At 45.8% G+C, this 64,901-nt stretch overlaps 2 protein-coding genes across 3 annotated transcripts; one reads left to right on the forward strand and one right to left on the reverse strand.

Annotated features, from left to right (window-relative positions):
• The first annotated feature begins 6,844 nt into the window (after positions 1-6,844).
• Positions 6,845-35,762, forward strand: ZDHHC9 (zinc finger DHHC-type palmitoyltransferase 9). 2 transcript variants are annotated; one of them, XM_064482734.1, is made up of 11 exons: positions 6,845-7,037; positions 7,393-7,460; positions 8,646-8,945; positions 18,830-18,990; positions 22,742-22,900; positions 27,618-27,755; positions 28,692-28,738; positions 29,518-29,622; positions 30,413-30,516; positions 30,908-31,004; positions 34,193-35,762. In XM_064482734.1, exons 3-11 carry the CDS (start codon positions 8,779-8,781, stop codon positions 34,307-34,309), a joined length of 1,095 nt encoding a protein of 364 aa, XP_064338804.1. In that variant the 5' UTR covers positions 6,845-7,037; positions 7,393-7,460; positions 8,646-8,778; the 3' UTR covers positions 34,310-35,762. The 2 variants fall into 2 exon arrangements, with proteins under 2 accessions (XP_064338804.1, XP_064338803.1); XM_064482733.1 differs by lacking the exon at positions 7,393-7,460.
• An 8,982-nt stretch (positions 35,763-44,744) lies between these two features.
• Positions 44,745-58,765, reverse strand: SASH3 (SAM and SH3 domain containing 3). Its single transcript, XM_031445182.2, has 8 exons — positions 58,537-58,765; positions 50,822-50,917; positions 50,299-50,445; positions 48,772-48,913; positions 47,389-47,537; positions 47,039-47,248; positions 46,751-46,901; positions 44,745-46,256 (listed from the first exon to the last, which is right to left on the reverse strand). The coding sequence occupies exons 1-8, from the start codon at positions 58,591-58,593 to the stop codon at positions 46,066-46,068; spliced, it is 1,143 nt and encodes a 380-aa protein (XP_031301042.1). The 5' UTR covers positions 58,594-58,765; the 3' UTR covers positions 44,745-46,065.
• Positions 58,766-64,901: the final 6,136 nt, after the last annotated feature.

Here is a 64,901-nt window from a genome sequence, read left to right on the forward strand (position 1 = left end):
TACTTCTGACTGATCGGCTATAAATCTGAAGTTCCTATGACCCCCATCCTTGGGTTTGATTAATTTTCTAGAGCAGCTCACAGAATGCAGGGGAGCAGTTATATTATATTTACCAGTTTATGTAAAAGGATACGATAAAGGCTACAGATGAAGAGCCAGATGAAGATTCAGGACAAGGTCCGGGAGGGTCCTGAGTGCAGGACCTTCTGATCCCATGGAGTTAGGGTGCATCACCTTCCTGGCACATGAATATGTTCACCAGCCTGGAAGCTCTCTGAACCTCATCTTTTGGGATTTTTATGGAGGCTTCATCACGTAGGCATGATTGATTATTAACTCCATTTCCAGCCCTCTCCCTTTTCAAGAGAATGGGGGGCGAGGCTGAAAATTCCAACCTACTAATCATGGCTTGGTCTTACTGGTGACCAGTCTTCATCCAGGAGCCCATCCGGAGTCAGTTTCTTAGAACAAAAGACGCTCCTATCACCCAGGAAATTACAAGGGTTTCAGGAGCCCTGTGTCAGGGATGCAGGTTGAAAACCAAATATCAGAACATAAGATGTTCCTAGTGCTCTTACAACTTAGGAATTTACAATGGTTTTAGAAGCCCTGTGCCAGGAAGTGGAGGGCAGAGACCAGTACATCTTTTTTCTATTATTTCACAGATGGGAAACCATTGGACAAGCTGCGGGTGGCAAGGTCTGAGTTAACTTTTAAAAGAATCTCTCTAGCTGCTGTGTTAATAATAGACTGAAAGGGGGCCAGGGTGGAAGCAGGGAGACCAGTAAAGGGAGTGTTGTAATAATCCATTTTCTCTAAATGATATGCCTTTCTTTGGTTTACTAGCCCTAGGCATCATCTAGTGACTTCCTGTTCTAATAAATGGGACTTGGCTCACTTACACTGCAGCGACCACCCCTCTCTTCCTCCTACTACATCACTCCTTTTAGTTCCTCTATTTAGTTCCCCTCCCCACAGACAACCATTTTAATGTGCATCTTTTTGTTTGCACGTCTTTTTGGTTATCTTTGTGTCTTTAAATAAGACACATAAATCTCTACTTCGTGTTCCATTCTCTACAGATAGTATCTCTCGATTCTATACTTTCTAAAATGAGAATGTTAGTGCCTCTATGCATCCTTCCACCTCCCCTAACTTTGGTCTACTTTCCAATTTTTGTATCCTATGCTTTTACATTGTTTGTTGACATTTACTTTATACTTTGTGATCATAATTGTTTCCTGCGATTTGTCTCAAGGTTGGATTCCAAAGGTTGAAACCAATAAAGATAGTGTTTGTATTATTACGATTATATAAATGCTTTTCAGTGTAAAGCCAAGAAATGGGCTTCGATTATATTTTCATGTTATAATTTCTATCAATTATTCTCTGTCGCTCCATGTTCTAGTTGTCTTCATTATTGGAAAATGGCATTTTGAACAGTTTTGTATTTTCCCTGAATTTTTGATTGCCTTTTTTCCCCCCTGTGGATAGATTAAACATATGCTGTCTTTATCATATCTCTGCTATTTTCCAGCTTCTTTCTCATTTTGTCTACTGCTTGGAATAAATTCTATTCATCTAGAAGCCCACTTCCTATCTTAATTCTATCCAATTCTTCACATTTGATCCATGGTCTTCTAGGACAGATTTTGTTTTTCTTGGCATTTCTTCATTGCTTCTTTTTGGATTCTTTCTTGCATTTTGTGCCTTTATTGTAGCCTCAATTTTCCTAGCTCTTACCCATACCATCTCTTTTGCCGACTTCCCTTTTTCCTGAAGTCCTCCTTCTATGTCCTCTATGGAATTTTTCTGGGCTGATTGGTTCCAAAATCAGCCTTAGTTTTTGTGTGTCCAGTCAACACATTTTCCTCCAATTTCTATTTTCCAGATATTTGTGAAATATAGTGTCATCTGATGTCCCTCTTTTCTTTGTTGTGGCCTTATACCTTTTAAATCCCTTTACTATAATTCTAACGGTGTGTCAGGAGAGAGTGGCTATAAATGCATGTGGTCATTCTGCCATATTGAACAAGTGGTATAGAGCCTCATAATAATTTTTAAAAGCCTTATTTTTAAGTCCTAAAATTAATAATGCTCCTTGTAACTAATTCAGATGTTAAAGAAGTGCATAAAGTACAACTTAAAAGTTTGTTCACCACTCTCACTCCCCAGCAGTAACCAATGTTCAGTAAATATCCTTCCAGACTTTAAAATATACAAATATATATGTATATAAAAATCATACATATAGATACACAAAATGAGTTTTTTATTTTATAAAGTTTGGATTTTATACAAGCTTAGATACTTGGTTTTTAAACTTATTGAAACATATTCACATAGAGAAAGATGAGAGTCTGCTCTTTCCTGTGTGTATATGTTACATCTCATTATTTTTAATAGCTGCATAGTACTCCACTATATGGATGTGCAATCATTAAAGGACTTTTTATTGGCTAACTTTTGCAATGACGAGCAATGCTATAGTGAACATCTTTGAACATATATCTTTGAATATTTTTGCTAATATGTCTCAACAGAAGTAGGATTGTTGGGTCAATGATTATGTAACGTAAAACTCTTAAGACATACTACTGAACTGCCCTACTGAAAGATTTTCCCAATTCACTCTTCTATCAACAGTGTTTGAGAGGGTCCAATCTTCTGAGGCCAGCTCTCCTTAAAAGGCTGGGGACTCTGCTGTGCACAGTTGAGAACTGGACTCTGCCCTGTTTCATATTTATCTTTAATGACTTCACATAAGTTGTTTTTTTCTCCCTTAGAATATTTTAAGTTCCTTAGAAGCTGGGATCATGTCACTTAACTTTTTTGGTATTTCCCATAGTGCCTAGTAGAGGCTGGGCAAACTGTGGGTGCCCAGACACATACTTAATGATTGACTGATAAACCAGTTTATAGTTTTGGGCTACACAATCACTTGAGGTCAGCTCCTGGAATGAGACGGCTGGGTAGAGTTGGAGACTAGGGCTATGGTGGATCAGTTATCAGATGCTCTCACTTGGACATCAAGTTTAGACCATAATCTAGGAACCTACACTGTGAGCATCTAGCACATCTCTGGTTCAGGGGAGGGCCTTAATAAATGGTCTCTATTGACGTTATTATGACTCTTGTCTAGTGAAAGGGTAGTCTTAGGACTAGTGTTGAGGGCTCAAGCACAGCACCTAATAATATTCTGGGTGGAGTCAGAAATCCATAGTCTAGAGATGAAACAAAATTCAGAACCAGTGGGAGCAGACAGGCATCCAGAGCAGAAGCAGAGGCTCCGTTTGAGCAGTTTAGTTGTGTTGTGATATCACCTTTCCAGGCGGTTTTCATTTGGCTTCTTGAATGTTTGGCTTTCACACAGTGGCATCCTTTTTTTTTTTTTTTTTTTTGAGTAAAGGTAGATTTATTTAGAGAGATACATAGTGTAGGCTGTCTCAGAAGGAAAGAGAAAGGCATGAGGGGGTTAGGTGCTCAGGTTAAAGTAAAAGTAGATACACACTCCATAGACAGTGCAGGCTATCTCCGAGGAGCAGCCACACAGTGGCATCTTAAAGGTGCTTCTCAGTCTCTGATGGGAGCCAACAATCCCAGCAAAGTGATGTAAACATAGAAGGCGTGTAATGAAAGAGATGCCGCTGATCTCTCACCTGTTGAAACAGATAATGTGGTGGCCATATTGAGGATTCACTTGAGACGATGGTGCTAGAGAACAGCCATTCAACTAGAACAAGATCACAGCCCAAGCTTTTCCCAATCGGGGGTAGGATTACCCGGGGATTGGGGAAAAAAGTGGCCAGTCAGATAAGAATTAACTTCAGTGACGAATTTAGAGGCTATGTAAACATGCGGCACGTGGATGACATGGGTTCAACGACGTGAAGAATGGGTCTCCGTCTTGCCTTTCTATCCCCCAGTCGGCAGTGCAGATAAAGGAGAGAGGTGGGAAAGGGCAGTTACCTAAAGACGTCATTATAACATACAGCATTGATTGTGTTTCTCCTATATGCCAGACATTTGTTATTGTATGAAGTAGACGTTTTAAAGATGAGGAAATAGGCTCAGAAAGGAGAAATTACTTGCCGAAGTTTACACAAGCTACTAAGTAGCTGAGCCAGACTGTGAACCGATGTCCGTCTGGCTACAAAGCTTTCGAGTTTTCTACTCTGCGTACCATCCTGCCTCCTCTGCGTCAGTGATAGCAGCCCAGGCCTCAGAGAAACAGCTGCTGCTTAAGAACACTAGTTGGTCACATGTGAAGAGGTGTCCTGTGGTTGAAAGAACTCTGCTTCTCCATTCATTCCTCAAATACATGTTTATTTGTAGCCAGAAAGTAAGGAGAGGCGAGCAGCCCAGGTAAATGATGTGGGAAGGGACATGTGTGGGGAGGAGGGCAAGGGGACCTGGAAGGGTTGAGGCGAAAGTAAACAGAGAAAAAAAAAGGGCATCAAGAGCTTGCATGTAGGACAGGGACAAAGTTTTGGGATCGGTTCTTGGATACAGTACTGACTGGGTCTCTGAGTGTTTACAGAAGAGATATTGGGAGCAATGCAACAGGCAAACTGCAACCCAGTGGCAGCACTCAGGATCTGAGGCTGGTCAAACAGCACTTTACACCTACGCACCATGAACACACACTCACACACCAACCATAAATGTGGAGACAGGAAGTTTTAAACAAGCACATCAGAATGTTTGTGACCACACAATGGAAGCCTATACCTTTATTCCAGTGGTGTTTCAAGTGACTGTAACTCCCTTCAAAAGAGTCAACAGTGATTTGGATGCATAAAGTCTAGGGTTTTGTTGAAAAGAGAAGAGAAAAAAGAAAAGAAAAAAGAAAAAACAATCTTCGTTTATAGCTACGATTTAGTTGAGTATGTGTCTTAAGACTTTGGGGATTATATTAAGTGGTATAATGACATCATTGAAGAAATTGTCATGGAATGTTTGCCCATATACATTTTCCTTATTTTTCTGTTAGAGGTGAGCACAAATAATAACAGATTGTAATAAAACAAGCCTGACTGATACAGCCACTTAATACCAGAGGGAATGTGACCCAAAGCAGGGAGGGGCAGAGCTCAGGAATGCGTTGCTGTGACACATCAATTCCAGGACTCCCCAGGCTTCACCTGCACCTGAGATATGGGCAAAGTATGTTTGGGTGATACGGAGGTGTATTTCTGTCTGCTCCCCAGTCAGGGGAATGGCAGCTAGGTTGACTGTATCATTTCTAAGGGCATCTGGTGTACAGAGGCTTGGGAACCCAGAGGCCTGATGGAGCTGAGGGAGGTTCCTCTCCTTTCCATACCAAGTGCATGAAATGAACCCTCCAGGATTCAAAGTGGGGAACTGGAGGTAATGATACTGATCATATGGTTTATTAAGACTGAATCGATGATTATAATCTGCATGAGTGCTAAGGAACAATAGAAGCTTTATAAAGACATACTATCCCCTACAAATTAATTATAACACATTTCTCTCATAAGAGAATTACCTAGTGATCTTTTAATCTTTTAAAATTTTTAATTGAAGGGTGCCATGAAAGTGTCAAATGTAATCATCATTAGATAGCATTTTGCTTCATCTCACATGGGACCCAAATACTGTAAAAGGAGAAATAGTTCTTGACCATGTATATGGTCCTTCCATTAACACACACACAAAAAAACTGCTTTGGGAAGAGCTTTGGCAGTCTCTTTTGTATTAATTGCAAATACCCTCACCCTAAGGAAACTTTATTCAAGCTCAGGAAAATAGCTGACAATCTAGGCACTGTCCCCAACAGTGTGACAGGTAAAAAGCCACCTTCAGCCCTTTCTCATATTTTCCCTTTTATTTGGAAGCCAAGAGCCATACTAGTGGAAACAGACCTAATGTCTTTTAAAGTCTGCTGTATAATATTGATGCTATGGTTCTCAACTGTTTTCCCCACTCCAATCTTGAACTTCTAAAGGATGCGACTCACTCAGATCAGTAGCAGTGGCTCATTGTGGCAATAACTGCGGAGAGAGGTGGCAAAAGGAAAGAATCAATGCGGCTGGTGGGTGGAGATTCTGCCTTGAATCCCCGCTATCCCTCCCCGCTCCATTATCACAAGCTCTTCAAAGCTAATAATTCACAAGATTTTTGGCAATCTTTACTTCATTACCTACCTGGAAGAATTTATGTCCTGTCAGAAGAGTTTCTCTAACCTCGCCACTGTCAATTTTTTCTTTACGATACTGCAGAATGATTCCATGTTCCTGGGGACAGTTATCCCTTTCGAGTTCCTTTTTACGTTTGTTTGTTCTGTTCCGAAAGCTTTAGAGATGTAGGCCAGGGTGATAGACAGAGGTGGGGTCTCTAACTAGTGAATGGGACTTGGAAGGCAGAGGATTTGTTTTCATGCTGGTGAAGAGTAAAATCCTGAGTCGCCGTTGATTTCATGCAAGGAGGGCTGAAGAGGCCCAGGGCGGACCTAGTTTGGGCTGAGCACCCGGATCTGTAAGCCAGTACTGCTTCAGCGTCTCACCATGCGTGTGGGGGGAGGCTGGTCCCCCATCCGTCCTGATTCCATCGGCCCTACCCTTCACCAGTCTCTGCGGAACTGTATTAATAGAAGGCGACACTTCACGTATTGGCGCTCAGACCCCACAGGGAGGCTGGCAGTGGCTTGGCAGGTGGGCATGAAGCCGGAAGATGGGTGGGGGTGTGGGGCGGAGGCATAGTAGAGTGGCGTTCAGGAAAGCCAGTGGTCTTTCGGGGCAGGGGTGGCAGGGGCGGAGGCTCCGAGGCTGATCAGCCAATGGAGGGCGAGCAACTACTGGACCGACCTGGTGACGTGAGGAGCGTTCCATTCGGCCAGCGGTGGGCGGCTGCCACAGCTGGTTTAGGGCCCCGACCATTGGGGCCCCTTGTCAGGAGGAGGCAGCCTCCGGGCTGGGGAGAAGTCTCTGCCACCTCGGGCGGCCGACGCGGTCCCCTGGGACAGTGCACTTTCTGGCCTCAGTTCCTTGCCGAGTTCGGTCTCCAGGGTTCAGGTAACAAGGGGTGGGGTGGGGGTGGGGGTCTCCGGGGTTCGGCCTCGTGGTGGGCTGCCGCCCCCTCCGCTGCACCGGGACGCGGGGACCCTGGCCCTGCCCTATCTCTGCTCGGCGGCCGCCCAGCCCCTGGCCTGGGGTGACTACACGTGGCGGGGCGTGTGTGAGTGTGTACGAGCGTGCGGAGGTGGCGCGCGTCCCAACCTGCCCGGGGCGGTGGTCGGCGGCGTGGCCGAGGCAGGGCGGGCCTCCAGAGGCCGCGCCCGTCGCCCGCCCGCCAGGGACTCGGGCCTCGGGCCCGGGGCCGCTGGGCCGGTTGTTGGTTCTCGACGGATTTTGATCTTTGTTCTCCCAGGCCCGACTCCCCTTCCTGGTCTCTCTTCTCCCGCTGGGCCGGTTTATCAGGAGGAGATTGTTTTCCAGGTTAGTTTTACACAAAGGAAGTGTTCTCTGCGCCTCCAGTGCCTCCTCCCCTTTCCCAAGCCTTCCACCTCCTCATTTCCCTGCTCAGCTCCTAGTCTCTCTTTGGACCCTTGCCCTCTCCAGCCCAGGAATGATTTCGAGTTGGTTGTTTCTCATCAGTCAGTCAGGCTGCAGGCTTCCGCCTCATTCTTGGCCAGCGCGGGGCATGTGGTATCAGTAAGTAGAGGCCACAGCACCACACCTGAGTGGAGGAGATGGGTGGCTGTGACGGAGAAAGGCTGGGCCTGGTGATTCAGGATGCTAAGTGGAGATGATACTTCTCTGAAATGTCCCAGAAAGCATCTTTATGACTTTTCTTAATTGCTGCCACCCCCTCAAGCCCCTCCTCCCCCCAGCCATTCCAGAACCTCTCCTGCTTAAGTCAGCCTTTCACCTATAGGTCTGTGATGTGGTTTCCTTAAGATTCCCACAAATGTTAGGCTAGACCAGCAAGATTGGTTCATTTCCCGGACTCAGGAAGTTAGGAGGGTTTGATTAGGCGAAATCTGTTTTGAGTAAATACAACCTGGGTTTGTGTACAACGTGTCCAGAACCTCCTAGTTCTGCCAGAAGATGACTTGTTCCCTGGTGTGATTCATATTCGAGTCACTAATTGAAGAAAGAAGGTGAAGAAGTGGAAGAGGGTAGGGAATGGCTCCTTAAGGAAGAAATGCTACTGTTATTTTCAGAGTCCTCTTCATGATGATTATAGAGCAACACGGTATAGTGCAAAGTGCCCTGGACTGAAAGTCAGCAGACCTGTTTTCTTGATTTAGTGTTGTGGCTTTGTGACCCTGGATAAGTTATTTACTCTCTCTGGTCTTCACTTAACTCATTTCCAAAACAAAGTAATTGGGGCTATCACCTATAAAATCCCTTCTAGTTCCAAAGTTCTATGATAATCAAATCATCAGTATTGGAAGTATAGGGGTATAATTAAGAAGGTCTACTAGCCCCCTTCTCTTTTTCAGAACCGTTAACCTTTTCTTCTTTTAAGGGACAAAAACAGATTGGAAATAAACTTTCCCATTTCTTTACCCCCACCCCTTCAGGCAGTGCTCATCTTTCTGCCTCTGGGAAAGGAAGATCGAACTACGTTTTTGTGTCCCTGCCTCATTTTCTTTTTCTTTTTGTGCTTTTTCTTAGGGTCAGAGATTGGACTTTTGATGATGTTTGACCCAGCCGCAGCAATAGCAGGCAACGTGATTTCAAAGCTGGGCTCTGCTTCTGTTTCTTATCTCTTGTAATCAAAATCCATTTTGGACCAGGAATTCCAATCATGTCTGTGATGGTGGTGAGAAAGAAGGTGACACGGAAATGGGAGAAACTCCCGGGCAGGAACACCTTCTGCTGTGATGGCCGCGTCATGATGGCCCGGCAAAAGGGCATCTTCTATTTGACCCTCTTCCTCATCCTGGGGACGTGCACACTCTTCTTCGCCTTCGAGTGAGTTTCCACTGATTAGAGTTGCATGATTATGGTTTCCTTGGGACCAGGGGAAGAACCTTCTTTCTGGGGAGTTGCTGGACAGTCCTTGGATGGCTGTCACTGTCCTCTTGAGCAATGTCTATAGATCATACTGACTGAATTCATTGTTTTGTGCTTATAGCAGAGTATGTGCTTCCGAAAAAGACCAAATCCTTTGATACCAATTTTATAGCACTGATTTGGGGCCAACCCGGAACACTTGGGAAATAAAGGAGTTTGTCTTTATTACTCACCTCCCCTTTTCAGTAGTTTCCTTAGGCGCTTAGTGACAGGCTGCTTCTTCCCCACCCTTCTTGAGCCTGGGGACACTCCTCATGGTCGTTAACTCCACCCCATGATGTTCACCTATTCTGTTACTCTGGGTCCTATTTCCTGAGGGCTCAGCTCTTAGCTAGCTGTTAAATTGAAAATCCAACTGAATTGGGAACCTGCAGATTGGTTCCAGCCTCAGCTGTGCCAGTCTAGCTGCGTGTGTGGCACATATGTGCTTATTAAATGTGAGTTGCTCTTTCTTTTACTCAAAATCGCTCAACATAAACAACTCTGTATTCTGTGTGTGCCGAATACCAGCCTTGGAGTTATTTTTTCGGTGATGTAACACCTTGTACTACAGCCACTGTCTGAAGTCTGTGTAGGTCACCACTCTAGGGAGGTGGCCAGTTGGATTCTAGGGTGCTGTGGCATGACTCCTGGGTATGCTGAGAATGCTGTACACTCTAGGGATGACAGCAGTGTTAATTGGTTTGGGATTATTACCAGGAAGGCTTTGGGGAGCCAAGAGGTGTGTGTAGACTGTGAGCCCCACCTGATATGAGCTTGCTGTAATTCATGTACTCAGGTGACCTGGAAATGGAGCGCCCATTGTGGGGCGTGGCCAGGGGACAGAGGAGAGGGCTCTTTGACCAGCATTTCATGGGTAATTAAAATGAGCTCTGGTCTCTTGGGGCTCATTTTTGTTCTTCTGTAAGGGCTTCAGGCTTACCCAGTGTTAAGAGTGATTTTTTTGGGCTACCGTGCCAGACTTTTTGATGGTTGCAGCTGGCTTGAGTAACAGCAGGGGGAGAGGGGGACCCACTTTACAACATGGCTAAGAAAGTAAGATCAGATCGGAGGACCTGTTTGTCAAAGGCACTTCTGTTGCTGCTGCTGCTGCTGCTGCCGACTTTGTGAAGTTTTTGGCAAAGTCAGGCAGGTTGATGATGGCTTCTTAGCTGCTCTCTAGTCTGAGTTCATGGCTAAGTGTGTGTGTGTGTTCTTGTGTTTGGTACAAGTGAGCGTGTGCAAGCAGGCAGGCATATGCATAACATTTAAAAAATATTTCCCCTCTCTCCACCCTTCTCTCCAAGTTTTCTTTGCTTCATTCCTGCCTTGCTTGTTTTCGGAAGTGCAGAGCTGAGCTCTACTCTCTCTCATTCTCTCTTTCGCTCCTTCTCCTGCTGAATGGCTGGCTCTTTTTACTACTCCACCCCCATCCACTCCCCACCCACCAACACCCCCTCCCCATCAAGGTTAAACTTTTCTTGTTGGAACCATTCAAAACAGAGATGAGATTTGTTTCTAGGCCCTGAGTGAGCTGGTAATTCTGGACCCAGGAAGCCTCTGGTTTGACTGGCCAAGGGAACTTGAAATTTGGAGCTACTGACATTCGGCCCTTTTTGTATCTGGGAGCCAGACAGAGTCTGATTTGGATCTGTTCCACTTAGGCCCTGAAGGCTTCTGAAGAAAACTGCCTGTGGCATGAAGCTTATAATCAGTCAAGTTACTTTTTGACTGAGGCAGGTTGGGTTTTCTACCAAAATGACTTTTTTCCGCCAAGTTATTTCTTGTGCTTTGCCCTCAGATATGAAGGGTGAGGTTGTTTGTAAACTTCCCTGAGTTTCAGCGGTCTGTGTGGTAGAGTAAATATTTTTGAGAGAAGGGCTGGCGGAGGCAGTAGGAAGGGGGGAGGGGAGAAGGAAGTAACCGTGTTAGCTGAGGAGTGGAATGGGGAAGTCTGCATCTGACCAAAGGGGAGAGGACCCTGGCGATGAATCCTTTTTACTGAGAATGGTGGAATCTGTGTTTGTGAATAAGTAGTGTGCATATGCGTGATTGTCTGTCTGTCTGTCTGTCTGTCATGTGCAGACACACAGGCTCTCTAGGTGGTGGCTGATTTGCCTCACCAATGCCAGGCTGTACAAAGGACACCAGCATGCCTCTGGGGAAGGAAGTCTTTCTGGTCGACCTTTTTCTTTGGGGTCTATAATTTACTACCAACCGCACGGTGGGGGATAGCATTGGGAGCAGAATATGGGCTTCTTCGTTAGTGTTAGAACTTAGGGAGACCTCAGGAAGTCAGCTGATCTAGCCCCCTGCCTTCAGGCAGTTGAGGGCGACTGAACCCTCAGTGACACAGGGCTGTTTTCATTCTTAAAACTGCCTGGGAGCATAGCCTGCACATCCTCTGGCTGCGGCATTTTGGTCTTGAGGAAAAAAGTCCAGATCTTGAGGCACATCTGGACTTGCATTTTAGTAACAGGGTCCTGCTTGCAGCAGGTGCGTAGGAACAAGTGCGAGGTGATTTATAGCTGCCTATGGCACAGCCCTGGGCTGGCCAGATGGCTTGAGAAATCTGGTCAGGCATGTGGGCGCCCCTTGATGAAAAACATGCAGTGTTAGTAGTGCCAGTGGACGTCTTTTTATTTTGGGGTTTTGCCTTTACACATTTAGACTTCTCAAAGGAGGGACCTGTAATTTTTAGTGGACAGACAGTAGGCTGAATACGTAAAATGAAAAAAGGTTGTCTATCCAGGAGCTAGTTAGCTCTGCATTGTTAGAAGTGTTTCCAAAGAAGCTGAGTAGCCATCTCTCAGGGCTGCTGTCACCGAGTGGATTCCTGCCCAGGATGGGAAATTGGGCTAGATTATCACTAAGCCTCTTGCAACTCTGAGAGTCTGAAATTGTATATAATTCTTTTTTTTAATAACAATTTTTATTGAGTTATAGTCATTTTACAATGTTGTGTCAAATTCCAGTGTAGAGCACAATTTTTCAGTTATACATGAGCATACATATATTCCTTGTCACATTTTTTTTCGCTGTGAGCTACCACAAGATCTTGTATATATTTCCCTGTGCTATACAGTATAATCTTGTTGATCTAATATAAGTCTTGTGTCTGTCTGGAAGATTGAAATACACACACAGAAAAGGAGAGGATAGAAGATTACCAGCAGGTAGCCGTATTTAAATGGAACTGTATCTACAGTAAATGTATTTGAATTTAGAAGCAGAGTGTAAATTTTACAATGCTTAAAAAAAAAAGAATTTCCTAATTTGTTCTTAGGGTGTAGGATTTAGGAAGTGTGAGTGTGTATGCCAGTTTCAGCTTTGAGCACATGAACTAGTCTCAGTCCTTTCTGCCCAAACTCTGTCCAGCTTGTGTGATAAACACATAACCAGCAGCTTGGCCGGGAATGTCAGGACACTACAGCAGAGCAACGCTGACAACCTGTGAGCTGTCCAGCTACTGAAAGGCTATTGTGGTATTCAGTCAAATTCAACTTCCTGATAAAGCCTGGGGAGAGGACCAAGTGCACTGTCCCCTGGAAGTGGCTTCCTAGCTGTGTCTTTTAACTTTGTGACCAGATCACTGGTGGGGTCAAGATCCTGAGACTTCTCTTGTGGCAAGAATGACAGTGTGACTCTCGACCCCTGAAGTAGAGGTAGTTTGCTGCTCTGGTCTGTGTTTTTGCCTCACTGTGCTGTATATAGAGGAAATCATATCAAGGCACTATCAAACCCTGTTGGACTGACCCTCATGGGTGCTTCTGATGTACAGAGGAGTCATTGAATTGGATGAACTGAAAAAAGCTTTGTAGCACTGCTTAGTAATTGTTCCACTTCTAGCCTATTCAAATTCTACCTCTTTTTCAAGTCCTTTCTTGAGTCTTCCTTTGTGAAACTTTTCTAGTAATTTCTGTATTCGTGGGACTAATTGTACATACCAGTCATCTAACTCATAATTATATGACCTTTCTTATATTTCTGCATTCTGTGTTTATTACACTTTGAGCTCTTTCAATGTCAGGGACTATCTTCTATGTCTGTGTGGCCCCCAGAGTGCCCTCTGCCAGGCTTTACATAAAGTAGGTGATCAGTAAATACTGCTGAATTGATACATTCTGGATGCACTTAAAATGTAACAGTCTTAACTGACAGAATCATAGAGTGGTAGAGCCAAAAGGGGCCTTCGAGACTAGCCACTTCATTTCGCAGGTGAGGAAACCAAGTCTATCGAAGTAGGGTTATTTCATCAAGATCTGTTGGCCAGCCAGTGCCTCTATACAACACGACCCTTCATCTTATTGCTACCTTTTGAATCCAGAATCCTGAAGACATTCAGATTACTAAAGCTGTGCACAGTGCCAGATGTTGGACCAGCATGTTCTGGGTTCTTGCTAGTTTGTGTTTGTGTTACCTGGTGGACTTTAGGTTATTTTGGCTTCCCTTAGCTCATGTTCCCAGAAAACGAAGGCATCTTTGTGGAACACTAACAGCATTCTAGCATGGCATTCTGGTAGCCTTAACAGGAACAAAGAAGCCCATCTCTAAGTGTGGGCTTAGAAAGCAAGCTTGTGAGTTACGAGGGCTCATCACCTCTGTAGCCACTCCTCGTCCCTGCTGCCGGGATGGGGAGGGCTTGAGGGAAAAGTAAGTGATGTGTACACTCTGCCCTGTTACTCTGTGGGTGATCATGATGTAAGGGGCACCATGTCCCCATGGAGAGGCGGAAGAAAGGAGGCAATCTGACAACACAAAGTTACCAGGTTTGAGGAGACACAGGGCTATGCAGACCAAAGCCAGACTGTGACACAGCAGAATATCCATGTCTCTAGTGACAAGGTCCAGGTTTCTGAATTCCTTAGGTGAGATTAGGAAGAAAGAAAGTGACTTTATCATGATCTCTAACCAAGAGAGCATCCTCTGGAGAATTGCTCTATGGAGGTTCAGTCTGGTGCTTTTCTAGCCCAAGATTCTGTCTGTGACTTGGCCAATCAAATGACAGTTTTAGAAAGGCATAGTTGCCTCTTTGATACCAATCTGTTACAGTACTTAGCTAAACGCAACTTTCTGATAAAGCACATCCCCTGGAGAGGGATTGGGTTATGTCTCCTGAAATAGTGTGTTTTCCCTTGACAATTCTTTATGGTTCTGTCATTCAGAATTCATTGGTATATGTTCAGCCTCTACTACCTTTTGTGGTAACAAATTTCACACCGTCAGTCTCCATCTTCTGAGAATAAGTCTTAATTGAGCATAGTGATCTTCTATTTTGGGAAAAGTGAGCACAAAGAACAGGGATGTCCCCTAGTATGCTGACATCAGTTGAGATGTTTGTTGAAGGAGGGGAGTCCTAACTCTTCCTCCTCCGAGATGCCAGAGCCGGTATTGTGTTTAAGAACAAAGGAGGCACCTTATGCCTCTTGCAATAAAAAGTGGCTAGTGAACTCAGGATAACGAGGGGGATGTGTCTGGGATGGGGCAATGAGAAGACAAGAACCTTATGATGGTGATTAGATAAGGCCAGTTAATGGAGGGTCTCAGAACACTGGCCTGAGGAGTTTCAGATTTAATATCCAGCAGGGAGGAACCGTTCTAAGTTCTTGTGCAAGAGGATAATATAATTGAACTTTGTTATTTGTTATTTGTTACATTTGAAATATGTTATAATTGAAATGTGAAATTTGTTATTATAACTGAAACTTGCCAAACCTATTTAGCAGGTTTGCCTGGAGAGATTTCAGCCTTCCTCAGTGAGAGGATGGCTGATTGCCTCCAAATTCAAAGTGTTCCTGTTTGGTTGATTTTCCCCATTGCTACTGGAGCAAAACAGGGTTATGCATTTTCCTCTGACCTTCACATAGCAGTAAATCTGGAAACTGATTTTAAATTCTGTTTTTGTGTCCAAGGAAGTTTTTTCCCTCTTATCAGACTCTGAGTATCATCAGAAGAATCTTGAACCAGTCTTATGGGTGGTTCTACACGATGACTAAGCTCTAGAGGTAGGTAGTATGTGAGAGGACAGACAGCCATCTATGTCAGGGAGGACTTATAGCAAAGGCTTATTTCTATTATGTGGGATCAAGGGCCATTGCGGGGCTCTAATCCTTGGGCCCTTCCTGCTGTTCCAAGCACAGCTCTTCCTTAAAGCCACCCAGAATGGCTGCTATGGGAGCAGTTTCAAGCAGCCACCAGCTTCCCAAGAGAGCTCTTCTCTGACCACTACAGTCCTTAGTGTCCAAATCACCATCCAAACACTTGCTTATTAGTCTTACCTTATTTAGCTGTTTCATATGTTAGTTATGTTTTCCCCAACAAAATTAACTCCTATTTCTCTTGTTCTTCATTTGTTAGACCCATAAATACTTATTGGCTGATTGATTGCACTGATAAAAGAACAACAACCAAAAAACATGACAAGAAAGCTATTAGGGAGACTTAGAAGCAGAGTATAGAACACCAGTCCACACTGCTGGTCTATGAGGCAGCCCTGCCGTGAAAGCTGTCTGGTTTCTTACTAGCTCCAGTCATGAATCTCTTGAATTTTTTCATGTGAATTGAAGTCTGTGTCATTATCACTGTCTCTCCAACCAACTAGCGTGCTAGGAATGGGGGATGGGACATGACACACAGCCCAGCCTGGCACTGCTGGTTACTGCTGGTCAGTACCACCATGTGGCCCATGAGATGTGTGAGAGTCCTGTCGTCTAGTCCAATCAATAGGTCGGTAAAGAATGGCTTAAAACCATCATGTCTCTTCAGGTGGCAGAAATGAAGACTTAGTGGGGACATGGTTGCATTTATAAAGCTCACAAGGGAGAAAAGCAACTTCTAACCCCCCGGAAGGGGGAAGGCCTCTTGGTACTTGGAAGACAAAGGAGAGTTCTGTTTCAGGAAGAGTATCATCATTCCAAGAAGTGATAGAGATGGAAAGTACTGCGGGATTTCAAAAACAGCTTATATTTGTGGACAACAAATTCAGTCTTTCACTGGGACAAATTAGTGATGTTTGAGGTTACTCCTGACTTGAAGGTTGATTTTGGTGGGAATTACCACCAAATCTTCACATAGCTTATTCCTCTCCAAGACAGATCTCTAGCTTACTGCAATTAGGGAACTAACCTGGGGTGGGGGTATTTTTGATCATAACTATTAAAGACAGACACATGGGCAGTAGTTCACAGTGGTCTTAGCCTCTGGCTAAGTTTCCTTTTACTCGGGGTAGAAAGGCCTGCTGGTCCCACATCTGCCTTCCCAGCCACACCCACTCACTAGTGACAACTGGCTGCCAGTAGCCTCGTCTCTGGAGAACAATACAATGGGCCTGTTGTGTACTTGTTGACATACAGAGTGGATTGTTTTAGCAGGTGCAGAAGACAGTCTGTGTAGAGATTACAGAGACCTTTATCCTTGATGGCGTAGCATAATTGAAATCTAAGTTGTCTTTTGTCCCGTCAACAAGCAGGTGTCGGAATGGGACTTAATGGGACTTAGTTAAGCTTGTCCTTCTGTGCATGGGGACAACATTAATGTGTGTGGGGTGTGTGTGTGTGTGTTTTACTCTCTCTGTATCTTTTCCCGCTAATAAAACAATTTAAACTCCCTTTGGTGGCCCATCAGATGGCTCTGGTTTTCCTAAGGCTTTTCATTGGAGACTACAGCCAGGGCAGTTTGAGTGATGAGGAAGATGGCTGTTTTCTGTTAGTGTGGTAATTTCACTTGGCTTCTTTGTGAAATGGAGCCTCGTGTTTCTCCTGTGTCCTTTGGGTCCCTAATAAGTGGAGGTGACTTTCGTTTCTGAATTCACTTCTTGATTATCTGTACCAGTGAAAGGGAACAGTGGAAAAGGAGGTAATCTACAAGCTGGTGATATACAAGGACCTTAATTACCCTGAACTCAGTTAGCCAGCACCTACCCTTGTCTTTTAGGAGAAGGAAGTAAATCAGACAAAAGCAAACTAAGACCAAGGATTTTGTTAAAAAAAAAAAAAAAAAAGCAGGCAAGCAAACAAAAAGCCACAAAAGTCATTTTGCAAGTTCACTCTACGTTCACTTTCATGACAAACTGCTCAGCCTAGTCGTACAGTTAGTTTGCACCCCCCATGCAGTCGTGCGTGTGGTGAGGCGGCAGGGGGAGGCTCTCACAGGGATTGTTCCGAACCTGCAGCGAAGGTAACCCAGGGTTAAACATTTGCTCTGAGTGTACAGCAGCTTGCTTAATCCCCGAGCCAACGAGGTAAGCCTTTTACCTTAGCTCACTTTCTTCGTGGTTCCTCTGGTCCTTGCTCACGCACTTACAGTCTGCCTCCAGGAGAGGATCTCTGTGTGCAAGGAGGAAATGTGCCTCAGGAGGAGGAGAGTAAAAATACACCAGTGATAACTCTCATCACATATTCCCATTTATTTGGTTTGAAATTCAGCGCAACTCGACAAGTATTTGTTGATAACGTCTTAGTTCCCATACTTGTATTAGGCTCTGGGAGATACAGAACCATGATGATAATGTTAATAGCTGACATTTACTTAGCATTTACTATGTGTCAAGGGCAGTTCTAAGCACTTTATTTATATTCATGCATTTGAAGCACAAACAACCCTATGAAATACTATTACCATCCTCATTTCACAGTTAAGGAGCCTGAAGTTAACTAAGTTACCCAGCTGGGAGCTGGTAGAGCCAGAATTCAAACCCAGGCATTCCCACTCCCAAGAGACAGGGTTCTTGCTCTTATAAAGTTCATTTGGGGGACATAAGGTCAACATAGTGAAAAATAGCTAGGAAACAATACAAGACTGTGACAGGGTAGAGAAGGGAGAGGTTCTTGCGGTTTAGGATAGGCCTTTTGGAGGAGGCAAGACCTCATAAATCCCAGATTCTTCAGCTATCAGATAGGGATAATAGACTCAACCTCATAGATGTAGGATGAGAAATGGATGAGATCTTGCATCTAGAGAGCTTAGTGCAATGCCTGGCATGTGGTATGTGCTCAGTGGGTTGTGATTGTGATGATGACAGTGAGGACATTGATGGCTCTGGACCTGAAGGATGAGTAGAGCTGGGATATCCAGAGAGAAAGAGGAACCGCCTTCCAGGTGAATGAATTATGAGAAAAGAGGGGACCTAACATGATGTTGGGAAGGGATGCTAAGGAGATCCAATTTTTTTATTCTCTTGCCGGTGATCACTAGTCACCTACTGGCTGAGCTAACTGAAGAAGGAGGAGGAACAAGTGGATGTTGCAGAGTCAGTCAGCAGCCCTGAAGCTTTTCACTGGCCTTGAAGCACCCTGGGCATACCCTCTGTCTGACACTGGGACTCTGCTTCATGACGAGTCCTCAACTTTTCTTCCTTCTCCTCGAGCTCAGGCCTGTACCAGATGAGTGGGTACCAGAAGCTCTAGACATTCCCAGAGTGAGAGCAACCTGTAGTGTGTACAGTCCAGGCTCAGCTGCGTCCCTGACCTTAACAGGTGTGAGCCTTTGCCCAGGCACAGGGAGATGGGGCTCCCAGCAGGCTGACAGGAGGGACTGGGTTCTGGGCTTGGGAGTAGCCAAGGTCCCTTGATATTATCTTCTGTGTGTTATAGGCGGCATCAATCAATTAAGTAGTTGTTTAGCTGCTAGTATGTATAGGACCATGTGTGAGGAGTTTTCAGTAATTTGAAAGAAGTAAAAAATATGGTCTCTGCCCTTGAGATACTGCTGATTTTGTTGTAGAGACCAGATTCACATACTGGTAACAATTTGAGGTCAATATAGGGTCAGAATAACTAAGTGTTTAATTAACCTGCTTTCTTCAGATGCCGCTACCTGGCTGTCCAGCTGTCTCCTGCCATCCCTGTGTTCGCTGCCATGCTCTTCCTTTTCTCCATGGCTACACTGTTGAGGACCAGCTTCAGTGACCCTGGAGTGATCCCTCGGGCCCTGCCGGATGAAGCAGCTTTCATAGAAATGGAGATAGGTGAGTTTTCTAACCAGCTGGCAGTATGCTGTGCAGTGGGTGGCTTTGATTGGTAAGGGAATGGAATCCTAATAGTAGTTGCAGATTAACAGTCACTTCTAGCCTTTTCCCTCTAAGATCCTGAATTTGAGGTCGTGACCACCCTGTGAATAATGTGAGCTTCATGCTTCCCTGTGTTGGGTTGCATTTCAGGAGGGATTTGTTACCAAGGTCCTTCGGCACTATTCCCGAGAGGATTTAAAAAAAAATTTGGGGGGGGGTCATCAACTCATTTGATTTTTTTTATGAAAGCTATAAACCTTCTCTTCATAAAAATATTCTTATATGCATCACGTATGTACAATTTTGTGTGTAATTTCAGGGGTTCATGGATCTTTTGAAGCACATTCATGGGTTCCTAACCAAGAATTCCTGCTTTAGGGGGATACACAAGATGAGAAGGGACCACTGTGGTGCCAGGAACCATTGGAAATTCTAGGAATGGTAAAGGGAGTAGTTACAGACTCATTACAGTGCAGTCTGCAGCTCAGGGTAGGGTCCTTTGGGACAGAGGTAAAATGCTACAATACCCAGGAGCCAGGGTGCCTTCATGAATTGAAGCAGAACATCCCAGGGCTCAAGGAGGGGATATCCTGGGAGCTCATACTGGGAAAGAAGACTCTGATGCCAGTACTGGGAGGGACTGGGAGGGACTGGGAGCCCACCAGATCCAGCAACAGTGCCTACCTAAATTGTTCTCGAATCTGGTACCCAAGTAGCTAGAGTCAGCATCCACATAGAGTAAAAGACAGGGACCCAGGACTTGGAAGACTAACAGCTGTGCCAGTGGAGCACCAGTCTGTGGTTAGCTTTTTGTTCTTTTACGTGCTTTGTTGTTGTTTTTGTTTGCCTAGATTTTAATATTATTTTATTTACTTAAAAAGACAAATGTATTGAGGTTCTAGTAGGTATTATATTACATTTATATATTATTTTTGAGAGAATTTACATTTGTATAATTATTATGTGCCTAACCAAGAAGATTGTACATCTTTCTATAATTTCAGACTGAATTTCATACCCTTTAATAAAATTTTTATAGTTTTCTTTAATTTCTATGCTTCTCCTATTGAGTTTATCCCTAATGTTTATATGAATGCTATTGTCAAAGAAATATTTTCTTGCAGTTCTACTTGATTTCTTTTTTTCCCTCAGCTTTATTGAGATATAATTGACAATGACATTGTGTAAGTTTAAGGTGTACAACATGTTAATTTGATACTCTTTTAGGGTGCTTTGAAAGCCTCCAAGATTTCATATTTCTTTTGTTTATTTAGCTGTGTTTCTCTTCAGCTTAGTGGATTTTTTTTTAATTTGGCCTGTTTTAGCTGCACCAAAGGGACATAGGTTTGTCTACATCTGAGCTCAAACTGCTTAGGGATTGAGGTAAGGAAGGAATTGTGGGCAGGAAACAGAGGTGAAGTGTGTTGGCACAGCTGAAGTTTGGGGGAGACCTGGGCTAGTTAGGAACAAGATAGGAAGGGATAGTTATGAGTGTTGTCTTTTCTCCGTCTGGATTATGCCTTTAGCATCCCCTTTCCATTCACATATAGAGGAACTGAAGGTCAAGGCAGTGCCTTGACTTTATCTTGTGTCTCACAGCAGGCTGTTAGCAAGGTTAGCTCTCTTTTGCCAGATCACTGGGCCTAGGCCCCGGCTCGAGCTGTCATGTTGTGACCTCTGCTTTTAGCATGTTTCTCTCAATAGAAGAGTGCATTCTTGAGTTCATATGTATGTTTTTGTTAGCAAGTTTCTGTCAACTTAGATTCAGCCCTGTACGGGGTATGCTGTGGGCCAGGGCTGGTTGGGGGAGAGAAGACGTATGATTTCCTTGCATCATAGCGCGCCTCATGGGGAGAGTGAGCCGTGAACTCTATCTCCCAGGTGCCCTCATGGAAAGCACGTGCAGAGGAATGTTAAAGTACATGCTGGTACTTCTATCATCCTCTAAGGACTAGCTATCCTCATCCTTTTAAGACTTGTGACACACTGTTATTGTTTGATTTCACAGCATCCACTCCACTCCGCAAAAAAAGGAAAAAAGTTCCATATGGCAGATATTTTTAAAATCAAAGTGAATTGAAAAAATATTCTGTTTTTAGAATTATTCTGCACAGCAAGGGTGCAATGAGACAGGCACTCTCATATGCTGCAGAAGGGCGGGTGTGCAAATTGATACAATCTGTCTGGGAAGCAGTTTAGCAATAAGTAATATGGGCTTTAAGGGTTCATACCCTTTGACCCAGTAATTCCACATCTCTCAGGGTTAGTAAAGGAAATAATCAGAGATTTTCACAAATAACTGTGGAAGGATTTTTAATGCATCATTTTTCCTTTTTCCTAGCTATTAATGCCGGCAACTTCATATATTACTGCTCAGACTTTAACATGTTTTTCTTCTTTTCTTGATGTTTTAGAAATTAATTTTAACATGTGAACATATTCTTTGGGAAAGGAAGAGGGAATTAGGATTGCGGTGGAGATCAAAGGGGATTAACCTTCATCTGTAATGTTTTAAGTTTTTGCATACAGCATCATTTAAATAGCAAAATACCAGAGGCAACTTAAATGCCCGGTAATATGGAATGGTTAAATAAATTGCAGCACATGCAGATGATGGAATATTATATTGCCAATAATGATGTTTTCAGAAAATAACAACCATGGGAAAATGCTCACTGTATAATGTTAAGTGAAAAATACAGGATATAAAATTATATTTATAATATAATCTCAAATTTTAACAAAATCATGACTGTTTATCTATTAAGAGAAGACAGAAGAAAATACACCAAAATGCATAAATATCCCTGAATTGAGAGACTGTCAGTGATTTTTGTCTTTTATTTAAATTTTCTGGGTTTTTTCCAAATGTTTTACAATAAACATATATTACTCCTATTTTTAAGTAACTGTTTTCCTGATTCTAAGTATTTCCAGTCTTTTTTTCATGCCTGTATTTTACTTTTGCAAGATAAAATCCTTTGTACGTGTTCTTTTTTAGTGTACATTTTCATTTTGCAATATGTCATGAATATTTTCCTGTGTCATTTAAAATGTGTACATCATTTAAAATGGCTACATAATATTCCATCCCCTGCATGTATCATAATTTGCTTATCCAACCTCCTATTATGACATTGAGGTTATTTTCAGTCTTTCACTATTAAAAGGGACTCTGTGACAAATATCCTGTATGTCTCTTTGTAATTTTGGTAAGTTCCTAGAAGTACACATATTTAAAATTTTGGTAGTCACTGTCATATTGCTTACAGGTAATGTATAAAAATACCTTCTCCTCATCCTTACTAACGCTGGGTATTTTTATTCTTTTTAATATTTGTTAATATAAGAGGTGGAAATAGTGTGTTTGTGTTCATTTTTATTTCTTTGATTATCAGGAAAGTGGATGTTTTCATTTCATATTTCTTTAGCCATTTGTATTTCTTCTTTTATGAGTGTTTTCCTTTGTAATCAGCCAAAATTTTGAAGAAACACTTTTTCACATGTACACAAAATAATTGCATGGCACTCGGTGGAATTTTGGGAGGATATTCTGTGATGGTGAGAGTCTAGTCTAAAAATACCAGTCTGGAGAAGACAGTGGTCCTAGGGAACTTTTGATTACTCCCATTGCTCTTGTAGAGGTAGTGAGACTTTTGGGCTCATATAATGGCTAACAGTGACGTTACCTATCTTTACTGATCTACAGAAGCTACCAATGGTGCGGTGCCCCAAGGCCAGCGACCACCCCCTCGTATCAAGAATTTCCAGATAAACAACCAGATTGTGAAACTGAAATACTGTTACACGTGCAAGATCTTCCGGCCTCCCCGGGCCTCTCATTGCAGCATCTGTGACAATTGTGTGGGTGAGTAAAACCAAAGAGATTTTCTCTGGGGGAAAGGCTGAGTTAAAGAAGAGGGTCAGGGTGATTCTTCTCAAGAAAAATCAGTGGTGGGTGGGAAGATAGATTTAGATAGGAAATAAGCTAGATTTAGTTAGGAAACTTTAGATAGGAAACAAGGTTCTGAACAATTGTCAATCAGTGTACTACCGTAGATCTGATCGTAATTGAAATATATTCTACTCTAAAATTTAAAAAAACAACCTCTTTGGCAAATGAGGAAATAAACTTTACTTGTTTTTCAAATCTCAATTTTCCTCTACTGGATCTGTTTCCAGTGGAACCTGTCTTACATAGGGGGAGGAGACTCCTAGTCCACTGGAGGGCAGTATCGGGGAAGGAAGGGCTAAGTAAGTAGTGTTCCTAAGAAGAAAATTGCTAGCATTTATTGAATTCTTGTTATATTCTAGGCACTGTGCTAAGTGCTATCCCTTTCTCTCATTTAAGACTTGTAAGAACCCCATAAGATAAGCAGTATCCCTGTTTGACAGATGAGGAAATAGGTGAAGCACCTTTGTGTAAGTTCATATAATTAGTAGGAGATGAAGCTAGAATGGGTCTGATTCCAAAACCCTCATTTCTTCTTTCTCTGCTTCTGCTGCAAGGGTGGCGATTGTATGTGTGCATAATACAGGGGTCTGTGATTCTATCTGCATATATGTGGCTTGGTTGTAATCACTGCCTAATGTATGCTGAACCCTGGAAAAGAGAAAAAGACAGGCAGTAAATATGTCTATTGATAGGCATGTATGTGCAATTCCTTATATTATCAACGGGCATCCTTCCAGCATTCTTTATATACGCCACGGAGCACGCCTGAGTACATTGCTTTCCTCTTATTAGCCAGTTCTTTTTAGGTTAAGGTTGGGGAGATGTATCTTACTTTATATGGTAAAAAGCTATATGTAGATAGGATTTTTATAAATTGAAAGTCATTTTAAATGAGCCAGGAAACTTGATATTTCAAGAAAGTGTGATGTGAAGGTTTTCATAAAGAGTTCCCTCTCTTTATTAGTATTCTTAACTATAAGGAATGCATACAAATTGATTTTTTAAAAAAAGAAGCACTAACATTTCAGTAGAAATATGGACAGCAGATAAAACAGGAAATGCAATTACTTAGTAAAAATGTTCATCTCTACTGAAAAATCAAAGAAATAAAAATTAAAACAGGATCTTTTTTAATCTAGAAAATTAGCAAGGAAAACCTGATAATGCTTAATCTTACACTGGTAAGAGTGTAAATTGGAACAAACTTTTTGGAAGGCAGCATAGTAAGATTCATAAAAGCCTTAAAACATGTATACCCTTTAATGCCAGTGACTCACTTTCTCGGGATCTAGCCCAAGAAAATAATCAGGGATGTGATGAAAGATTTATGTATGGATGTATTTATCTCTAGATTATTATCATAATGAAAAATTGGAAAGAACCTAATTGTCCACCAGTACATAAATGGTCAAATAAATTGTGGGACATTCATACAGTAGACTTTTATGAGAAAAACTCATACCAGAAAGCTAAATGAAATAAAATAGAAGATAGGCTGTATTTATAGTGTGATCTCAGTTACACATTTTAAAAATACAAGTATATATAAAGAAATATGCAAGGAGGTACTCCAGAATGCTTATTGTTTGTTATCTATAGGTTGTGGGGTTATAAGTGATTTTGTTTCCTTCATTAGAAAAACATTATTTTCAAGTTTTCTACAATGAGTATGTACTACTTGTATTATCAGAAAAAGATGTGATTTATAATACGGTAAAAATATATCTGTATAAATCTACATTTTCCGATTTTTTTTATATGGTAAGTTTACTTATAGTAAGGCTATCTTCCCTTTTCTGCAAAGATATATTGTAGCCCTTTAACCAGAAGAGGCACCATTCTTAGAGTCTTATTTTTTGGTTGGTACATGGCTCACTGTGCTTTAAAAATGATATATTTTATTCTTTGTGCTTTTATGATTCATTAAAATAGTACATGTTCATTGTAGAAAATATGGGAAGTACAGAAAGTGTAAATAAAACTTAATCCCAAACTTACTCTCCATTTTGCTATATTTCCTTCTAGTCTCTCTCTTGTATGTGAAATTGGATCACACATAATAGAGTTTTTAGTCCTGCCTTTGTCACTTAACGTTATATCCTGAGCATTTTTCTGCATCTTTAATCAATGTTTTTTGAATATATTATTTTTAATGACTGCATAATCCATCATATGGTTATATTCTAGTTTAATTAGGCAGTCTCCTACCAGTAGATATTATTCACAATTCCATTTTATTCATTATTATAACGCTGCAATCAAAATTACTAAATTTAAGGACGTGACAAGATTTGAACCTTCATACATTGCTGGTGGGAATGTAAAATGGTGCAGCCACTGTGGAGAACAGTTTGGAAGTTCGTCAAAAAAGTTAAACATAGAATTATATGACCCAGCAATTCCAACCCTGGAACCTTGGGTGTATACCTGCGTTAGTCTGGTTGGGGTGCCATAACCAAAATACCACAGACTGAATGGCTTGAGTAACAGAAATTTATCTTCTTGTAGTGCTGGAGATTAGAAGTCCAAGATCGAGGCGCCAGCTGGGTTGATTTCTGGTGAGGCTTCTCTGGCTTGCAGGTGGCCACCCTCTTGCTATGTCCTCAGAGGACCTTTTCTCTGTGCTTCCGCACTTCTTGTAAGGATACCATTTGATTAGGGCCCCACTCTTATGACCTCAATTGACTTTAGTTACCTCCTTAGAGACCTTGTCTACAAATACAGTCACATTCAGGATTAGGGCTATGAATTTGGTAGGGGGACATAATTCTGTCCATAACAATACCAAAAAGAATTGAAAACAGGAACTCAAACATACTTGTACATCAGTATTCATAGCAGCCTTGTTCATAATAAGCAAAAAAGATGGAGATAATCCAAGTGTCCATCAACAAATGAATGGATAAACAAAACGCGGTATATTCATACAATGGAATATTATTCAATCATAAGGAGGAATGAAGTGCTGGTACATGCTACAACATGAATGAGCCTGAAAGCGTGCTAAGTGAAAGAAGCCGGACACAAAAGGCCATATATTGTATGATTCCACTTAAATGAAGTATCTAGAATAGGCAAATTAACAGAGACAGAAAGAAGATTAGAGGTTACCAGGGGCTGGGAAAAGGAGAAAATGGAGAGTTACTGTTTAATGGGTAGTGCATTTCTGTTTGGGGGTGATGAACATTTTTGGAAATAGGTAGTTGTGATGGTTGCACAACATTGTGAATGTAATTAATGCCACTGAATTTTACACTTTAAATTGGTTAAAGTGGCAAATTGTATGTTTTATATCTTTTACCACAATAAAAATTTTAATAAAAATTAGTGAACTTAAATTTCTGTGCACATCTCTATTTCTTCATGAGAAATTATTGAAAATGGAGTTATTCTGCTGAAGGGGTATAAGCATTATTAAGGCTCTTGATACATTTGACCAAATTGCTTTCCAGAAAGGTTCTCTCAATTTATACTCCTACAAACAGTGTATTAGAGTGTACATTCTACCCCATTCTCACTTATCCTGGATATTATTTTTTATTCTTATTTTGATAGGCAAAAAGGTATCTTATCGTTGTATCAGTATTGCAGAGTTATTAGTGAGTCTGAAAACATTTAAATATCTGTTTATATGGTATTTATTAGCTGTTTTGCCTTTGACTATTTTCTTGAAGGAGTATTTGTATTTTGTTATTGATTTGTAAGGACTTCTTAGACTGAGTTACAAAATTTACATACATTCCTTTGGATTTTTTTTCTCTTTAACTTTCTTCATAGTATTTTTAACATACATGAAATATTTTTTAAAGTGTATGGAGTCAAATCTATTTTTCTTTGTTGTTGATGTTTTCTTCCTTTACTTTTTTTTCTTCCTTTACTTTTATGCTGAGAAAGTCCTTCTCCATACAGGAGACAAATGTTCATCTATTCTTTATGGCTATTTTAAGGTTTCACTTTGTTTTTTCATTTAACTCTTTAATTCGTCTGGAATTAATTTTCATAAATAGTGTGAGGGGAAAACGATCTAACCTTATTTTCAACCAAGTAGCCAATTGCCGCCGAGTTGTTTGTGGAATAATACTTCCTTTCACCGCTGGTTTTGTAGCACTGCCATTCTCAGACTGTAAATTCTTGTCTATTCTAGAGTCTTTCCATTCCATTGAGCTATGCCACACCATTTAAAGTATTGTAGGTTTATATTTTTTTTTACTAACTGGAGGTTAAGAAAAACCACGCTACTCATTTTTCAAAAATTTCCTTGGCTATTTACACCTATTTGTTCTTCCTGTAGTTAGTAGATGCACCTACTAAGATTTTTCTTTGGAAAAGCAAGGTTTCTGCTGTTACCTGGTGGTGAGACAGATCACTTAACCCCTCCGTGCCTCAGTTTCCTCATCTGTAAAATGGAGAAAAAGATATCTTTTTTTGCCCAACTTCCAGGATGATTGTGGGGATCAAATGAGATGGCTATGAAAACATTGTGAAAAAATGAAATAAAAACCAGTGGTTTTTTTTTTTACAATTGAAGTAGGCAGTGTTACTAGGGGTCTTTGAATTAGGTATTAAGTGGATGACAGGGTTGTGCTTCATTTTGGAGGCTTTGGCACTGGACTCTCTCTTTCTCCCACAGAGCGCTTCGACCATCACTGCCCCTGGGTGGGGAATTGTGTTGGAAAGAGGAACTACCGCTACTTCTACCTCTTCATCCTTTCTCTCTCCCTCCTCACGATCTATGTCTTCGCCTTCAACATCGTCTATGTGGCCCTCAGTGAGTATACAGGGCAGTGTCGTTGTCAGAGAGTTCGGGGGTGGGAGAAGACTTGAGGACAGCTTAGGGGAGTGCTTCCATGTCCTGGTGGGACTTTACCATTGCAAAGGCGCCTTAGGACCAGTAGAACTGAGCACTGCTATCTGCTCTTGAGCAGGGCTCTAAACCCAGCTCACATCAGTCAATACTTACTGAGTATGCTGGCCACCTCAGTGGCCCTCTGCTGGGTACCGGGACCACAATTACTAGTCTGTACCTAGAGTACTAGGCATTTCTGAGGTGATCCCAAAGGTTGGGGATGTATTTTTGACTGTATGTGTCCTCTCCTCTACCTTGTAAGACCTGCCTTGTGTCAGGTGGTAGAAGGGGTTTTGCCAGAGAATGTCTTTTAGTAGCTCATGGTCTACTTTGGAAGACAGAAAATATACACCTGTGTGTCTGCACATGCACATGCACACACACACACACACACACAAAACAGCCCAAAAGCAGATGAGATGTGGAGTTAAAGCAGTGGTCTTAATCAAGGCAGCTTCCTGGGAAGAGATGAGTTCTGAGCTGGACTTTTGAACAATGGAGAGATACAGATTGGTGAAGAGAGAGGATTTTTCTTGGATATTTCTGATTTCTTTCATCTATAAATGAATATCCCCCTCCATGCCTGTAGCTAGAGGCTAGGGAAAAGGGACGGGAGCTGGATGCTTGGCTTCTGCCTGATCTCTAGTCCAGTGTTGGGTCCTACATTGGAAAGGTGAACCCTTTAGTCAAGGGAGTACCAGCTTGGAGGTGTGAGTCCTTTGCCTGAATGAGGGCTTCTCTCTTGCCAGCTTGTAACTAGGGATAGGGAGGGAAGAAAGTGAGTCGACACTAGGATAAGTGTGTATTTGTTACTAAAGTTACTAATCTTTGTCTCTACTCCTCCTCCCAATTTCACAGAATCCTTGAAAATTGGCTTCCTGGAGACGTTGAAAGAAACTCCTGGAACATATCCTCCCTTGGCAGTATGTCTCTGGGAAGCCCTCTTAAACTACTTTTCAGTGTGCTTTCTTTCTGCGGTTCTCCACCGTCTCATTTTTCAGATGTCAGAGAATGCCAACGTCTAAAATAAAAAAAAAAAACGTCGCCTTAGTGGTAGCAACCAAAATGGAAGATGGCCAGGGCTTAAAGGGAGGTCTTTCCTTCACCCTTGTCTCCACTGCCTCCCTCCTGAGTCATTCTGATCCCAGGCTCAGCCTTAACTTCTCTAGTGGGCTGCAGTTTGCTCTCAATATAGCTTTTGTGTCACTTACTGGAAGTCCTACCTTCCTGTTACAGCTAAGGCTTATTTTGTACAGCAGTTACATTTCTGAAAAGGAGATTCAGATGAGATTTCTATAAATCATACTCTGTTTTTTCCCACCAGTTTTTTCTTTTATAAAGTATGTTCTTTGGTGTGTTTCCCATTGGCAGTGGTGGCCAACATTGTTTAGCTTTGGACTGCTCCTAAATGTACCCTTCAAAGAGCCAATGACAAATAAGCAGAAAAACACTTGAATACACTAGAGATGTTAGAGATCTACTTGTAGTGAATAAACAGAGGTCCTTTACCTTTCATAAGGGATATAGCCAGCGAGTTTAGAATTCATCTGTTGTTACATATGGATACTTGGCCATTTGTGATATATGTTCCGAGGAGTAAAGATGGTGTGACTGATGCCTTGAGTATGAACTGAGGCATCAAGTCCCCTGGTGTGGCTTCTTCAACGTTCCTTAACATCACTTCACTGTTCTAGAAGTTCTCATTTGCTTCTTCACACTCTGGTCCGTCGTGGGACTGACTGGATTCCACACTTTCCTTGTGGCTCTCAACCAGACAACCAATGAAGACGTGAGTCAACTTCTCTCCTTATCATGTGTTCTTCTACCAAAAGCCTAGTCTCCAATTACCTGCTAGAGAACTCAGTCTCCAGGGCTTGGGAGGTTGAGGCAGGCAGAAACCGGGTATGAGAGATTGATAAATCGGATGTGTGGAAGAGAAGGCAGACTGCTTTGTCTGGAGCTGAGTGCCTGTAGGGAATTAGGAAGAAAAGATTGAATGGTTGGGTGGGCATGAGGTCTTCAGCTGTTCATAGGTCCTTAAAAGCTACCTGCTGCCTCTGGACTTGGAATGGAGAGGGACAGTTGCACTGAGTAAATTTTTACCTTTAAAAAGTTACCAATTAGCACATATTCATTGTAGAAAATCAGAAAATACAGATGAGCAAAAAATAGCAAATAAGTCCCCGTAATTTTACTTCCTAGACATCACCTTTGTTAGTGATATGATCTATAGGCTTTCTAGACTTGTCTAGACTTGTTCCCATGTTTGTTTATGTGAATATATTAGGTATTTTTAAATGGAAATGATACGTAAATGTTCAGTTATCTGCTTTTTTCACTCTATTGTGAATATTTTTCCATGGCTATGCATATATTTTTTTTTCTATTGTGGTAAAATACACATTACATAAAAGGAACCATCTTAACCGTTTTATAAGTGTACAATTCAATGGCATTTGTACACTCACATTGTTGTGCAACCACCACCATCATCCATCTCCAGAACTTTTTCATCTTCCCATGCTGTGTGTATTTCTTCAGCGTAATGTTTAATATAAGCTTTGGCTGTTATCTTGCAGATCAAAGGCTCATGGACAGGGAAGAATCGTGTCCAGAATCCCTATAGCCACGGCAACATTGTGAAGAACTGCTGTGAAGTGCTGTGTGGCCCCTTGCCCCCCAGGTACTCAGTGAACAGGAAGGTCCCAGAACTCCTGGGACAGGCAACTCAACCCAATCCTGTCACCTGGTCTGATGCATTCTTCTGAATGTGACTTCTTGGTGTCAAGTCTTCCCAAGGATTGTCCCTTGATGCCATATCTATGTGGACCGTAGACCATGGGCTGATTGTTTAAGGATGACCTTTCATTTTTATTTCATCTGTTTGTTCCCTCCTTAATATGGTATTCCCTGGTTTGTGGAAGAAAAAGTGAATGGAAGACAGGAGATGTGTGCTAGGATCAAGCTAGACTGCCAAGAGCAGGTTTACGTTTTCCAGCACCCACAGGAAGGTTCAGTGGGGTGAGTGGAGAGGTAGATGCAAAGTGCTTTGTTAACTCTCCTATCTCCTTCAGTGTGCTGGATCGAAGGGGTATTTTGCCCCTGGAGGAAAGCGGAAGTCGACCTCCCAGTACTCAAGAGACCAGTAGCAGCCTCTTGCCTCAGAGCCCAGTGAGTGTTCCTGACTTTTTAATACTTTAAGACTGAGTCAGTAATAGAAGGGGTAGGCTAAATTTATACCTTAGAGATATAATTAGGCAGTTTTGTGTCCAGTGACTCCAGCTTCCTTGTCTCTGCTTCTGCCCTGACATTACCTTAAGATCTTTGTGCCCTTGACATAGATTAAGATCTAGACATTTCTAAAAAAAAATTAAAAACAAAAGATCTAGTCATTTCTTCTACATCCTGTGCCAGCCACTGTGTTAGGTGCTAGGGATACACCAGTGAACAAGGCACACGATGCCCCCACTCTTAAGGAGCTCATTTTCTAGTGGGGATGAGACACAAGAAGACAGGCTATTTGTCAATGTTGTGAAAGCACCTTGATGAGGGAAGCATGAAATGCTATAGGAGCCGTGATAGGGGCCAGGGAAGTGGGTTGGAGTTACTGGTGTGATTACTTTGGTAGAAGGGAGCTTCCTCACTGGAATATGTAAATGTTATGAAAACTCTCCCAGTGTCCTGCTCAGATATGCCTTATAAAGTATGTTCCTAAAAAGTTATTATCTGAACTTTCTTTTTTTGTAATAGCTCTATTGAGATAACAGTTCAGATACCGTAGAATCCCTGTTTAAAATGTAGGATTCACTGATTTGTAGTATATTCACAGAACTGTGCTATCATCACAACAATCAATTTTAAAACATTTTCATTTCCCCCTAAAAAAACCCTGTACCCATTAGTAGTCACTCTCCTTTTCCCCCCAGATCCCTCAGCCCCATCCCTAGGCAACTATTAATCTACTTTCTTTAGCTCTGGACTTGCTTCTTCTGTACATTTCATATAAATGGAATTGTATTATATGTGGTCTTTTCTGACTGGCTTCTTTTCATTTAGCTTTGTATTTTCAAGGTTCATCCGTGTTGTAGCATGTAGCAGTACTTCATTTATATGGCTGAATAGTATTCCATTATATGGATAGACCACATTTTATTTGCCCATTCATCAACTGATAGACGTTTGGGCTGTTTCCACCTTTTGGTGATTATGAATAATGCTGCAGTGGACATCAGTGTGCCAGTTTTTACATGGACATATATGTTTTCATTTCTCTTGGCTGTATACATGGGAGTAAAATTGCTGGGTCATGTAGTAACTCTATGTTTAACCTTTGAAGAACTTCTGTACTGTTTCCCAAAGTGGCTACACCATTTTTCATCCTTACCAGTAGCACATGAGGGTTCCAATTTCTCCATATCTTCAGCAACACTTGTTATTATTGTCCAAAAATTTTGATTCTAGCCATCCTTGTGGGTGTGAAATGGTTTCTCACTGTAGTTTTGATTTGTGTTTCCCTGATGAATAATGATGTTGAGCATCTTTTCATGAGCTTATTGGCCATTTGTATATCTTCTTTGGAGAAGTGTCTATTTAGAGCCTTTGTTCATTTTTAAATTGGGTTGTTTGGGGTCTTTTATTGTTGAGTTGTAAGGGTTCTTTATTCTGTATAGGTCCCTTCTCAGAGAAATGATTCGCAAATATTCTCTTCCATTCTGTAGATTGTCTTTTCACTTTCTTGAAGGTGTCCTTTGAAGAACAAAATGTTTCAGTTTTGATGTAGTCTGATTTATCTTTTTGTTAGTTGTTGTTGCTTGTGCTTTTGTTGTCAGATTTAAGAAACTACCTAATTCAAGATTGTGAAGATTTATGCTTCTGTTTTCTTCTAAGAGTTTTATAGTTTTAGCTCCTATGTTTAGGTCTTTGATCCATTTTGAGTTAGTTTTTATATATAGTATGAGGTAGGGGATTCAAATTCTTTTGCATGTAGATATCCAGTTGTCTCAGCACCATTTATTGAAGATTGTTCTTACTCTGTTGAATTGTCTTGGCACCCTTGTCAAAAATCAATTGACTGTAAATGTGAGAGTTTGTTTCTGGACCCAGTCCTATTCCATTGATCAATACGTCTATTCTTATGCCAGTGTCACACTGTCTGGGATTCTGTAGCATTGTAGTAAGTTTTGAAATTAGGAAGTGTGAGTCCTCCAGATTTATTCTTTATTCAGTTGCTTTGGCTGTAGTCCCTTGAATTTCCATATGAATCTTAGGATCAGCTTGTCAATTTCTGCAAAGAAGCCAGCTGGAAGTTCGATGGGGAATGCATTGAATCCATAGATCAGTTTGGAGAATATTATCATCCTAACATGATTAAGTCTTCCAAGCCATTAACATGGGCTGTCTTTTCATTTATTTAGGTCCTCTTTAATTTCTTTCAACAATGTTTTATAGTTTTCAGAGTATAAGTTCAACACTTCTTTTGTTACATTTATTCAGAAGTATTTTATTTTTTGATGTTATTATAAATGAGATTATTTCAAATTGTTCATTGGGAGTATATAGAAATACAATTGATTTGTGCATTGATTTTGTATCCTGAACTTTGCTGAACTTACTTATTAGTTCCAATAGATTTTTAATAGACTGGAGCTTTCTTTTAAAATCAAATCCTACTTTTAAGTGACTGTTATTTGTAAGGTAGATAATTGTTCATTACTTTGTCTTTCTTAAATTTTGAGTGTTCTTTTTTGAAGTATAGCAAACTCATGTTTATATATCATTATTACCACTTTGAATATTATTTTTCTGATGGCTCTGATCTTAAATCATAACAATATAGGTTAATGATGCTCAGTTGAATGTGGGGAAGGGTAGTATTTTAGAATCACTCAGGAGGCATTTTCAAACCAGATATACCATCTCAAGATTTTGCCACCCTAGCCTCTTTGGTTAGAATCACTGTTTCTAGTGATTCTAGTGAGTCTAGTGATATGTTAGGGCAGAAAGAAAATTGAGAACCACTGTGTCAGGCCTTGTTAGACAAGTATGCTATAACATTCTGATGTGAAGGAGGGAATGTGGTCTGTGTAATTATGTGTGGTCCCTTTTATTATTATCATGAATAAGAATGGAAAATCTGTCCAGGATATACAGTTAAGAATAGAACTCAAATAAACTTCAATTGCATTTTGCTGAGAAGACAGTAGTTGAGTCTTCGTTCTGAATTTGGTGTCAGTGGCTGTGTTATCTGTAGCATCAGTGTGGTTGATGGATTCAGACAAAGAGTTCAGTGCCTATGGATTTTCTCCATTTGGCTTTTGAGGGAGAGCCTTGTATTGAATTTGATATCTTTTCCTTCTCAGGTCCCAACAGACCATCTGAGCTCAAGTGAGATGCCGGAGGACACCAGCACTCCCGAAGAGATGCCCCCTCCAGAGCCCCCGGAGCCCCCGCAGGAGGGGACTGAAGCTGAGAAGTAGCCTATCTATGGAAGAGACTTTTGTTGTGTTTGATTAGGGCTGTGAGAGATTTAAGGGGAGAAGATAAACCTGAGACAGAGAGCAAGTAAGCTGTCCCTATTACTGTTTTTCTTTGGTCTTTATTCACCCAGTTGCAAACTGGCATTTTCTTGCTGCAAGCTTTTTTTAATTTCTGGACTGACTCCAAGCAATCGCAGAAGATGTCAGTCACCTCTGGTAACTGGACAAATGAGTCCCTTGGGCCCTGGCTCTGGTTTTCCATGGCCTCAGCCACAACGGAGTCTCCTTGGACTCCCTTCTCTTCCCTCCAGATCCCAGCTCTCCTGCTTGGAGTCACTGGTCCAGTTCTGGGCTTAAAGGTTCTTGAGACTGGCTCAAATCCTCTCAAGCTGCTGCATGTCATGAGTCCAGAGGCAGTCACAGAGAACTTTGGCCAGGGAATTCTAACTGGATTCTTGAGGCCTTCGGAATGGAGGAAGTTGGAGAGTGGGGTTGAAGGATTCTCCTGGCTACAAAGTGCCAACATTGCCAACAAATCCTTTCAGGAATGGGGCAGGTAGCTTCCACTTGTTGTATTTATTCGTGTAGCTTCTCCTTTGTCCCCCATCCACTCTCTAACACCCCAGGGCCCTACTCTTTCCAATGAAATACATGTAAGTAGTTGCATTATAGATAACAATTTACATTTCTCATAGACTACCCAGGAACTTTTCCATACCTGTGCCATTCTCAATAAGAAGTTATGAGGTGCCAATGGCATGGCCCCTCACACTCTCTGTCTCATCTCCCTCCTCTCTCATTAGCCCCTTTTAATTTCTTGTCCTTTTGACTCCTGCTCCCATGAGGAGCAGGGACGGCAGTAATAAAAGTCTGCACTTTGGCGATTCCTTTTCCTCAGAGGAAGCCTCAGTGCTCACTTCAACACTACCCCCTCAGACTCCCTGTGTGAGGCCTGTGGAGGCCCTGTATGCACAAATGGGGAAACCAAGGCACAGAGAGGCTCTCCTCTCCTCTCCCTCGTGTCCCCTCAAAAAAGAAAAAAAAAAGAAAAAAAAAAGGATAACTAGTACTTCCATTAGGCCTCAGCTGAGTGAGGAGGGAGCCCAGCACCGCTGCCCTCCCAGGGAACCCAGTCCAAGGCCTTGGCCCGCCTCGGGCCTGGTAACCACACCGGGGGCGCCCTCCGAGCCCCGCTCTTCCAGCACTTCCACCGGCAGAGTCCCAGAGCCACTTCACCCTGGGGGTGGGCTGTGGCCCCCAGTCAGCTCTGCTCAGGACCTGCTCTATTTCAGGGAAGAAGATTTATGTATTATATGTGGCTATATTTCCTAGAGCACCTGTGTTTTTCTCTTTCTAAGCCAGGGTCCTGTCTGGATGACTTATGGGGAGGGGGGGGAGTGTAAACCAGAACTTTTAATCTATTTGAAGGTGATTAAACTGTGTCTAATGCAAACTGCCTGCCTCCTCCTTCCCCCTTCCATTTCAAGAACCACAATGGGGGGTGTGAGTATCTTTGTGGGGGTGTGTGGTGGGGTGGGGGTAGAAGGGATGGCTTGTTACTCCCCATACTTCCATTTTCCAGGGGACCCTTGGGTTGGAGAGAGAGCTTCCAAACCCTTCATTGATCTGTACTACATTCTGGGTTGAGGTTTACCTTATTCTGGACTATGAAGAAAGGGCTTTTAAGGCCATATACAGTGTTAGCAAGATTGGGAGGGTCGGGATTTATATTAATTTAAGAGAACAAGTTCTTTGTTAAGATATTGTTTTTATGCAAATGGATGCTGTTAATTGCAAATGAGCCTTGGTTATTAAAATAGGCTCATTGGGGCCTCCCCTTGGAAATATTTTGTTAGTGTTCTTTTACAAGTGATGCTGTATATTTCTTTTTAAATGGTCTACAATCAAGACTCCTTACCAATTTCTGTCTCACTCTTCCCAGTTAATTGGAAGTAATGAAATTTGGCCGCTCCCAGATTTTTCTCTATGTCTTCCTGTTTTCCTTGTAGCAGGAATCAAGTTTAGCAATCCTTAGAAAGAGAGGGAGAGAGAGACTGAGACTCTGACTCAGATTCCTTTCCTATCTGCCTCTGCTTTCCCATTCTTTTTCTCACTCTGTTTTGTCCTTGTAGTTAGATTTTAGTTAGTTCAAAATAAGGCTGAACCTGGAGAGTTGGGAAGATATTAGATTTTGCCAGTTAATCTGCCACTCAGCTGAACCCCTTTTGAGTCATTTCTCAGCCCATTCTGTCTCAGCCCATCTTCTCTCTCCTCCTTCAACTCACCTCAACCACTCTTCTGTTGACCCTTGGGTCAGTTAGAGAAGCTTTCTTTTTCTGAGGTGAAGGGTCAGAATGGAAACTCCTTATCACTAGTGTGAAATGATTTTTTTTAAAGCTTCTTCCTTTTACTACTCCCTGCCCTCGTTCTTCTTTATGTCTTCTGCATTTAAGACCTTGGCTTAAAGAGCTGTCCCATTCATACTGTGTACCAGCCGGCACTGTTCCTAGTCTGAGTTCTGATCAGAGGGGAGGTTGAGGAATTAGTCCTTTCTGGACTCTTTTCAATGGCTGACATTCTTTCCACCTCTCCCCTTCCTCCCCATTCCTTAAGTTTCCTATGCACCCAGGATGGTTGGCACGGATCCAAAACCCCTGGAAGTTGGTGGAATTTAGCTCTTCGGGGCCTTTTTTTCATCTCCATTTTGGCCCTGGGACTCCCCTTGCCCTAGTGGGGAAAATCATCTCCCCCTTTGCTTTTTCCCCCAGTGCCAGTGGTGGCTTTAATTCTATAGCAGCTAAATTCCCTTCTTCCCGCTCTGACCTTCCTGCCTTTACTCCTAAGGCCCCTTTTCCTACTGACCAAATCTCTTTACCTTGTTGGAGGAAAAAGAAGCATTTTGTTTTTAAATCTATTTTCTACCTTAAATGCAGTTTAATATATAAATCTCTGCACTTTTGTGTGAGCCTACAAATGTGTATGTGTGGTGGGTTTTTCAGTCTCTGGTGTTTCGTAATAAAAAGATCCTTCTTTTCGGGTAGAGCAGCCAATTTGTGGAGACTTGAATGGTTTTAGAAATACAGGGATGTCTGTTTCTTTGTGCTTCTGCCTCATTTATTTACTTGTGCCTAGTGTGAGTGACTGGACCCCTCCCCCACCTTTTGACCCCCTTCCTTTGAGAGGGCCCTCAGCCTAGCAGGGCAGTGAGAGGGACCTATACTGTGTCTGGTACCCCTCTGGAACCACTTGGATTGGCTCAAGTGGTAACCTAGCAACCTAGCCCCCCTCTCTCTCCCCATGAACTGGTCCTGTTAGTCCATTTCTTCCAGCTCAGTTCATTTTATACCCCTGAGGCTAGGGCTGGGCTAAGGAAAATCACCAAGGGATCACAGTAAATGTTTTTTTTTTTAATGATAATTTGCTCTTGTGCCTTGGTGCTACTAAAGAAGACCAGTGTTTCCAATAATTGAAGAAGCCTTTGTGTCAGTTTTGATAATACATTCTAGGAACTGCTTGCTGTTCTTAGGCAATAGGTTTTAGAAATAGTTTCAAAGGCTAAAACTGTAACATCATTAGTTTTAAAGGATGCAAGCCCAACACACACAAAAAAGAGAGTCATTGTGGAGTTCTTGTTTTAGATAAATGTGAAAAGGGAATGAGAACTAGAAATCTGCTTCTGTAAACCATTAAATGCCCTATAGAACATGTAGGTGAAAAAACCTAGTATAATTAGCTGGCCCTAGTTATTATACAAATAAACACAAAACATGTTTTTGCAGTTTTAATATATACACTGAATTTCCAGTAATGCAACAATTATGTAAATTGAGAGAAGATGATACTTTATTTTGTTCAGAACTTTACCAAGAGTTGTGACTTTTGAAAATCATGTCATCACCAGCAAAGCCATTAATGGATTTTTAAGTGGCCAATACACTGTACCTGTATCAGTCTTCCTTTGTAGCAGTTGCATTCACAGTGAATCCACATATGTTAGTGGAAGCATCTGACTGTTGGATCTTTTAGTATAGTCTTGCACAGATATTTGCATACTGAAATGCATATTACCTTATTATAAACTACTTTCCTTATATTTCTCCTTTACACTATACTTAGTGTATTATATTGCTATTTTGGTAACTATGCATATAAGCAGATTATATTAATTATGAAATTCATTCCAGGGTGGCAAAGGGTACATTACAAAATGTCATATATACCAAGGGAGGGTTGGGACTGATAGAGTTGAGAACCATTGGACTGAATTATCTCTAAAGTCCCTTTCTATCTCTAAATATTAGAAAACTTAGAAAATAAACAAACTCTCCTCCCCTTGCACCTTAATAGGCTTTTTAAATTTTAAAAGTGACACATGCTCATTCAATTTAAAATAACACCCCCAGTAAAGACAAGCCTGCAGCCTGGGCTCTGCAGCCACTCACAGTGGTGCCCTCTGAGGGGACTCAGAATAAGAAAGGACAGGATACTGGCCCTGGATAGCTAGGTGCTTGTCAAAGGAATGAAGTCAGTGAGCCCAAATGTTTGCTTCCTCCCATACATAGAAAAGCGCTAAATTTTTTAACTTGAGGTGTTTGGTTTTCTTTAGTTAACAAGTAATCTTTTAATGTTCCGACTACCTGGTCTTTGTTGTAAAGCTCCTGTATATCCTAGCTCCTCCCCTACCTCTTCTGAGCAGTTTCTCAGAGTGATCTGAGAGGCTATCATCCCGGGCTCAAAGGAGTTCAAGTCCTCAAAAATGTCCACCAAATAAAACGTAACTCTCAACTTTTAGGCTCTCAAAAAAAAATTTTAAGTAACATATGTTGAAAATTTTTAAAGTACAGGAAATTGAGAAGATTTAAAAAATCACTCATAAACTCACTGCCAAATGTAATAATCACTGTTAATGTTTTGGTATATTTCTTGCTAGTCTATTTTTCTTTGCATATATATTTTTGAACATAACTGGAATTCAAGTACAAATAGAGTTTTGTAATCCTGCTTTTTTTACTTAACATTTTCCATATCATTAGAAGTTATTTGACAGTACTTCTCAATGACTCCATAATATGTACATAACCTTTCCCCTATTGTCAGACCTCTAGAGTTTTCCAATTTTTCATTATTATAAATATTGCTGTGATGAACTTCCTTATGTATGGGCATATCAGTGATAGATTCCTAGAGGTAGAATTACTGAGTCAAAGGAGGGAGTTCTTTCAAAGGCTCTTGATAAATATGACCAAATTCCTGTACAAAAGGCTGTTCTAGTTTTTCCTGCCTGCCAGCCTTGTATCAGAGAGCCTACTTCAACACATCTCATTTAAACATCTGGTAATTTGATTGCTAGCTGGAAACTGGTATCTCGGTGTCTTAATTTTTATTTCTTCCATTAATAATGAGGTTAAACATTTTTGACACCTCTCCCCTCCCTTATGTTTCTTGCCATTTGTATTCTGCGAGCTGGCTGTCCAAGTCCTTTGTTTATCTTTCTTCTAGTTTTAGGGGGTTTTCTGCTCAGTTAATAAATAAAAGCTTGGAGCTCACCCTCCACCATGGCCAGGAAGTGAGGGGGCCTTGACTTAGAAGCTGTTTTACAAATACATCTCTGGAGCATGACGTAGAACTACCTCCCTACCCTTCCATATCCCTTTGCTGTCTTCAAGCCCCGCTCCCACTGCCTTTTCTGCCAGCCACTGCCCATCTTCAGCTATCTTCCCATTCCAGCTTGGCTAAGTGGGTGGTAGTTTTGTGCCCCAAACTAGAGACATGGTTGTCATAAACCCGGGCTCTGTCCATGACATTACCTGAAAGGAACGCACTGATCAGGTAGTCTGTGTCACTTGTCCTTACTCTTGCTCTCTCTCTCACCAAAAAATTAAGTACTGTGATTTAGCTAAGGTCACGTAGACAGTTACTGGCAGAGCCGAGACCAGAATCCAGATGTTCTGACTCCAGTCCAGAGAAGTTTTCCGGCATAACCCGCTGCCCCTCAGTCAAGCAAGTGTAGACAGAAAAAGGGGGTTGAATAATTCCAAGTGTCACTTGAATGAAATGAGTTTTCCTTTTATTTAACATTCAATAAGTACTTGTTGAAAACTGACCACGTGCTAGGGTTAACTTTTGGAGAAATTGCATTGCTGACTCCATTCTCTTGTGAGATAAGAAACAACGATTTTAGGATTTTTTTGCCATTTTGGATGAAGTTTACCAATGATCTCTCCGTTTTAAGCATATAGAGGGCTGACTATATAGAGTCAGGCTGATATGGGGGTGGTTATTGGGTTTTTGTTTTAAACGTAAATCTTTCAAATCTCTCGCCAGACCCCTGCACTTAGGTTGAACTGATGGTGGGGTTTCTTTAGCACAGGAAGTCAGGAAGTTGCCTCGCCAGGTTCCCACAGTCAAATTGCCTGTCCCTTTGTGAGGGCCATCGCCCTGGGCTCTTTCTGACGCTATCCCCGCAGGTCCCAGGGGCAATGGTATACAAATGCTGTATTGGTAACTGAAGTTATAGGAAAAGGTGAAGCTTACATATCAAGTGCTATAGAATTCCGCTTATTTAGGGCCTTCCTGGAGGAGGAGTGTTAGGGGAGGTAGTTCCTTCCCACTTGATTGTGTTGTTGGCTGAATAATATAGAACGTGGCCGACAAAGTTGTGTGAGAAGCTAGGGTGGCCTCTATTGTGAGGCCGAGGTGGGAGAGCCAATTCTCGTCCCTGGCTAGGAAACCTCATACCTCATCCTGAATTTCCTGACTTGGGAGGGAGAAAATGTTGAACCTCACTGAGACTGCAGTGATCAGTGCCCTTTTTCCCCTTTACAAACCTGTTTTAGCTTTTGTTTTAATCCCCTTAGCCTCTAATAGCCCCCCCTTGCAGCCTGCACTTACATGAGAAACCTGGGCAGGGTTTCTGTGAGTGAGTTGGAAGGGCAGCTGGGGCCTGTCAGAGAGGGTTGCTAGAGAGATGGTTAGGGGCAGGGGACAGGAAAGGGAATTTGTGGAGGTGATAAGTCTTTGTTGTGGGAGTGTCGGGGAGCTGATCAGGACCTACCTGGGAAGTAAGTCCAGGGTAGGGTCAAGAGCGGTAGAGGCAGCGAGTGAGAGGGGAGATGGTTTAGCTACAATGGGCGATACCCGCAACTGCTTCCCCTGATGGGCTGGGGAGGAGGAAGGTGCCTCTAATCCTGAATTGGGGAGAAGCTGGCTGGACTTTAAACTCTTTATTTTTGAATCTGGCCCTATCTTCTTCCTTCTAGTAGCCCATGGATATCCAAGGGAGTTGCCTAAAATAAATCTAATAATACCCAGAGCTGATCATCGCACTGTGAGCTGGGCAAGGCCAGGGCTGCCTCAGGCTTCTCAGGTGGGCTTTCTCCCCATCCCTAGCCTCTCTAGACACCAGAGCTGGCCCCCTCTGCCCTGCATCCCAACACCCTCTGGAAGCTTCGATATCTTGGATATGTCTCAGGGCTACAGCAGCTGGTCTGCAGACTAGCACATGTCAACGCAGCCTCCATGCCCATCCTTGAGCTCGGTACCTTGGTGGTTAAAAAAAGGTCAAAAAACCCCACCGTTTATTGTCACTCTGTGCTGGGAACTTTATGCACTATCTCATTTATTTCTCTGACAACCCTAAGAGGTAGGTATTATTAGCTCATTATTATTTTTTGTTTAATTTAATTTTTATTTATTTTAAATTATTTTAAAGTTGAGATATAATTACCATATAACATTGTGTGAGTTTAAGGTGTGCCATGTGTTGACTTGATATATTCATATATTGTGATATAGATCATTATTCTTATACATTTCTTTTCTGTAAAATATGTATGTAATTACCTGAAATTGTGTAACTAGTAAGTGGTGGAGCCAGGATTTGAAGACACTTTAATTGAACGCCAAGGCCTTTGCTCTGGGTCCCAGCGCTAACTAGGGGTTCAAGGGGAGATGGGCCTTGAAAGGAGTGAAAAGGAGGTAGCAGGGTAGTTACACGTTATCATTCACTGAGCGTGGATTTTGTGCTCGACACCGTGCTAACTATTTTACATACCACAGTTCATTCAATCCGTGCAACAACCCCATGAGGCTAGTACTGTTATCCCCACTATATTGATGTGGGAAGTGAGGCTCGAGGAGGTTAAGTGGCTTGTCTAACGTGACCCACCTAATGATTGACAGAGCCAGGACTTGAATTCACATAGGCTGGAACTCCTAACTGCTCCTGACTGCTAGGCCTTGCCCGCCCTAGTGAAGCCTCCACTTGCTGGAGGGGCACAAGGGCAGAGGAAGAGCCCCATTGCCCTCTTGGACCAGCCCACCCTGACCCTTCCAAGAGGAGATAGAGGCTACGGCTCCCTGGGCCTCTGACATCCAGGCTGGGGGTGGGGGCATAACATCTCCAGCTGTGAAGACTCAGCCTTACAGACACCAATCCTTGTGTTTGCTGGACTCCGGGCACTACTTGGCATGTTCTAGATGTCCGTACGGCTGGACAGGTGCTTCCGGCAGCCCTGCCTGGGCTTTGAGCTCTGAGCTGCAGACCCACAGAGGCACTGCCTTTCTGCCCCTCAGGCCCTGGCCTGTAGTAAATTTCCTTGTTGCCCTTCCTCACCGGCCCCTCCCAAAGTCCAGTGGTTATTAGAGCCCTTGCACAGCCACCTACTTTCAGCCTGTCTTCAGCCTACAAACCAAGCCGAAGCCCCGTAGCTCAGACACCCCCGCCCTCCTCCCCAGGACAGGGGAGCATTTCAAAATATCTTTTTCTCAGTTATTCCTATTTTTCGGATATTTTCCTTTCCCCAGCTTGGAGCTAATAGAAAGGAATTACCTAGGAGGTTTAAAAGGTGTAGGAATCTCCCAACAGGCTCCCCTTGGTGTATGTGGATTTTAAGCACTTCGGGTCTCATTCACCCTGACTCCCTATCTTTACAGAAGCCTGCTTTAAAAGGCAGCAAGAGAATGTCTTTGCTGCTTCCCCAAACTGGTGGCTTAGGCCTGTTTATTTTAATTATTTTCAAAAATTAAAATATCGTTCTTTTTTATACATATAAAAATAGTACTTTTGAAATTCAAATAAGACAGGAGTGTATTAAGTGCACACTTCTCTCCCTCACTCCCCCAATCCCACCCATCCCCTCACAAGATCACCACTAGTAACCATTTGGTGCAGATCTTTCTGGTCTTTATTCTTGTGTGTTTTCCTTTTCTTAAATAAAAATGGAATTGTCCTATAAATAAGGTTTATTGCTCACTTTTTCTCCATGATATGGCACAGACTTCTTTTAGAACGTTTGTATGTTATTTGTATAATTTTTAAATTTTTAAATTTCAAGTTAAACAATTAAAAATTCATGAAGATTTTCCCCATGTCATCAAGTATTTTTCTATATCATGTCTAATGGTATTGTGCAAATGAACCATGTTTCTAATTCTCCATTTGCATTGTTTCCAGTTTCTTACAGACAAAACTATCACGAATACCTCTGTCCATGTATCTGTGTGCACTTGTGTGGCTCTTTGTGTGGGTGGAATTCTAGAAGGGGAATGGCTGGGTCAAAGGATGTCAGGTACTTCACAGAAGGACAGATTGCCCTCCAGACGGCTGTGGGCTCTGAAAGCTTGTTGGACTTCTCACTCAACGTCTTCAACCTGTCTGCACTTCAGTTTCCTCCTCTGTAAATTGGGGAGATGATGGTACCCACCTCAGAGGGAGGGGCTGGCATGAGGACTCATAGGAGAGATACAGGGAAAGTGCGTGGGGCCCAGCGTACGTGTTGGTGCTTATGAAATCACAGCAATCATTCAGTACCATTAAGGCTTTGAGGCCATTTGGGCTCCTTTCTCTTTGGTGAGATTAATGCTGTGGTTTCCTGACCCCACAGCCACTCAGGGCAGTGGACAAGTGCAGCTGAGAATAAAGCCTGGAAGCCGAGTGGCCTTGTCTTTGCTCTGGTGGTGGCTCACACTCGTTTTCCCTTCCTAATGCAGTTAATGCCAGAGAAACAAATGCCAGGGGCTCGCGTCTCCAACCCACCTCCTAAGAGATGGTGTAGCTTCAGTGGGCACACTGTGGGACCCAGGAAGAGGTGGCCTCAGAGGGAAGGTCCTGCTGACTCTTGGACCCTGGACAGCTCCCAGTGCAGCCTTCCTCACTGGGGAAATGGGGAAGGCGCTTATTAAATAAACAGTTCTAGAAAGTGGGAAAAGGCTCCCCTTCACCCTGAGACCCCAGCAAGGCCAGTGGCCATGGGAGCCTGAGCTGAGGAGTGCTGGTTAGCAGTCAGCGGAGTTGAGAGCACTGAGCATCTTCAGGAAAGGGGCAGATGGCCCTGAAAGGACAGTGGAGGACATTTTGCTGATTCCAGCTTTGAAGGAGACTAGTTTGTTCCTCCCACAACCCTCTTTCCACAGGAAAGATAACCAGAGACAATAATTTAGTTCTACCTCTATTTATTGCTACCAACCCATCACCCCCATCATATTTACACTCAAACTATTCAAAGATAGATTCTGTGAGAGTTCCTGGTAATAGGTTGAGAAGTGTGTCCACTAAGCATGCAATCCTAGACATGGTGGGCACCGTTGTCCCAGGGCCACTAGGGCCCCGGGAAAGGATTATTCTGGGAATTCAGGGCACAGACTTGGTACTGGGGTCAACGGAGGCCCCCACCCACAGATACTCTCCCTCTCCTTCTGGTGCTCAAGGTACATCAAAACCTTTAGCAGAGCAAAGGTAGAGTAGTAGACTCCCCAGTGTCCAGCTTTGTGCTTTCCTTGTAAGGACCCACACAAGAGGCCAAGTCTGGGCCTGGACTCATGAGTGGTTTCTGAGGAGCAGTTCTGTCCTTGGAAGCCAGGTCTGACCATCTGCCATTGTGGAAGTGTCACAAGGGGCCCGGAGTGGAAGGGGAGGGCGTGTACTGTCTGAGGCATGGGCATTGTTTTAAGCTTGGGGGAGTGGCAGCTTGGCCGAGTCACATGGGGAGGTATGGAAGGGGTGAACAGGAGGAGCTGTTTCATTTGAGAGCCTGAGGCCCCTCAAGCCCCGTCAGCAAACCTCACTGCTGTCCTTGGCCACAGGTAATGGGGCAGCAGGCATTTAATGTCACAGAATGTCAGAGTTGGCAGGGCCCTCAGCGACTACCCATTCTTATCCTAGCCAGTCCTCCCAACTGGGGAAGGCAGTCGGTTTAAGTGACACAGTGATTTAGTGGCTAAACTCCTAAGCAAGTTAACATGGAGGAAAGTAGGAAAGATACACATGGTTTTCTTCAAACCTGATTTAGAAAAGTCTGGATTTACCCGTAACCAATTAGAGTCCTTTTCAATGGCCAGCTTCCCTAGGGTGTTGAGACTGACCCGAAACACTGACCTGGCCCCCTTTTCAGGAGCAGCGCTACAGGTGAAGGTGGTGTGGAGCTGGAGAGTTTGGAGGCCTCGGTGGTGAGGGGCCCGGGCCGGGTGGCTGCTCGATGTCCCCCTTGCTTTGGCTGCAGCCCAAAGGGCTGTGCTGTCAGTAGGTGGTGGAGGGAGGTGGCCCAGCAGGTGGATGCGACTCCACAGCTTGTGTCCACTCCTGCTGGACACCTGTAAGGCTCCGCTGGCCTCTGCAGCCCTAGGTGCCCGGGGGGGAGTGGGACCGGGCTTGGCGCCCAGTCCTAGTCCATGACCCAGGCCACCATGGGAGGTCGGGCCCACCCCATCCCCGCGGCCTTGGCTGCTCCGGCCTAGCCTCGGCCCGTGCGGTCGCCACCTCAAGGGGCCCCGGCCAGAGAGAGGCTGTGCAGCTGCTCTTCGGCGCCCGCCAGCTCCGCCTCATCGCGCCCGCTCTCCGAGCCCTCGAAGCAGCCTGAATCGCGCGGGATGTCCACTTTGGGCTCTGCCATTGTGTGCACTGCTGGCTCCTGGCTGCTCTCAGCGCCCTCTTCTGCCTCCTCACTGCCGGCTGCCACGGATGAGGGAAGGAGAGGAATGTGAGGGGCTTGGGCCTTAGCTGGGAGGGGGGCTTCAGAAGCCCTGGGGGGCCCATGTGGGTGGGGGACCCTGGGAAGTCCACTGCGGTCTATCTCTCCCTCTGGGCGACCCCCTCTCCACTGCTGCCCCTTCTGGCTTAGAAGCAGGTGGGACTGGTTTCCAGGCCAGTTCCCCCGCCCAGGAGCTCACTGAGCTAGTAGCCAGGAAACCTGCTCTTGAAATCTGGCTTGGTTATTACCCATCGTTGAGGCCTCAATTCCATGCCTCACTTTCTCTGGCCCTAAGTCTCCCCTTTGATCCCAAAGGGAGTTGAGCCTGATCCCCAAAACCCTTCCTCCCCACAAGCTCTGCCCAATACTGGAGTTCAAGTGTTGGGAAGCTCCTGCCAATGGCAGAGGGGCCCTGGGGCAGTCCCAGGGCCCGCCTCCCTTCCCCGCCCCCCTCCCCGCCCCTAAGCCCACTCACTGTCATAGTCCAGCAGCAGCTCAGCGGCCGTTAGCAGCTTGGCCCGGTGCTGCGGGTCCATGATATTCAGCTCGTTGAGATGTGTTTCCCGCAGCTCTTTGAAGTCCTCCAGGGTCTGGTAGCCATTGAGCAGCAGGGTGGATGTGTGCTCCTGTGGGTGGAGGCAGGCCACTAGCACGGCCACTGACAAGCCACCCCCACCTGGGAACCCTCTCTCCCCACATAGCTGACTTGCCCTGGCACCCCAATCCCTTGCTCCCAGACACTACTGCAAGTCCCCGCTCAAACCTCGAGGCCAATGCGCTCCAGAAGTTCATGAAGAGTCTTGGGCTTGGGCCTCTTGCCTTTGCTCTGTCGGCGGCTGGGGCGGGAAGGCCCCACAGCCTCCTCGGGCAGCACATCCACGTAGATGAACTTGAAAGAGCCCAGTCTACCATTGAGCAGGCCCAGCCACGTGCCAACAGGTGGCTTTTCAATGATCTGGATCACATCTCCTTTCTGTGGGAGGAGAGGAGAGCAGGATGCAGCAGGAGCGAGGCCCCTTGGCCTCTGCTGACAGCATCCTACCTTGGTTCAATCAAGCCTCTTTTATGGGTGCAGCCTACGAGGCTCAGCAGGGGCCCGGATGCCAACCTTACCTGCAGTTTCAGGGAGTCGTGGTCATAGGGGCTGGGAGTGAAGTCGGTGTGGACTCGTGCCCGGCCACAGAAGGGCCCTGTGTACTGGGGGGCAGGTGGTTCCTCCCCAAAGTTGCCAGAGCCTGGGCTGGGGCTACACAGCTCACTGCCTGCAGGAAACGGAGCAGGGAGGAAGGTTACCTTTGTCCCAGGACAGCTGAGTCAGTGCCCAGCAGGTACCTTCCAAGGATACATGCTAGGGAAGAAAGCTGGGCTCTGGTAAGTCTCACACCACAGAAGGGATTCTGACCTCACCCCTCAGCCACCCTGCAGGAGCATAGCTTCCCTTCTGGGGTACCAGACATGAAAATAGTTGACCATAGAAGGAGAAATGGCTCACAGACCGATGACTGGGCAAATTGGGAAGGCCTCTAGGTAACAACTGGACCAACATCCCAATGAACAGATGAGGAAAACTGAGGCCAGACAGGCCAAGTGACCTGCCCAAGGCCTCTCACTTTGTAACTGGGCAGCACTGGGTCCATTAGATGTCATGTTTCCTGACTTCCACTCCAGTACTCCTGTGAGACACTTTCCACCCAGGAAGTCACACCCTGCATCAATATTTTACTTTCTCTACTTAATAAGACTCAGTGTCTAGTTACAACATCGCACGGAAACTCAGACAGGCTCTTACTCTCTGGGAAGGACAGGGTGAAAGGCATCATTTAAGTGGCTTTCAGTGGGGGCAGGGAGGTGTCTTCGGAGCCAGAGAAAGATCAGAGAACTTGGTAAGAGACAGGAGGGGGAGAAAGGGAGTGCCTCTGTGGGTCTGCAGATGACAGTTCAAAGTCCCTCCCTCTAGGCAGGGCTGCTGGAAGCTCCTGTCCACCCCCACGGACATCTAGAACATGCCAAGTAGTGCCCTGAGCCCAGCAAACCATGGGCTGATGTCCATGAGGCTGAGTCTTCACAGCTGGAGACCTTATACCCCCACCCTTAGCCTGGATGTCAGAGGCCCAGGGAGCCATAGCCTCTAGCCCCCCTTGGAAAGGTAAGGGTGGGCTGGTCCAAGAGGGCAATGGGGCTCTTCCTCTGCCATTGGGCCCTTCCAGCAAGTGGAGGCTCCTCTAGGGCAGACTTAAGTTCACTACTGGGTCCCTTTGGGCAAGTCACTTGACCTCCTGAGCCTCAGTTTTCCCATCAATAAAGTGGGGGTAATAATAGTACCACCCCCTTGAGATTGTTGTGAAGATTTAACGTGAAGAGGGCTGGGAAAGGTCCCAGAAGGCAAATGGTAAAGGTTCATTTCTCTTACCATCCCTACCAGACAGCCACCTGTATGGCCCTAACCCAGTCCTTTCCCCCAGACTCAGCAGGTGTCCCCCTACCTCTCCTACTCACCCGTGGAGGCCTGTCGGTTGAGTGCTGGGAGCTCCCGCTCCTCCTGCTCAGAAAAGGCCAGCGCCATCTTCTCAGGGCCGGGGCTGTCCAGGCTGCAGTCTGGAGACGTCGGGGAGGCTGAGCCCTCCTCCAGAGTGTCTCCCTGCAGGGAAGGGGAGGCAGGAAACCCTGAGCAGCCTTGGCGGGGGTGCACACAGGCAGCTCCAGGTGCAGAGGAAACAGGCCTGGGCTCAGGGGACAAGTGAGGCCTGGCTGGAGCCCGAGTTCTGCCGCTTGCAGGTTGCATGGCACTCTCTGGGCCTTACTTTCCTCTTCCGTAAAGTGGGACTGACAGTCTTTGCCCTGCCTACATCATGGAATGAGGCTCAACTGGGGTGCCTTTGTCAGCTTGAGGTGCCAATGTACACACAGCAAAGGTCTCTGACAGACCCTGGATTCGGCACTGTTACTAGGGCATAGGCAGGCAGATTATGGCATGAGAGAGTCACTACTTTTGACTGTGCTCCTATGTGCCAGAGAATTTCATTCAATCCTCACTCAAGAATATGTACTTGATCATCCCAAGTTTACAGATGAGAAGTCATGGAAATGTTCCCATGTGAGAGCCCACAGCTAAGCTGACCTGATTCTAGAGCTCCTGGGCCTCAGTGGGCCTGGTGTGGGGAACTCTGTCACAACTGGTTCGTTGGGAATAAAAGCCCTGATTTGTAGCAGTTGCCGACTCCTGTGTTGTAAATACTCCCCACCACGGCCCATGGCGAACTACCACAGTCACTGAACACAGACAGCAGACGCCAACAACTTCAAGGGCACGAACAGCAGGGAAAGTCAGTTCAAGAATTAGGAAATCAGGAGTTTTTAAGACTGACTTTAGTCTTTTCCTTTTTAACATAATTGACTCAATTCTCAGTTGTATAAATGAATTTTCAATAATGGTTGTGTCTCACACCTGGCTCACAAAATTCCTGAAAATTTGAACCAACTGCTGTCCTGAGCCGGCATGAGCCCGTTAGTACGAGCTGACTGCAGCACCCCATTGCCAGGGCTCCTCCTCCAAGAGCCACGAGCACACAGACTCACTGTGTGACTTGAGCTACTGGGATGTGCCTGCCCAAAGCTGTCTGTCCCGCCTTCCCTCCCTGGGCTGAAGCCAGCCTTCTCTATTTGCTCTCATAGGTCCTCTCCTTGAATCAAGCCTTCCCAATCCCAGGACTCATTCCAAGCAAAACTTTTGAGGTGGATGAGTTTGCCTCAGACGATCTCATCTCCTCAGGCCTGCCTGGCCAAGAAGCTTCTGTCACCCAGACTTTCACCCCTCCTCAGACCCCACTCCTTCTCCCTTAGGATTGTGCCTTCCTGCCATGGCCATGGCCAAGTTAGCTCCCTTCCCCCAGTGACCTTCCTGACTGTAACTGGGTCAGGTCAGGGCATACCCGAGCAGTGGCTATCACGGTGGCCATGCTCACACCCGACCAGAGCGGTGCCTGTCCTCCCTGTCCCCCGCCTTCCCTGGGTCCCAGGCCTCACCATCTCCTCCGACAGGGCCTTCACCATCATCTTGCCCATCTTCCTGTTCATGGTTCGGGAAATTACGGCCCTCCACTTCTTCCCCAGCTTTTTGCCACTCTTCCCAGCATCCTCTGGGGTCGGGACACCTGAGTCATCTTCTGGAATCTGTGACGAAAAAGGTGGAGATCTAGGGACCCTTGTGGCCATGCTTGGGTCCAGGACTTGGGGGCAGAAGGAGGCCTTTGGGTCCTGGCAGAGGCTGGAAGGGTGAGGAGAGCCCCCCATCCCCTGCTTTTAGCTCCAGACCTGTCCTCAGCCGGACTCATTTGCATTTAAATTGACAATGAATTTGCAGTCGAAAAGAATGCAAGGAGTTCCTAGGGCCCAGAATTTTCATCGGTGGGAGAGGTGGGCCTATTATATTTAAACAAACTTTGCCTCAATGATCCTAAAATCGTCTTCCCCCTCCTCCTGCCCTCCTTGCCACTCCCCACCCCAAGATGGGCCGCAGCCAGATCCCCCAGGGGGCTCCGAAACTCACATTATCATCCAGATTAAACTCCTTCTCGCTCACCACAGGGGAGCTGGGTTTGGATTTGGCAAAATCCTTGAAGCTGCTGGATCGCTGAAGCGAGAGCTGGAAGAAGCGGGGTGTCGACATCAGTGGCGCTAAAATGGAGTGAGGAGCAAGGTTCCCGCTCCAACACACCGCCCCTACCCCAGGGCTGGGCAAGGTCACGGCTGCCCTGAGGGCCCAGGGCTAAGCAGGTGAAGCTGCAAGACATCCTCCTGGCTACCTGGCTTCCTCCTGTTCTTTAGCTGTGAACTTGCCTCGTGCTGACCACACAGCAAGTGGCCTGAGAGCCTCAGCCCCACTCAGGCCTCAGATTAAGCCCACATTTCCATCAGTGCCTGAGGTTTGGTCCCCAGAACCCTGTAGTGAAAGACTCAATGAGTCTGAGAAAACGCATGTCTCCTACTAGAAACACACTGCAGCACATACAACAGCGTCCCCTGTTTTAATACAGCAGAGTAAATCCCAAACGCCGCAGCCTGGCTTCCAGGCCCTAAGCCTTCCCCTAGCCTGGTTTCCTGTGACAGTGATCGCAGCAAACACACTGGGGCCTCCAGCCTGTGTCCCAAGAAGAGCAAGAGAACCCCCAGACCTGGCATTACGACCAGGCATTACACTTTCTGGAAAGCCACAGTAGAAACTTATTCAGAGAAGGTGCCCACAGACTTGGGACACAAATGACTGGGCTTAACATAGTAAAAGAAAGCTACCATGTTCTCTCTCTTCATCTCTGCTTTTAACCTTAGTCGTAATGCGATGAGCTGGGCATTGTTGACATGTGCCAGTATTCAGACTTTTAGGCCAGAGCTATTGTTTGTGCTGGGAATGAAAAACATTGCCTGCCGTTATCAGCAAACAAAGGATGCTCCATCAGCCACTACCACCAACCTGATGGTGAGCCTGAGGGAGCTCAGGATGAAGACAAACAGGAGGCCAAGCCCTCCGCCACTGCAGCCACCCCCAACGGTGTACCCTGAGGGGACTCAGGATGGAAAGGAACAGGATACTGGCCCTAGACAGCTAAGGTGCATATCAAAGGAATGATTTCAATGAGCCCAGACTCCTGTATCTTCCCATACACAAAAAAGTGCTAAATTCTTTAACTTGTAATGTCTAGTTTCCTTTAACAGTAATCTTTTGATTTTCTGGCTACCTGGTTTCTGTTGCAAAACTGCTAGGTATCCTGGCTCCTCCCTCCTGGGTTTGAAGTCTCAGAAAGTCCGCAGAATAAAACATAAAACATAATTCTCAACTTTGAGGTCATGCTTTTTTTTTTTCAGTTGACAGTGCGGATGAGACTGTTTTCAGGAAATGAGCTTTCTTAACTGAATATGCATGCACATGCCAAGATAGCAGCAGAATCCGGGGCCAGGTAAGGAGGGCAGACTTTAGACACAAGAAGTGGAGGCTGAGCCCGAATCAGGATCAACAATCAAGACCAGAGATACACACAGGAACCAGGGTTCACAGATGGCCAGACAGATAGAGCGGGATCGGCTGCAGACATCAGAGATAAGGGCTTGAGGAACCGAAGCCCCAAACCCACACAAAGCTTAAAGTTTCACATCCTCTTTCCTACGAAAGGGGGGGGGGAGTCCAGTGACAATTCCCCAGGGCAGGGTCAGTATCACCTGCCCACCCCCGCCGTCCCCCCACCTCCGCCAGGGCCTGGGGACTGCAAAGACTAGTTCTCTTGATGGGTCTTGACCAAAAGCAAGTCAGCAATCGGGTCAATGGCCACACCTTCTTAGAGGTCACAGCAAGCCAGCTGACCAGAAACTAGGTCCGTGGTCAGGCCAAGCAGACCCACCACCATGAAGGCCTCCTGGGTGAGGCACCTGCAGCCTCAGGGAGAAAGCCTCTTCTGCATGATGTGGGGGAGCTGGGAAGGGGGCTGAGTGGGAGCAGGGGTGAGAAAGCATGGCTGGGGGGTGACTTCTCCCATTCCCACGCATCTCCTCCATCCTCATCCCCTGGTTTTCCCTGCCCACTGTTCTTTCCTCTTTCTCTCCCTTGCTTTCCCCTTCTCTCCTCCACTTTCCATTCATTTCCTCCTCTTGTATGGCTAGGATGCAGCTGCCTGGATAACTTCTTTCTCTTATTGCCTGGAAAAGAGGGAACAGGGAGAGAGGGTGGGCACCAGGCTGGCCTGGGCCCAAGGAGGGCAGGCTGGCCTGCTATTTTTAGGCAAGTGGGGCCTATTGTGGCCTTCCCTCCACCAAGCCTGAGTCTGGTCTGCAGACCAGGAGGCTGAGAGTCGCCCCTGAAGCCCTAGGGACTGGGGAGCCTGGAAAGCCAACCGCAGGGCAGGCGTGAGGCCGGAAGTGGGCTTTGTTAGGGAAGAGTAAACTCACCTCCAGGCTGCCCTCTAATTGCAGTTCTTTCCTTTTCCTGTCATTAATCTACAGTTGGGGGGGCTGGGAAGGGGGGCCTTTGGCCCCTGGGACCTTGTATCAGGGTCCCTCTGTCTCAGCTTTAGCTCAAAACGGGAGAAAACAATCTAAAAGGGCCATAGGGGTGGTGCTGGGACTTGTGCCTGGCCAGCTGCTCCTCAGCCCAGGGACATGGAAAGGACTAGACAAGTTCTTTGGGGGACTAAGGGTGAGGGCCAGCTGGCGGGGGTGGGGTGGTTGCCTTGCCACCCACCTCTAAAGGCAGGAGCAGCCCCAAATATCCTGAATGCCTTTTGGTGAGCCTGAAGTGACCCCATCACTCAGGTATGAGTGGAATCTTTGAGCCCTTTTGGATTTTTTGCCTGGCCTCCCTTTAGGGTGACGCCTTCCTTGGGGTCCTGACCAGGGCGGAAGGTATACCATATACTGTTGGCCCCTTTTTCATGTCTAAGCGGAGTATACACGCCTCTCACAAAGAACTACTTTCCTGACATTGCTGAGTTCATCTCTGGGATGTGTGGCCATCGGTGAGTTAATAACCTCGCCAAACCTCAGTCTCTTTACTTGGCTTTGGCCGGCAAGAGTTTGCATCTTATGTACAACCGAATCACTGTGCTGAACACCAGAAATTAACACCACAGTGTAATTCAACTATATGTCAATTAAATTTTTTTATATGTCAATTAAAGAAAAAGTTCACATCGTGGTTCTGCCATTGACAGGCTGTGTAAAGCTGGGTGTGTTCCTCAGCTTCTCTGGGCTTCTGTTTCCCAGTGGGTGAAATGAAGACCACAGCACCCACTTGATTGGGATGTTGTGAGGCTGAGAGGGCCGAGTGCCTGACACAGCAGGCGCTCATGGCCTGTCCGGGCATGCTTAGCCTTCCCTACGACCCACCTCCAGGCTCTTACCAAGGGCATGCCCACCTGGAACAATCCGCCCTTCTCTCAGTCAACCGTAGTTTCTCCTCTCCTTCAGAATCCACTTTAACTGGAAACAACGCAAATGCCCATCAACTGAAGAGTGGATCTGTGAATTGTGACAGAGTCACACAAGGGAATAGCACATGGCGGTGAGCTTCGTGCAGCTCTCCCCAACAATATGATGAGTCGCACAGATACGCCGTGGGGCAGAAGGGACCAGCCACCAGGGTATATTATATGGTTCCTTGTGTGGAAAGTTCAAAATCCAGCGGAAGTAATCCAGCTGTTGGAAGTCAGGACAGCGGTTGCTCTTGGGGAAAGGGGGCATGCTGTGACTGGCAGGGGCATGAGGGAAGCTTCTGGAGGGCTGGAAGTACTCTGTTCGATCTCAGTGCTACCTACATGGGGATACTCACTTTATAGAAATTCATTGCGTGCTACATTTATGATTGATGCACTTCTTTGGATGGATATTAGACTTCAATAAAAAGGTTTTTCAAATCCAGTTTTAAAGGCACCGCCCCCTGCAGGAAACCCTCCTTGATTACCCTCCTCAGAGCCTCACACTGCCCCCACTGGCATCTTCTTTCCTTGCTTCCTAAGCAAGCTCGGCTTTCCTGGCTTTCCCCAGGTGTCTCTGCAGCGACCCTCTCAGCTCCTTCAGCGTACCAGTCGTACACCAAGAACCCTCTGGGCTCTGGGCGCTTGCAGGTGCATGTGTGAGAATCCAGTAAGGAGGGATTAAACACCTCCCCTGTGCCCAGCACCCTGCCAAGCACTTCATGTGTGCCAGCTCACTTCAGCCTCACCACAGCCATGTCTTACATCCTCACTTCCCAGCAGAGGAGACTGAGATTCAGAGAAATGAAATGACCTAGGCAGAGTCACTCAGCTGGCAGTGGGACGAGCAACAGTTTGAACCCATGTCTGTGACTCTGGAAGCCTGTGCTTGTTGCTATGCTCAGAGCTCATGAAGTCATCCCCCAGTATAGAAGTGGATTGAGGGCAATGGCGACTGCGCATGTTATTTGGAAGGAGCTACCAGGAGATCAGGTGGGAACATGGAGGCAGAAGGACTTGGGAAGGCTTCGTGGAAGAGGAGGTACATTTGAGCTGGGGTGTGCAGGAGAGACAGGATTTCTCCAGGTGGATCTGGGAAAAGTTTGATAGAGAGCGAGAGTTAGGGATGTTCAAAACGTGGTGTTGGGATGGTGGGTACGCCAGTGTGTGGGGTGGGAGGTGGAGCAGAAAAGGCCGTGGAAGGCCCTTGCCAGCTTTGTCAATGAACTTGGGCATTAGTCTGTGTGCAGTGAGGAGCCAGTGGAAATGTGAAGTGCATGCTGGTAGAGGGGGGCGTCATGCCAGAGGGGTGCTGTAGGAAGGGAACCCCAAGGGAAGTAGTGTTTTGGGATTGGGGAAGAAAGGGGCAGGGGGAGACTGGAGGGAGGGGACAGTCGAGCATTTGAATGAAACAATTCCTCTGCACTTCCACTGGTGTGAGGTCTGGGGTATAGTCAAAAAGTAGGGGTGTGGTGTGGTAGGACCATCCTTAGGGGAGGCAGGTTCCAGGAAAAACCCCTTTCCACTTCCTACACTTCAACAGATAATGAGGGAGTGCAGAGATACCTTGATGGAGGTGAAAGTCTCCAAAAGGCAACCAAAGGGTATGCCCCCCAGCCTGGGGGTCTCCCTAGTCCTTCCTGATGCACAGTAGGTGCCACATCCTGACCCTACCATCTTGGAGGGTCTGTTCCCGACTCTGTTGCCTGGAAGGTCACTCATTCCATAGCCATCTGGGTCGGCCCTGCAGAGCCCTCCTGCTGATAGGTTGAGTCTTTTATGCTTATCAGACTCTTCTAGTGCTTCTGAGATCAGTAGGGAGACAAGAGAATAGAGGGAGAAGGGGTTAAGACTCTGGACACTGACAAATCTTGGCTTGGATCCCTGCTCTGCAGCTTACTAGCTGTGTGACCTTGGGAAAGTCCTTCACCTCCCTGAGCCTCAGGCATAAAATAAAGACAATGCCTGCCCCTACCTCACAAGATTGTCGTGAAGAGCCAACAAGCTACGAGGTGGGTAGAGTGCACAGAACAGTGCCTGGGACCTGATGGGCTAGTAAGTCCTGTTTTCTCCACTTCAGGGCTGCGACCAAGGTTCATTCTTTGCGGTGTCCTCCCTGCCTTCACCCACACCTGCACCATCACCCCCTCGTGTGCACATGCACACATGCGACAGAGTGTGCTGACATTTATTGTTCCAGGCAATCCCTACACCCTCCTGGGGTGGGCAAATCAGTAACGATTCCCCTCTTCCGAGGTGAGGAAACTGAGGCCCAAGGAAGGTTAGTGAACTGTCCAAGGTCCTACAGCTGGAATCTGGTAGGATTCCAACTCCACCTTCTTGTCCCGTGCCCAGCACATCTCTACTTGGTCGGCCTGAGGGGAGGACTGGGGCAGGAGAGGGAGGCTTTCCCCTCCACCACGTCGCCTTGGCCTCTGAGGGGAAGGGACTTGCCCAAGTCACAGTGCTGGAGCCTGGCCTCTGCCTCCAGGCCCGGGGAAGATGCTGTCTCCACCTTCTGAAAAGTTGTCTTTTCTAAGGACACTTCCATGGGGATAAGCCTTGGAGAGTGGCTCTGGAGGCCAGTCCAGGTTCTGCAGGGGTGAGGTGGGGTTGGCCTGGACAGCACTCCCCGGGAGGACATGGCCCTCAGAGGGCTACCAGGGCCTTGACTCTCCTGGGAGAGACCAGGGGAAAATCCCGGAGGCCCAGTCACCAGACACAGAATCTGGATAATGGAAGTCGGGAAAGAAGATGGGACTTCTGGCTTCTGTGAGCCACCGAGCACCTCCACCTGAGGTGACCCAGGGTCCCAGTGTCAGCTCTTTCACAGCCTCTTTCCTCCAGTTCAGCTCCCCTGTGGTTTGGGGCCCAGCAAGGTCTAGAGCGGTCTCTGCTTCCCACCCCCAGCAGCCGGAGAGCAAGGGGAAATGGACCCGCTCGCCAAGGAGGGGCAGCCAATGGCAAGTCTGCTGGGGCTAGCACCGCACGGAGCTTGGACAGGGGTGACAGAGCTGGTGTGAAGAATCATAAATCTCTTTCCCACCCGCCCACCTCCACTGCAACCTTAGCGAAGCCATTGGGGTGCAGAGAGTATAGCCGGAAGTGGCAGCCACCCCAGGACCTGAGATGGGGCAGGATGCACACCCCAGTGCCCTGAGGCTCAGCAACTCAGCTGGCTCAGTCTCTGCCTGGGGGCTGCTCCCCCGACAAAGGGGCTCCCCCATGAAGCACCTGGGCTGGGCTCCAGGGGAAACCAGCAGGACACAGTGAGGGCCTGGAGGCCCCAGACCTTGACCCATGGCTATGCTCGGCCTCTGGGACCTGGTTCAGGTCTACTTTGGAATGGTCCTTGGATCCTGCTGGATGCGCAGCATGTACTGGCTGATTACCTGGGGGATTCTTACAGTCGAATCAAAGAATTAAGTCTAGAAATCCTCAAATCCAACTAGAGAAACCTAGGTGTGGGCAGAGCCTTCAAGGAATCTTCTAGTCTGGCCTCATAGCTCCAGGAAGATGAACACCTCAGCTGCCTATAGCGGCTGCTTTTCTTCCTGGCCTTTAAAATCCCCCCACAGAATTTTTTCTTCATTAGCCTTCACTCCTACTCCCCTTCTCACCAGCTTCATTTCTCATCCTTCACAAATAATTTTTCCCCTCCTGGGATGAAGCTGTACGCCCCCTGCGTCTCATTGTAGGTTTGGAGGCCCTTTCCCTGAGTCTGCAAATTGTGTGGGGCCCCATCTCCAGGTTAGCCCCCTCTCTTGTGGGCCCCGGGAGCTACAACAGAGTTGAAGCAAGTGGGCAAAGCCTGGGCTACGGCCAAAGGGCAGGGGCCCTGGGAGCATCATGGCTCCTAGCTGAGTGGCCCAGCGGAGCCCTTTGAGTAAGATGGCCCCTGAGAGGCAGGCTCAGGCAGAAGCAGTGGCGGGACCGGTGTAGGGGAGAGAGAATTAAGTACAGTCTTAAGATTCAACTTGAGAATGGTATTTTATGATTCTCGAACTCTAAGATTCTGGTCCTGAATTTTAGGTTTCTGTCTTACAGCATCGCAGGGTTGAATTCTACAACTCTAGACTTCTAAGACTGTATCTGTAACTCTGTTTCTCAGAATTTTGTAACTCTCTTCTGTACTTCTGTTACTCTAGTAACCTCCGGGCCCATGTCCCATTGCCCTTGGGAGAATGGCCCTTGTCTAGAGACTAAACATATGGCCTTTGGCTCTTCCCATTTCTGTGAGCCCTGGAGAAGATGGGTTGAGAGAGCAGAGGGAAGGAAGCAATCAGTTCCCAAAGATGCTCCTCACCTTTTTCTTCTGAGTGGGCTCCTTCTCACCGGCGTTGGAGGGCTTACGGCGCAACATGGTCCTCTACACTGGTGATACTCCGTCCCTGCTCTTGTAGGTGTTGAGATGCGGAGGCCTCTTGCTCAGCCTCACCAGCACCGTCCAGGAGGCACGGCATGGACTGAGCCTCTGGCTGCCACTCTGACTGCTGCAGTGGCAGCTTGGGGGTGCGGGCCATGGACACCAGGCGGCAGTGGCATACAGGAAGCCCTGTCACGTGACCTGCTCTTACAGCAATCGCAGCCCCTGCTGGCCCCTAGGGAGGAAGGAAGTCCCAGCTTCAGTCTCCAGAGATTCTGATGCAGACGGCTCTTGGGTTGAACAAGCAGAGAAAAGTCCCTACCCTGCCATCTCATGGCAACCATCACTGGTCCTTCAGCCAATCAGCCTGACATGATGTGGCCTACTCAAGCCCTTTGTCTCACTGATCATAATCCAGAAACCAAAAGTGGGACCATCTCTCTGCTTGTTGGGCCAGTGCTCCTGGTCTCCTGGCAACACCAAGGTCATCACTGCCGTCACTACCTCTACCATCCCCCCATAACCATCACTCCTAGCTACAGCCATCACCTTACAGCCAGCACCCCTGAAGTCATCTCCACTGCTGTCGGCACACCTACAGCCATCAGTGCTAGAGCAACCATCCCTACAGCCGACACCCTCAGCCATCATGCCTACAGTAATTTTCACTGCGGCTCTCATTGTTACAACCATCGTCCTCTCCACTGTTACACTTATGGATGTTACAGCCAGTCACCTGCAGGACACTCTTACCCCCTACAGCCATCATCCTACAGGCATCCCTGCAGCCAACACCTTTCAGCTGTCGTCCCTGCAGTCATCCCACAGCCGTTAGCACCACTACAGACATCATTGCTAAAACAGCCCTCAGCCATCTGCCTCAATCTGCCTCGCCACTGCCACTATCACTTGTGCAGCTATCATCCTCAGAGCTGTCACCCTTACAGACATTATTGCTATAGTCAGTCATCCCCACTGATGCCCTCACCTCTACAACCATAACCCCTAGAGCCATCTTCTCTCGGTCATCACCCTGAAGCTGTGATCCCCACTGTCACTGGCACACCTACAGCCATCCTCACCAAAGCAGTCACACCTAGAATCAACATCCCTTGGCCGTCATCACTTATATTTATCACCACCACAGCCATCACCATGAAAAAAAAAAAAAGCAATTGCAAGCGACTCAACACCACCAGCAAATGTCCTGTGCAGCAGGCATTTCTAGAATGTCTTTGTGCTAAGTTTAGAATGCTCACTTTGTGGGTTATCTGTGGCAGATATTTTAATAACTTTAATGACTTATTCTTATTACAAAAGCAATTCATATTCATCATATACAATTTAGAAAACACGGATAAACAAAAATAAGAAAATTCCATAATTCTCCATAATTCTCTTCTACACTATTTGAATGAATATTCTTTTCTGTTTTTGAGCATTTAACCTCTCTCTCCCCGAAGCATGATTTGCACAGAAAGTAGATCAATGGTTCAGGGGGACAGGGAGAGAGAGATCAGGAGAGGCACCAGGACACTTTGGGGAGTGATGGATCGTTTACAACCTTGGTTGTGGTGATGGTTTCATCAGTGTGTACATATGTAAACTCAACAAATGGTATGCTTTAAAAATGTGCAGTTTATTGTAGCTCAGTTATACCTAAATGACCCTGTCTTTAAATTTTTAAAAATTAAAAAAGTCATACTTCACACACTGCATTTGTATCTGCTTGTCAAATTGAACACAGTATCAAGATTTTCTCATACTACACCTCAATTAAAAAAGATTTTTTCATGCCGTGAAATGTGCTTCTATTACATGATTTGTAATGCACCCCCCAGCAGCCCACTGTATGAATGCACCATGATTATTTCACCAGGCCCCTGCAGATGAGCTTAGATTGGCTGATTTTTCACTCTTCATGGTACATCCTTAAGGTAAAAATTCACAGTCATGAATTTTTTCTTAGGCTAAATTTCCAAAAAGGGAATCCTGGGGGTAAAAGGTGTGCATCTTTTTAAGGCTTTCCAATCTGGGGCACTTGTGAAATCAGAGGCTGGCCCTCCCCTTTCCCAAGATGTTCTTGTGACTTCCTCCACCCTTATTCTCCAGCCTGCCCTACGCCCTCCCACCATTCATCGGTCCGGGTGAGCTCAGGAGAGACAAAGTCCTTCTCCCCCAAGCTGAAACCGTACTTCTTTGGCTTTGTCCTACTCAGCCTGCCAGGCCGACCCTCCAAAAGATCGGCGCCCCCAGCACGCTTCCCTCCCGCCACTCCCCTCCTCCCCGGCCTGCGCTTTCCAGCCTGAAAGCCCCTCCCAGGCTGCCCCGAGCGCGGGCGCGGAAACTGCCCGCGGCTGCGCAGCGCGGTGTGAGGGACCCTGCGGGCCCTCGGTGGCGGGCGCGATGGGGGGCGCTGGGTGCGGGGCGCGGCTGCAGGGGCTCCGACGGCCGGAGCGGCCTGGGTGAGGGTGGGGACAGCCGCTGGCAGAACTTTCCCGGCCTGCGCCGCGACGGCATGTCCCGGGCCCGCGCAGGATGTGCCGGCTTCCTGTTTGCGCAGCCCCGGCAGCGAGCCGAGCTCACACACTAACCGCAGAGTCTTCAAAGGCAGCCACCTAACCCCAGCGCTGGGCGGACGCGACAGCCTCGCCGAGGCCTGGGAACAGGCAGCGGGGTGGGGGCTGGGGGTGAGGATGGGGGTGGGGTGGGGTGGGGGGACCTCGAGAGAAGCACGGAGAGACGAGACGACCAGCCCCCAGGACCGAAGGGAGCAGGTGTTTTGAGCTCTGGCCCTTCTGGCTCCTCTTCAGATCTGTCTCTTCTGGTAGGCAGTCCCCGCTCTGGGGGTCCAGGGCTCCCCCATCCAGACTTGCCTTCCCCCAACTTTTCTCTCCCAGCAGATTGCCCTGGCCCCAGCCCATTAGGTCAGGCTCCAGCTGGCTAATGGGCCCTAAACACTTTAATAGGTTTCCCTTCCAGGCAACATACTTGCATTTCATAGGTTACATTGCAGGTACACAAAGCCCTTAGCTAAAGAAGTGATCCAGGTCAGTAGTTCTGTGAACAAGGCCACCTCAAACTTGATAATGGGCTGGCAAACAGGACCTCAGAGCTCTCTGGGCAGCCTTGTGCCAGGCACTCTGAGGAGATGCAAGATGAATAGCTGTCAAGGTCCCTTGCACCTGGGAGCTTACATCCTAGATGGGGCAGCAAGTTTACACCTGCCCAGCACTTGTTCTTTGCCAAGAGCTTACATTAGTCACTTCAAAAACATTATTTAATCCTCCCCCCTCCCCATAAGTGAGTAATTTAAATTGGGATTATTATGGCGAAGATGTATCCAGTATAAATGTAGGGCAGGAGAGCCTTGATTTAGCAGCAATATTGTGGGGAGAGAGAGAGTGTGTGTGCGTGCGTGTGCGTGTGCATGTGTGTATGTGTGTGTGTGTTGCAGGGTAGCGGGGGGGTGGGGGTGGGAGTGGGGGCGGGGGGGTGTTCTACTGATAGATCTGGGTGAACCCTCAGAGGGCAGCCACAGGGCTGCTAAATATACAAAGGTCATCACTGTAGCCTGCATTCACATAGAGCAACTCCCTCCGCATCTGTACCTGCCCCCAGAGATTCCAATTTGGCAGATGATCATGGGTGGGATATTTTGGGCAGTTGGGACCCAGACATGTAGGAAAGCATCCTTCACTCTCTGAATGGGTACAATCCTGATTTGAGAGAGCGCGTAAGAGTTTGGATAAGCAATACCTAAATTTGGAAAAATTTCCCAAATGATTCTTCTCACTTCTCCCTGCCACCTGCATCCAGTTGAAAATAATAACACTACAGGGCAGATGCTGGTGGGCCTTACAACAACCCTATGAGGCAGGCACTGCTGTTATCCTTATTTTCCAGGGAGGAAGCCGAGGCTCAGAGGGGTTCAGCAAACTGTAAGACGACACAGCTAGGAAGGGGCGGGAGCTGAGTTTTAAACACAGGCTTGGTCTGGGTTCAGGGCCTGTACTATTAACCACAGTGGCTCAAGTGCCTCTGATGCAGAGTTCCTGAACTAGGAGGTGAGAGAATTGACACCCTATGCTGGCTGAGGTGCCACAGGGCCACCTTGAAGCAGAGGGGAGTGAAGAGGATGGGGAGGGCGTCTGGAAGTGGCACCATAGGCATAAAAGCTGGATAGTTAGGTTGTTTCAATGGGGGTGATCTATAGGGGAGCCCTAGTCAACCTGGGCAGTACTCAACACCAGTCATATCTGGCTTAGAGGGTTGGGATGGGGAAGCAAGTGGACTTCAAACAGCTGTTGTATAGAGGAGGGGGATGTATTCTGGGTGGCCAGGAATGATGGGGAACAGATAAATGGGAGATTTGGGTTCAGTCCAAGGAAGACATTGTTAATATACAGATGGTACTAGCTCGGCCCTGAAAAGTAGTGATCTTCCTGTCTTGAGAAATGTTCAAGCAGAGACCACATTGTCCCTTGGAAATACCTGGGCATTTCCAAGGTGAAGTCCACCTTGGTAGCCTGACCCATTATCAGATTTCATGGCGGTCATTTTAAGCTGGTAGGGTGAGGAGAGCAAATGTGCAGGTGGGAGGAGGGCAGAAGAGGGCGAGGGGCCTGGGCAGGAAGCATCCTTTCCTCATGGACATAGACAGTACCCACCAAGCTTGCAGCTCAAGGAACGCTGGGGAGCCCAGAGGCTGATGGAAGGGAAAGACAGTCATCTCTGAATTTCTGAATTCGTTTTGAGGTCTTGGTTTAAAAACAAAAAACACCTGCAGGCAGCTGTGGCAATTACCATCAGAAGAGGAGGCTGGGCTTTGGTGTTCAGATAAAAACACACTCACGAGTCACTGGAGAGCCTTTCTATGGGAGACGGAGAGACTGGGCTGCTTTGCCTAGGAATCTGTCCAAGGTTACAAGAACAAAAGTCACTGAGCAGTCCATGGGGACAAGTGTCTAGGGCTCTAGGGAAGAGGGGGAGCAGAAGAACATCCCCTAGAAATGGAGTCAGGTGGAACTGGATCCAAATTGCCATACATCACCTACTGGCTACATGACCTCGGGCAAGTGACCTTGGGGAGTGAGCTCTAGTGAAGACAGTAACAATGATAATGTGGGCCTTGCGGGGGTGGGGGGGAGTGTGGTGTTTGTGTGTGCGCACGCACATCTGCGTGTGTGTGTGCATGTGTGATTAAGTGTAACCAGCATTACCCAGATGACATGTATAGAGAGTGCTCTCAGCCCAGTGGAAGCTCATGTAAAGTTTGGTACCTGGTGGGTGACCCCACGTCATTTCACTCCAGGCTCCATCTGGAGTTTCTCCTCTTGCCTTGGCACCTGCTTCTACATCTCATCTGGGCCCCAATTGAATCCCTGCTACATGACCCTAGGGCCCATATCCTGTGTCTCCACCTTGTCAAGGGCTGGGTCCCTCAGTCCAAGCTATTCTGGAACACAGGAGGTGTGACAAGTAAGGGTGCCTAGGACTACTCAGGACCACTGGGAGGGAAATTAGCTTTTCAGTTTCATGGCCTTGCTGTGGACCATTGGGGCTTTCTCAACCACCCATCCTACCTCATTTGAGCTGCTTGCTCAGTTCCTGTTTCATAAAGAAACAAGGAAGTGAGGAGATGGGCCAGCCTCAGGGCAAGGGTTGGCTGGGCGGGGCTGGGGAGTGCCTCCCACTTCCAGCTGAGAGAACCCTGGAGGACAGAGATGGACAGAGAGGAAACTGTAGCTATTGAATCTTTCATATTTCTTTTTTCTTTTTTTTTTTTTTTTGCGCCAAGAGTGCCCAGCCACTGATTTGAGGAAGTGCCCAGCGAGTTGGTAAAATTCACTGCTGACGTGGTTTAGCTGGCTGAAGAGTAGCCAGCCCCACCCCTTCTGTGGCCCCAGCCCATGAACAGCTGGAGCAGCTGGCGGGCAAATGAGAGAGGACTGACTTAGTTGTAATTTTGAAAATGAACCATTTAGACTCTTTGTGTGTGTGTGCATGTGTCATCTAAGCAGGCTCTTTTCTATTCCAAAGAGGATTTAAAGTGTAAAAAAATGTAGCTCAGTCCCATCATCACCACTGTTGTCACAGCTGTGTGACCTCAAACAGGTCTCCTCGGGCCTCAGCTTGCTCATTAGCAGCAGTAAGGGAATGACAGAGGCACACTGAGAGCCAGTGAGAGGAGCCAGCCCAGAGCTGAGTCAGGATGCTGGGGACCTCATCCCAACTGTGGCCCCAAAGGGCAGCGTGACCTTGGGCAGTTCCCTTCCTTTTTCTGGGCTGCTGTTGTAGTTTCC

The sequence above is a fragment of the Camelus dromedarius genome, chromosome X (assembly GCF_036321535.1).
Source record: "Camelus dromedarius isolate mCamDro1 chromosome X, mCamDro1.pat, whole genome shotgun sequence".
In the NCBI taxonomy this organism is placed as follows: Eukaryota; Metazoa; Chordata; class Mammalia; order Artiodactyla; family Camelidae; genus Camelus; species Camelus dromedarius.

What these genes read in the sequence shown, in the direction of transcription:
- ZDHHC9 (XM_064482734.1), top strand. Translation starts at nt 8,779, where the DNA reads ATGTCTGTGATGGTGGTGAGAAAGAAGGTGACACGGAAATGGGAGAAA. An exon ending in ACACTCTTCTTCGCCTTCGA is followed by an intron (nt 8,946 to 18,829) that starts GTGAGTTTCCAC and finishes TGCTTTCTTCAG; the next exon opens with ATGCCGCTACCTGGCTGTCC. An exon ending in ACCAGACAACCAATGAAGAC is followed by an intron (nt 29,623 to 30,412) that starts GTGAGTCAACTT and finishes GTTATCTTGCAG; the next exon opens with ATCAAAGGCTCATGGACAGG.
- SASH3 (XM_031445182.2), bottom strand. Translation starts at nt 58,593, where the DNA reads ATGTTGCGCCGTAAGCCCTCCAACGCCGGTGAGAAGGAGCCCACTCAG. An exon ending in AGCCCACTCAGAAGAAAAAG is followed by an intron (nt 50,918 to 58,536) that starts GTGAGGAGCATC and finishes CGCTTCTTCCAG; the next exon opens with CTCTCGCTTCAGCGATCCAG. An exon ending in AGGCCCTGTCGGAGGAGATG is followed by an intron (nt 48,914 to 50,298) that starts GTGAGGCCTGGG and finishes CCTTCCCTGCAG; the next exon opens with GGAGACACTCTGGAGGAGGG.